Source organism: Phodopus roborovskii, unplaced genomic scaffold (assembly GCF_943737965.1).
Source record: "Phodopus roborovskii unplaced genomic scaffold, PHOROB, whole genome shotgun sequence".
In the NCBI taxonomy this organism is placed as follows: Eukaryota; Metazoa; Chordata; class Mammalia; order Rodentia; family Cricetidae; genus Phodopus; species Phodopus roborovskii.
The window spans coordinates 65,221,687-65,293,492 of NW_026126418.1; the positions used below are offsets into that span (position 1 = coordinate 65,221,687).

Consider the following 71,806-nt stretch of genomic DNA (forward strand, 5'->3'; position numbering starts at 1 on the left):
AGGTACTCTGAATAGTCCCTCTCACCCAGTCTATAATGAGTATGCTTTCTGACCCCCAAAGGGGACTCTACTTTGTCTTTGGATAGACTATCTGAATTGGTCCTGGAGAAGACTTGCTGCTGTTGGGTCATACCACACACACATCCTCTCCCAACATCTGCTCTAAGCCGAGTTTCCTGCTGTGACTAGCTGAGCTCTCAGAAAAGGGAAGTTAAGTTTTGTATCAGACCTATGTCAGATCCCTCTGTCATGAGAGTGACTGCCAGGGGTAGGTACATGGTGTCTCAGAAGGAGTTTTGTTTATAAATGCAAGGATCGCTGTGGAGGCTCATAGAACACCATGGATTTCAAAGTGATTCTCAGTTGTGGGTTGCCTCAGGGTGCTTGTGAATCTGATGGTTTAGAGATATGAACAACCTCCGTTGAAAGAGGCTTCAGATTCCTGCTGCCAACCTACAGACAGAGGGAATCCCTGTTATTGAAAACTGAGCTTCACGCCAGACTGCCTGTGAGCAGCCGAGGACAGGGTTTCTTCATGAGAAGTTCATGACCAATTGGGCTCATCCCACCCCTGCCCCTTGAAAGTTCCCGGCAACCCCTTTGAAGTAGACCTGAAGAGGTAACAGCCTTGACTCTCTACTTCTGTCCCTAAGCCATGGAGCCACTAAGAAAGATGATAAGTCCTCCCTTCCACCAAACTCTAGCCTGCTATCTTCCCAGGCATGCTGCCCTCATTCCATCTGGGTCCAGCACAGAGAGAGGATTCACATAGATGCCACATAGCTACCCTCCCAAATGGCGGGGGTCGGGATGGGGACAAACACCTGTAAAGAGAAAAAGAAAATAGAGCCTTGGTAGCAACCCCCCTGTCCATTTTTTCCTTGTACCCAGAACCATCTGGTGTTCCTGAAGATGGCCCTGTGATATTGGTTGTATTTAGTATGGTGCTGGGTGGAGGATAAGAATACCTAGTTGAATCCTCTGCTTCCCACTTTTCGCCACATCATCCCATATCTTTCCAAGCTGAGTTTTCTCTCACGTAAAAGTAGGCTAATCTGAACTTGTCTTCCTCAGTGCCCCCAACACTGTGCCTGGCACAAAAGAGAAGTTTGTCTTCTTGCTCACTTCCTTCAGCATCTCGAAGCTCCAAACTGCCATTTATGTGGAGCCTAGCCTGTACTTATATCTGGATCTTCAACTCACCCCTGATACAACTCATTTCGGTTAATACCAACAGCAACCACTTATGGGGATGGCATTGTGTCACAGGCTTATTTTATGCTGGCATCTACTTAGCTGATCAACTCAAAATTTGGCATAATAGATTTACCCAGCACTGGAAATCTATTAAGGCAAACACAGAATGCTAAGCCAGGACATCTAAAATGTCCCTTCTAATCTGTATCTTTAAAGTGAGTTTGTCAATCACTTGGTTCTGTGCTTAGAGGTAGTCCATCCACAAGGTGCCCCAAAACCTGAGACCAAGAGTAATGGTTTATTGAGTCATGTGGTAATGGTGGGTTGTCTTTAAAAAAAGAAAAGAGTATCAAGGAGAAAGCCCAACATAGTAGGGAAACAATTCACTCAGAGGCCAAAGTCTGGGGGATGGAAAGAGGGAAGCCTGACCCAAACAGAGCTTCTTTTACAGTATTTACAGTGAGGTGGTGGGGGGGGGGAGAAGGAGCTGAGGAGCCAGAGAGGGAATCTTGTAGCTGGCCTCGGGGTCTCTTGGGTGGCTGCATGGGCTGGAGCTGTGGAAAGCACACTTGAATTGGCAGGGCTGTTGAGACCAGGTCATGGTGATCCCAGATGTCATGTTTTGCTCTGTGTAGAGCCTCAATGCACTTTCCAGGGGACAGTTTCACTGCTGCCAAAGGGTGACCCGATGGTTGAGAGGCTAGAGGATACTTGTAGGCTCACAGCAATAGGAAAGGGAAGGTCAGCTGACATCCCCAGGAAGTTGCTGGTTGACTTGCCCAGCAGGTAGCAGAGGCTAAAGATGGTAACTCCTAGGATGGCTGATGGGTAGAGTGTTGGCCCTGGGCTATGATTAATGGGCCAGAAGGACTTGCTTACAGTCCATAATTGCTGGAGTTGTATTGATGAATTGATGATGTGTTGATGGCAGTCCTTGTACACCCTCAGAAAGGTCTCCCTGTAAGTTCTTTGTGAACTCTTTCTCTCCTTTGGTGGGTACCAGCCTGGGTATATATCTCCTCTAGTTCCATCTCCTTTGAAATGGGATGCATCTTGCTTCCTGGAACTCCTGTCCCCCACAAAAGGAATCTTGGAGGACAGTTTGGCCTTCTCCAAGGTCATCCTGACTTTCATGGTTCATTACATTGACCACACAGGGAGTGAGCCGAGATGCTGGAATTGTGGTTATTTTTCATGTAATAAATAAAGATTCCTTTGTGTGACTCTCTGGAGCCTGTCTCAGGCCAAGTCCTCCTGTTGCCTGGTTGTTCCCACTGTCCCCATGACAACTACAGATGGTCGAAGGCCGTGGCAGAGGTGGGTGGTGCACTTGGCCTTGTTGTAGAGCTGTAATAATATGGGGAACCTGAACACATTAAAACAACACCATTATTGCTGGTCAGAGGGAAAGCTGTACCATGGCGTTCCTCCACATCTGCTGACCTTTAAGACAGCACACGTTAATCATTTATCCCCCCGCCCATCTGACCATCAAAGATTAACTCCTCTCCAGCCTTTCCTCCTTCTCCAGCCTTACCTTTTGAGTTTCTAGCCAGAAAAATGATGGCTTCTTGCCCCCTACCCCTCATGACTGCTTTGACCTTCAACACTCTTGCTTAAAGGAGTAGGTAATAGAGAACAGTTATATGTGGCACTTCAAAAACTGAGCACAGTGGGGATTGCTGACCTTGCCTAAAGAATTGGCAGGTCAGAGCATCTTCTTCTAAAGACCCAAAAGAATTGTCTCCTGGCTGGTTCTATGGATTCTGGGCTGGAGGGACTCCCACCGAGCTCAACGGGAAGGCCCTCTTGATCCCACCTGCCTCCTCATCTTTGCCTTTTCTGGCTAAACTGAAGAGGTAGCTTGGAGTTGAACACATCTATCTGGTTTGGAGTTGAACACATCTGTAACAGAGGACAGTCCCCTGTGGGTCATTTCTGGGATTGTAAAATATGACAACAAAATATGGTTTTAGGGGATGGATGGTCCAGCCAGTTTTCCAGTATCTATAAAATTTGGACATCTCCAAGACCACTGTTTGTTTCTGACTCAGATTTGCTCTTATAACTGATAGGGCTACCACTCAAGAAGGCTCTAGAAGAATTCCATAAGGTCTTTGTGGATTTATTTCCCTCAGAATCTTCCCCAAACAGATGGGTGAAAAAGCAGTCTCAAAGCTCACTTGAAACTCACTTTCCAGATATCAACCCTGAATACTGTTCACTTCTAAAGGAACTGGACAGAACAAAGCTTTGCAGGTGATTCATGACTATTTTCAATCGATTTGGATGACCAATGAGCAAGATGGCATCTTGGCCTTAACTCCCAGGAAGGAGAGCAGCTGGCAGTGTGCAGGGAACTCCTGAATAGTCTCACCTGGCAAGACTATAAGTGCCCGCAGGCAGGCCAGCCACTCTTGAGCTTTGCTTAACTGTAACTTCCCTTCTCTATCCTTGCCCTTCAAGGCTTGATTCCTGAATTTTACACAAAACAAAATTTAACAGACATGGCTGTGGAAAGAGAAATATAGAAACTGTAGAATGTTTGGCCTTCTGTTCTCTTCCCTAAACCCACCTGATACTGTGACCTGCTGCTGATTTCTTTTATAACAAACAACTGTCATTTGTCTCTAGACATTCTATCTAACCTGGGATCTCCCAGCTCTTTGGTCTGGCTTCATTCCCCACCACAACCCTCCCCTGCCCACCAGAGAGCCTGGACAACCCCAGGAACTTACTCAGCAGGCTGGAGTTGGGGAAGCGCCAGGCCTCGCTGTAGGAGGAGTAGGGGGTGTGGCTGTAGGCATTGCCAGAATATTCACTTCCTGTTGGAGCACACAGGCAAGAGACCTGTGAGGTTCATGATACCAGCATGGGGACTAAGATGGGGAGTCATGTCTGTAGGGCTGGCCGGGCTGAGTCCAGATATGAACGATACTGGACAGGGAAGGAAAACCACCACAGGAACAGTGGAGCTCAGGATGTCCCACAGTGTGAGTCATTTTGGGCAGTTCCTTGATACACTACAGCCCTCCCAAGAGCCCAGGTAGGAAGATCCCCACTTTCCAGATAAAGAAAAGGAGACTCTCTATGACCTCAGAAACTCACACACATTGAAAATCTGATGCAGTGTGGAAACAGCCAAACTCTAGGAACCAGATTCAAATTTTACTTTTTCAGCTGCTAGGACTCTATAAAAGGGACTCTCCAGAGGGGGGCTGGTGGTCCAAGAGGGAATCAATTCTCAGACAAAGCCATGCCCTTGCATTAGGCAAAATCAGTATAAGGATTTATACAAGGTGTGTCAGAATACCTCTTTTTGTCAGTTGATCCTCAGCTTTCACAAAATAATTATGCTTGTCAAAGAATTTACTGAAGAATCCCCTTACACAACAGCAACAAAGTCTAACTGACAACCACACCTGTCACTGATGTGTAATTTAAAGCTTGCAAAGCATGTTTCTGTAACTCACTCCCTTCTCATCTCTCCCAACCATCCTATGCAGTGTTCTCCCATACTACCAATTTATAGAATGGGAAACCAGAATGGAGTCTGAGGAAGTAGTTTGTCTACTTGCACTGTTGACCAATGATGGACCTTGGGACAAAAGTTTGAAACTCTGGAGCTGGCTGGTCTGAAGTCAACTCTCCACCTTCTATTTCTGGGCTTGAATATGTCACTTTCTCTCTCCCTGACCCTAGTATCCTTGCCTATCAAATGGGGCCAATTCTTGTCTCTATCTCATGGGATTTTGATCAAGATTAAATAAGATGGTATGTATTAAGTACAAAAAAAAATCATGTTCTTGGTAAAAACAGTATCAATAAATGTTGGTTTCTTTCTATTTTCTCTTGAAACAGGTGCAAAAAAAGTTCATGGCCTGGAGAGATGGCTCAGCAGAAGAGAACTGGCTGCTCTTCCAGAAGACCCAGGTTTAATTCCCAGCACCCACATGTCAGCTCATAATTGCCTATAACTCTAGTTCCAGAGGATCTGATACTTTCACATAGACATACATGGAGGCAAAATACAAATACCACATGAAATAAATTATTTTTAAAAGTTCAGTGGACACTCAGACAGTCACACAGTCTATCTTAAAGGCTGAGCTGGGGCTAGCTGGGTTGCTGCCTTATTGAAGAGTAGTCATTTGTATGAGTGGAAGCCTGAAAAGAGCCTAAGGTAGGGGAGATGGCTGAGCTCTCTTTGTGTTTAGCAGTTCCATACTAGGCTTTGGTTAGGGTTAGGGACAGACCCAAACTGGAAGAAAATATGTGCGGGGGATGGGGAAAAGGAAGAAAGAAGAGAACTAAGAAGTTAGCTAACCCAACCATTTACTTATGAATGAAGAAATTTCCACACAGAAGGCCTCAAGGCATTTTCCCAAGACCACAAGTCTAAATGAGAGCCTGAACTGAAGCCTGGCTGCCATGTTCCTCTGCCAGTGCTTGCTCCTATAGCCTACAGTGGGAAGTAAGCCTGTTTACTGCCTGTGTAGTCCAGTTTCCCTGGTTTCAGCATTCCCTTGGACTCCTCCAATTCTGTTCTGTCTGTCCAGCAAGGGCCCCCATTCTATGCCCTTACTCTGGCCTCCCAATGCTGAATATTACAATCTCTAAAGGTCTAGGGAGAGTATATTTGTCCTCTCATTTTATCACTCAGTCATGCATTCTCTCACTGAGCATTTATTTATTTATATATGCTCTGAATGCCTCTTTGCCTCAGTCATTGGGAAGCTGGGATAGAGGCTGTGTCTGGGTTCATAGTACACCTTGGAGTGTGGTATTTCTGCTACCAGACCTGTCAACCCGCATATAGTCACAGATAGTCACTGTGCCTAGGAAAGGCCAGTTCCCTTTGTTCTTATATAGGATGCCAGTAGCCTCTTTCTCTGCCTCGGGGTCTCTGCCTTCATCTTCATATTCTATTCCAATCAGGTCAAAGCTGATTTATGCAAAATGCCTCTGAGTCAAAGCTGATAATTCCAATGACCACTTCAATAACAGTAACTCCCCCAGCCTCTTAGTCCCTCACTTCCTATGGAATCTGCATTACTCAGTCACCCGCATTGCTTTGCAACTTGCCTACTTTTTCTTTTTACACTCTTTCTGTCCCTTCTTTGTTAGAACTTCACATTATATGGAAGAACCAACCCCAGATTCATTTTAGAGCCTTCTGAGATATCAAGCTTGGTATTTAGCTAACCATCTCAACTCTGTTATGGCCTCTGGATCCTTGATTTCCTCCACACTGCTTCCTCTCCTGCTTTTCCCATGTGTTTACTTACCACCATCATCCATGAAGCTCCCCAGGCCCAGCCTCTGAGGCACCCTATCCCATGTTTGTTGCCTCTATTTTTTATCTACTTGCTGGCGGTTTTGTTCTATAAATCACCAAAACATACTGATGTCTGCCTTATCCTTCAGGCCTACCTTCCTAGCGCAATGCTCCCCTAACTTGTCTCTGTGTCTACAATTTCTATTTCCTCAAGTATCTGAGCAGCATTCTAAAACATGGCCCTGCTGCCACCCTTTCCTCTTTACTCTGTGGTGCTTTCTCCAGGTGCTCAGGACCCTTTAATATGCTCACCATCTTTTGGTGCACTGGCATGCTAAATTAGCTTTTCCTGCCTCAGGGCCTTTGTACTTGGTCTTCTTTTAGGCTAGGGATGGTCAGCCTCAGGTTATCACTTGGCTGACCACTTTGAAAAGCTTCTCAGAAAGGCCTTCCTGCCTATTCAGTCTAAAGTAGTTATCTGCTCTCCCTGTGGCTCTAGTTGATCATCACATTTTATTGCCTTCCCAAAGTTATCTTCATGTGATATTATGTTTATTCATTCATTGACTTGCTCGCTGCTTGTTCTTGTCCATTGTCACAGATAGAGGAACATGTTTTGTGAATTCTGTAGGCCCAGTAGGTCTTCACTAGATTTATTAACTGAAAAACTGATGTGGGGATAATAGAAGTATTAGTAATGAGAAAATGGATGCTGGGAGGATTGCTGGAAAGGGAGGTAGATAAAAGTATGGACACGTGGAAGAAGGAAAAGATGGATAAATGGATGGATGGATGAGTGGATGGATGGATGGGTGGGTGGATAGATGGATAGAAATGCCGATGGGTAGAAAGAAGCATGGAGTGATAGATGTGTGCATAAATACATAGATGGATAGATACGACTAAGTAGATAGATGGATAGATAGGAAGATAGTTGGATGAAAAGAGAAAATGGAAGGATGGGAGAAAGCATGGATAGATGATAGGATGAATCTAACTGCCTAATTTGCTGCCTCTGTTTTATAACTGGTATGAAAGTGAAAGTCATTAACTATTTGTAGGGTCAGGCTGTAGCTTGCAGTGTGGGGAAATGGAAAGAGGCACAGATGTTAAATCAATAGACATGTGTTTGAACAACTCAGTCACTTAGTATCATCCCTGAGCACACCATTTGGCTCTTGTAGACCTTGGTTTTCCTAGCTATGAAACTTGAATTCTACCAGCCCCCAAGATTTATTGTAAGGATAAAAGAGAAATAAAGCTATGCATATAAATGGCCAGGTATGCAGAAATGTATAATAAATTACCATTTATTCCTTTGCAAAACTGATTGAAGAATGTAGCAGACATGTCTTATTTGAAGCCTTAAATGTGCCTTAGATGTATGCAGTAGATGCTTAATGAATTAAGGGACTTTAATGGAAAGAATCCCCACTCAGTCAACTGAGAGATCACAGGCAGTAAGAGATGGATCTGGTATTATTTCTCTACAAAAGATATTCCTTCAGAAGTCATTTATTTGCACAAGAGTGCTCTTAGGAACCATATGATTCATTTTAATGGCATTGCATTTCCTGAAAACTAATGTGGACACAGCTTACTGGAAACCCATCCACTGTGCATGGTGAGACCCTTCCCTTTCACAATTCACTTGCAATCTACGAGACGGGTGTGGTGAATGCACATGTACATGTATGTGTGTGTGACACACACAAGCATTGTATATGTATGCCTGTGCCTGAGAGAATATTTCTTCACAACACCCACTCTAGGAGAGGTCTTCTTAGAAGTAGCCCTTCCCCAGTCTTCCAGCTACCTCCCATGTCATACTCTGGCCCCAGAAACCCCTTGCCCTGGACCTGCCCCCAAGAATCATTCATAATTAAGAGAACGAGAGGGGGGGCTTGCTTCATGTTACTTCCTTCTCCTCTAAGCAAGCAGCAGGGAAAGTGGATGGCTTGGAAAGAAGAGGTTCAGGGAGCAGACTGGAGCCTAGGATTTTGATTGAGAGGCCCCATTATCCACACTCTTAAAAAAATAACCGAATCTTTTCCTTTTTTATCTTGACCAATCTCATTTCACGCTCCACAAGAGGGAGGGAGGGAGGGAGAGAGGGAGTCCGGGGCCAGGAGGGAGAAAGGAGTCAGAATTCTGTATTTTCAACGCTGCATTAACCACATTGCCACGGTAACCAGGCAGCAACAAGTGCCAGCTCAGCAGGTTCCCAGGGAGCAAAGCCTCCTCTCCTTGCTCCCTCCCCTCTCTCTCTCTGCCTAAGAGAACTCAACCCACCTGCCTGTGCACAGGGTGCCCAGAGTGGGTGGGTGGCTGGCAAAGATTAACCCCTGCCAGGAGGAAGCAGGTTTGGTGGAATATGGGCCCAAGTCTTTAGGGTCAACCTTTACCAGAAAGGTTTCAGAGCCCTTCCCCAAAGCTTCAGGCCCTTATACCTCTATGGGCAGTGGAAATGGCTCCATTTTAACCACTCATCCATCCCTGGGGCTTTCCTACATGGCTCCTAAACACTGGGGCTTTCCTAAAGAAATTATCATTGCCCTATTTATTTGTCCAGACCCTGGAATCCTGGGACACTGGATCATAACCAGCAGACAGACACCAAATGGATGGTCAAGCGAATTTCCAGGACATTCCAATGAGTATAAAGGACTCTTAGCTCATACTCTGTGGTATCCTTAGAGTCAGAAGAACCTGAGCCCTAGTCAGTGTTGAGTGACTGTGGAATGCAAAGGAAGACGTATTTCACTCATTTCATCATCACCATTATGTTCATTTCCACCATTATCTTCACCATAATTATCATCATCATTGTCATCGTCATCATTCAAATTCAGATTTTATTGACAAGGTAAATTGAGATCTATATGATTTGATTTAAACCATGGGAGAGCAGTGGTTAACTCACAGTTGTCTCACAGTGTTAGTTATATGCTCTTCCACTTTAATGAGGTAAACGAGGAGGAAGAAGGGGAGCCTGGACATTGGTCTGCCTGTGTGGAGGTCTGGGGAGAAGACTGCTAAGTTGAGAGAAGTCAAGGAGACAAGACAGCACTGGGGATTTTCCCTAGGTGTTTATATGAAGGTACTCCTTTGGACCATCCTTCACTGTCCTTTGGGAAGCCTATGAGTGTGACACAGCCTATCTCTTATCTATTGTATTATCATCTATTGTATTCTTAATTCCTCAACACTTCCCTTCTGCAATGTGCAATGTCCCTCAACCCTTACCTGCCACCATGCCTGCGATAGCAGAAGAGGCATAGCTGCCCTGTCCACTGGAGGGGATGTGGGGTGGATATCCAGGCAGCGTGGGCCCCACCATCTCTCGCCCTGGTAAAAGACACCAAAGAGTCATTAGTTGGTGTGCAGGTGGCTCCTATGCTCACCATCCCACCCTGCTGAGGCTCAGTGAGACGCTCCTCAGCCAATACTGCTGGAGCCACAGCCGTTTTCCAAGCCTCCTTCCTGACTCCTCTGAGCCCACGTTCTTCTTTTCTCTAGAGGGTAGAAGCTCACCAAGCAAGAGGCTCTCGCAACTGCAGTCCTACTTTGTTTCCCATGCCCTAGGAGTTTTATTTTCACAAATATTATTTTATTCCTCCACAAAAATGTCAAGGTGTTGGGTGCTGGGATGGTGTCTTCTTAGGCCTTATCTCCCTGTCCAGCATAGTAGTTGACACCAATGAACTAAATAAATACATAAGAGGCCACTGGACTCAGTCCATCATGTTTCACATGGCTTTTAAAAGAATGACAAAACCAGGCCTTGTGACATAAAGGTAGATGGATGATCCATCACTGTCCTTCGGGAGATATGTGGCAGACATTGCTAATCAACCATAGAGGGAAGCTCCTACTGGTTGATCTGGACTTCCAGGTGGATAAAGTTAATCAGAATAAAAAGGGACATGAAACATGTTGACTATTCCTGACATAAAAAGAAACATCACCGAGAGACTGTTAACTGCCCCACATGATTGTAAGTGGCATTTTTATCAATTGTACTTCTTTAAAAAGCCATTTTCAGTATGTTTCATCCTTGGTCTATCTCTGATTATCTGTGATTTGTGTTATGCCTACCAGGACATTCCTGGGGAAGCCCATCTCCCTGCATCTGTCTTTCCTTCACACCAGGAAATGAAAGCTTCCCTTCTGGGAGACCTCACCTGGCCCTTGATGTTCTCCTCATCTATGCCTGCCCAGCAACCAGAACCCTTCCACTGCTTGCCTCCTCGTCATTCTTGTTCTGTGCGCCAGACCAGAATCTGTACATCCTGGTTTTCCCAGGCCTGTTCATGTGATGACCACTGACTCAGAATGTTTAGTAACAATGGCCAGCCCATTCTTAAAATGATCCAATGTGAATAATGAATTATTTGGGCAAATTAGTCCTTGGTGATGCTTGTAGAATTCCATCTCAGTGATGTTGACATTATTGGCTGGTAAATCCTTTGTTGTGCAGCTGTCCTACTAATTAAAGAGTATTGGACAGAATCCCTGGCCTCTACCCACCAGATTCCAATACACCAGTGAGACAACCCAAAGTATCCCCAGACATTGCTGTATGTCCCCAGTGCAGAAGAAACATGGGATAAAATCACTGCAGCTAGAGAGATCATTGTGTTAGATGATAGCCAATCAGCACAAATGGTTTCTGCCACCTTCCTGGGGGACTGCCTGGAAAACCCTGTCAGCCAAATCACTAGACCTACCTTTTCTATGTCACAGACTGTCCCCTCTTCCCATATGCCCTCCCAGATCCTTCATACCTAAACTTCTTGAAAGGGTACCTGGTTAATGGTGACAAATGGGAAGGTGCGTACCATGAAGACCCATGAATTATTACCCCAAAGTGACTAACTCTCTCTTACTCATGAGGACAATTATTTCATTTATCAAGGACTTACTGAGAAAGTTTTAAGGGCTAGGCACTTGGGAACTTGAGAGAGAGAGAGAGAGAGAGAGAGAGAGAGAGAGAGAGAGAGAGAGAGAGAGACCTGAAGAGCAAAGCTTGGCACTAAGTTGAGATGGATCTTAGGCTAGGATGGGCTTTAGGGCCAATCCAGCCAAGAATGCCTGCACTTACAAGTTCTGCCCTTTTTCCAGAGAGAAGGGGCTAGGAATCAGAGGGCTAGAGGTACTCATTCTGCTTTTATGGCCCTCTGTTTGCCCTGAGACCAGCCACTCTAACCCTAAGTCTGTTTCCTCCTAGGTAAAATGGGGGTGGTGGTGGATGTGGGTGGCCTTATACAAACTAGTCCTACAACTCTGGTGTTCTCAGTATAATCCAACCTGTTGCCTCATGCTCTAGGTAGACACTGATTAGTGTAATGGACACATTTTAAAAATGCTCATTATCAGTGAAGTTCTTGCAGAAAAACATCCTGTCAGAAATAAGCTGTTAGTATGCATTATTGAAAACAGCTTTAGGAGTTTGAGACACTGGAACACCTGTCTCAAATCGACTGTCTTTACTGAGTATCTAGATCTGATTGGCACTGAACTAAACAGGTGGTTTCCGTTCACATGACATAAGGGCACCAGAAGAGCCAAGGATGGGCTGGAAATGCTAGGAAAGAAAGGGAAATGTGACAATGAGGAATAAACACAGGATTCACCCCAAATAAACTTTTGAGTTTCAAGTGAAGAAGTCAACAATGTGACACAATTACTGCCATTACTGCCATTACCAGGGACAATGGTTGGGAAAGGGTGATGGCATGAAAGGGAAGCAGGGTGATGGGCATCTGAGTGAAAATATTGGAAAGAGATGGGGCTGACTTAGGCTTCACACATTTGCTTTCTTCTTTTTTACCTACTAGACAGAAGGAGAAAGCAAGAAAGGGGGGAAGGGAGAGAGAGAGAGAAGAGGGAAGGAGAGAAGGTGGGAGGGAGAGAAAGAGAAAGAGGGAGAGATTTTAAAACTGAGACTGAATACTAGATCCAGGCAAGAATATGAACAAATTAATTTCTCTAAGCCAAAATCGTCCTATCGGCCATACACGGCTGTGATTCAGAGAAGAGCTTGTGGCTTGGCTTCACCTTATTTCCTGGTTGGTGGGACTTCTTGGCACACTGTGTCTTCCATGAATTAAGCTTAGTTTTGGCTCTCTGACCATCTATTTGCTAATGCTAGCCTGCTGTTCCCTAGGCGGGTGCCGGCAGCCTCTGGTCCCATGCCTCCTGCCCTCCTGGTCATTTGCTGTCACCTGAACAGCTTTTCCATCTATGCTGTCTAGTGCAGAGTTCCTGGGCACATACCTCAGGCCACAGATTAACCCAGGATCTCTATCAGTAGGGCCTCATTCCTTGAACACTAGCTCTTGCAAAAGAATTCACCTGTCTCTGTCCCTCTCTTCAGGGATTTTAATCTTCATTTCTCCTTAGTTACCTAATTTTCTCTCAGTAAGGAAGATTTCTGAATCAATGGCCCAAACAGACCACTGAAGACTTCACCTAATAAAATCTGGCCCTCCTGGAAAGACAATGAATTTCTTTTTAGGACACTGCCCTACCCAACCCATGCCTTCATAGACCATCTTAACAATTCCACAAAACTCTCTGCTTTAATTTCTTTTATTTAGAGAAGATGTATTTGTTTATGTATTTTATGTATATGGGTGTTTCGTCTATATGTATGTACATCCTCACACCAGAAACAGGAATAGGATCCCATGGGTCTACAGTTAGAGAAGGTTATGAGCTACCATGTGGGTGTTTGGACTTGAACTCAGGACCTCTGGAAGAGCAACCAGTGCTCTTAACCGCTGAGCCATTCCTCCAGGCGCTCTGCTTTAATTCTTAAAGAACAAGATTTTGTAGTATGGAAGTGTAGCCCAGAAGCAGAGCACTTGTATGGCTTGAATGAAATGTCCAGTATTGGAGAAACAAAACAAAACAACAACAAAGTCTTTCAGAGAGTCAAGAATCTTGAATCACACCAGGTGTGGTGACACACACCTTTAATCACAACACTCAGAGGCAAACAAGATCTCTGTGAGTTCCTGGCCAGCCTGGTCTATAGTGAGTTCCAGGGCTGCCAGAGTTACATGGTGAGACCCTGTCTCGAAACAAGAAACAAAACAACAGAGAATCTTGAACAATTGAAGAAACAAAACAACAGAAGCCACCAGCTAGAGATGGACACACCCTCTGGTCAGACACACCCTCTTCCCCATTCTGTTTTGAATCAATGTATCCTTACTGTTTAATCCCACCTCTACATTCCAATAGACTTCCAATGGGGACTCTTCTAAAAATGTTAACATAGGCATCAACACAGGTTGGCTGACTACAAAGCAGGGTTCTCTAGGAAAATCCTGGCACCCCAGAACTCTTGGTAAATATTCTAATTAGAGGTAGAGAGCAGGAACAGAAAGCCATTAGCTAGAGGAAGGAATCCAGAGGGTAGAGGTGATTTTAGACTATTTCATTTGACCCCTTTGATGTCTGCCCTCTGTGTAACCTCTTTTCAATGCCTTATCTTGTTCTCAGAGCAAGGAGAATTTATGGCAACCCAGAAATCTCCTTGGCAGGACTAAATATAATTTGTACAAAAGAATGGAGGAGGATACTGGGCTCCTTGATGATAAAAACCTAACTGCAGCTTTCCCATCAGCTGAACTTAGAACAGCAAGGACAAGGATGTCCTTGATGTCCCTGTTGTGGCCAGTGGATTGGAATCCAACAGGCGCCCAGCTGGGTGGGTGAGGGTGGTATTCTAAAGGGGACAAACAAGAACTGTAAGTAAATCTCATTATTTCCCAAGTCCTAATGTTTCTTTTTACTTGGCTGACCAGAGAATGGTTGAGGCTCAGAGAACAGTCATCCTGTAGACAACACTCACAAAACCCTTGCTCAGGGAGAAAATGTCGAGTTTCAGCAGATGACAGGGCTTTCTTAGGTAGAGTCAGACAGAAGAAGGGACTAGGCAGGCCCAAGCAAGACTGAGAGGGGCTGATTTAAGAAGAATTCCTGACTCTACCTTCCACTCTGCTTTCCTGCAGAATATCCCGGGAATGATTTGTTCTCTGCCTCTTCCTCCTCTTTCTCTCAGATTTAGCTCTTTCCCTGGTTGGTAGGTTACAGTTCCCATTCCATTTCTAACATTCCTCCATCCTGCTATGTTCCCTCGACCCCATGAGGGCTCAGCCAAGTAACAGGTACTTAGATCCAGGCCTCAAGTGGGAAGTCTCTGCAGTCTGAATTCATCTTAAACACTAGCAGTGATCTGTGCGTCCCTAAGCTGAAGATCTGGGCTCGGTTCTCTAACCTCTAGGTCTTAACTTGCTTCTTGCTCTTGGATCCCTGGACTCTGTGCTCTTCTCAGGGCCATTGCCTCTATACTAGATTTTAACATTGTGGCCAGCCATTCAGGAGTGATCATCAGACCCATTCCTGGCTATGGGGGTCACCTGGCTGTGGGTTTGCTGCCGGGGTGACCACCTGGTATCTGTGGTCAGCTGCTTTAGCCCACCGATTGGATGACCTTCTAGTCCTGCAGCTGAATTGGAGAGTCCACTAAATTAACAGACAATAGAAGCAGGAAGTATCAGCCCTGATCGTATATATTGAAAAGGAAACTTGCAACTTTAAAAGGTGGTAGGATGGGGAAAATGTGGGGCTTCAAGGTGAGGGAGTTTGCCCTAGGCTGTTCTAACTATAAGCTATACCATTGCCAATGTAAAGGGGCAGTGGTGACACACAGCTTTAATCACAGCACTCAGGAGGCAGAGGTAGGCGAATCTCTGAGTTTGAGGTCAGCCTGGTTTACACAGTGAGTTTCAGAACAGATAGGGTTTCTCAAGGAAAAAAGAAAAGGAAGAAAGAAAAGAAAAAAGAAATCATAGCCTATGTCTATGATGATCTGTCTGTATTTCTGGCTACTGTCTATCCTTCTCTCTCAGCAAAGTCTCTGCAGCTCATACAATAATGAAAGAACTGCCCTGGATTATGTGCCCTTCACGCTCAGCCATATCCCTTACCTGCTTCCCAGACTCCCATTCCCATGACACAGACAAGTGTGCCCTGTTATGCAGCCTCTGTGCTCCCAGGACAGACACAGGCCATTTCTTTCCCTCTTCCATCTCCCAATCCGCATTCTCTGGCTGACATAATTTCACTCAACTCACAGGTTTGTGCCTTTTAATCACTTTGCTCAAAACAAATGAGCCATCTCTGCTGACTTCACCCTCTGGAAATTTCAAACTCCAAGTCAACACTTTTTTCCTGTCTTTAGACTCTTAACCACTGCCTCTCCACCCTCACATTGCCCGTCTCCCTCACTAGGGCACATGGATGCACGAGGAAGGGGGGGAGGGGAAATAGCAGTTGTCAGTCAGACTGAAAATGCTGTCACTTATAAGAAAGCATGCCTGGGCTGAGGTCTCCGGGTCTCTGGGCCTTTAGATCCTCTGACCCAGAGAGAACCAAAGTCACACTGCTTTGGCATCTCAAGCCTGTGGACCTCTGGAGGCAGCATTCCTGCTTCAGATGGAGCTACTCTGCTCTGGTTGGGGCACCTGGTTTTGGCAAAGGCTTTCATCTGAAGTTGCAAGAGAGGTCTAGAATACTGGAAAATTGCAGGTCCAGATGGCTTAGATTGTACAACTCTGGGCTGTCTCTGTACCAAGTCTCCCCATCTCCCTTATCTCTGCTTTAACCTCCCAAGGTGATGGAACCTCCCAAGGCCATGGAACAGGAGACAGAGATCCATGTCCTCTGTCACTAACTATCCAGATTGTGTGGAAACAGCTCTCTTCACACAGAAGATGCTCAGCCGGAAACTAGCTGGCTTCCTTTCTTGGTTCTGGGACCTCCCAGGACCCCTGTTTTAATAGTCAGTCAGATATCTGAAGACTTAAGGTGTCTCTGCTTGTGCCCAAACCCAACTTTGGTTATTTAAGACATTGCTCAGGTCCTGACTGGTTGGGATAATGTCCTGTTTGGAAGATGCAGTTGGGATTAGACACATGGGCAGCCAGCCCATCTGGAGACTGTAGTTGGGCTGTTTCCTTTTCAGTATACATTGGTTTGCTCTATATGTCCCTAACCTACTTCAGACTGTAAGCCAGAACAAGGACCTCAACACCTCCAGCTGGGAAGTTATGCAGTCACCAAGTTAAGGCAATGAGAGATACTCTGGTCCTTTAATGATGCTGCCACTTCCCTGCATGTGAAGATGGCCACAAATGGTTACTCAACATTCCTTTTTTTGGAACTTGATCCAGAAATTGACTCAATAGTCTTTTCCCCTCCATATTTTGTCTTTGTTTCTTTTTGAATCTATATATAAAAAAAAAAGGGTTCATATTTTACAGTACCTAGGTTCTGTGTATGGCCCTATTTTCTTGAAGTGATATATCCCACTTGTTAGAACCCCCAAAATGGTTATTTTTGATTCCTGACTTTGCCTACAAGAAGAGACTCGTGTGCTAAATAGAGACTAGGGTGGTGGTGGGCTAGATTTGAGCTAAAGATGGGAGTATCTATCATCAGACCAGAGGCCTTGGTGACCTCCCTCCCACCCCACGACACTGCAGAGCCCAGGACCTCCTTGTCGTACCTGAGAGGAGGGCCTGGCCCGTGAACTGCCCGTACACGGAGGCAGCATGGGGAAAGGCATTGAAGGGTGGGGCCGAGGCACCTGCTGGGCCCCCAGAGCCGACTTGCTGCAGATCCAAAAAGGCGGAGCTAGATAAAGAGGAAGGGGTGGAGCTAGAACTGGAGAGCTCTGGGGTTTCCTGCTTTATGGCGAAGGGTGAATGAGGATCTGCCGGAGGGAGGGAGACAACAAGGAGAGAGGGGTGTGAGATGATGGGGCGGGATCATGCACAAACCAAGCCATGAGATGGGGCAAGGGCATGGGGACAGGCAGACCTGGCTGCTGTAGGAGGAGTCTAGGATGGGGAGCTGGGGTGTTCCTCAGATGGAATGAGATGGGGGAGCTGGAGGCTCTACCTCCCTGCTGTGCCTTCTGCCAGTGTAGATGGAAGGGGAGACCGAAGTATATGTGTGCTCAGCCTCTCCCTGCAAGAGGGAGTAGGAGATCCAGGGGGTGCCAAAGACTGAAGGCACCACCCCTTTGCTCCACTTTGAGGCCCAGTCAGCATAGTCCACATCTCCGTTGCAGGCCAGCACCCCAAACGCCTTCCTCCTGCCAGCCAGACACTCCTGCCTTCCCCTGCCCCAAGCCCATACTGACCCTCACAGTAGGGTCCAGATGGCTCAGGGGCCTCTGGGCATCCTACCTGCCACCACCGGATAGGTCTGGTGAGTCGAGAGGTTGCGTCCCAGGGGTGTATTGGAAGGTGTCAGGGTGGCCTTCCCATCATCCAGGGCACTGTTGAGTAAGGGCAGTGGGTACAGCCCCTAAAGAACAAAGAGAAGTCAGCAGGGGAGAGCAAGGCCCCTCCCTGAGCAAGGCTGTCTTCCTACTGACCCTACTGTCTGTCTCTGGACTAGGTAGCACCAATGTCCCCAGGAAAAGCCCCTTGTTCATTGTGTCTTCCTTCTTGCTCATTTCTTGGTTCCACATAGCTTGTTTGATAGGGCCTTGTTCTTCCACTCAAAGGCCTAGAAACCTCCAAGGACCTGGCTTCAGAATTCAAGGCCCATCAGCGGCATAGAAGCCCAGGTATGTGATGGGGACTGGCCATCAGAGGATCATGCCCTGACTGGGTGCTGCTCTCTTTCTTATTTCATATGGCTTGGGCTGTAACATAGGGAGGCATTGCCTAGGGCTGGGGCAGGGAGTGAGTGGGGCTGCTCAGAGTATTTCACTCTAATTGATTCTGATTTAGGAAATGCAAGTGTAGAGCTGAGGAAACTTATCCCTTCTCCTGGGGGTGAAGCAAGGATTTGGGCTCCAGTGCTCATACTATAGCTGCTGCCCCTGACTGATGGCAGCCATCACTTCTTACACTTGCTCACATTCGATCTTTGCTGCTATCGTTCTTATTGAGCAACCCAGTGATGGGAACCAGTAAGACTGTCAGATTTACATTCATGTGCAAGTGGAAACATTTAGTTTCACCTTGAAAGATACATAGGATTCCCTTTTTTCCCCAACATTCCTTCAAGTACTTGGGGTCATCTTCAATAAGAGCTTATTTCAACTCTTACTAGTGTTCCCTGGTATGAGCACGACTATGGCATGAGGCACTCCTTGCATAAATAATTTGTCAGGCTAAAGACAAGAGTATAGGCTACCCTCCCCTTGGCTTCCTGCTGTTCTTCCCAGGGAAAGACAGTTCACATCCACTCCACACACACAGGTCCCACATTTCACAAAAGCACTGTATGAACTGTTGTAGAAGACTGGAATCAAGGAACATTCCCTGGTTATATAACAGTTCTGCTGAAGACAATTGTTTTCAGTGATTTCCATTGAGCTCAGTTCTCCAAGGAGTCACAGCATTTTCTGGTTGCATGCAGGGCACTTTTGGAAGCTGCAGTCAATTCTGGAGGCCACCAGGGCACCATCAGCATGGAGCAGCAATTACTGACTAAATAGCACTCCCGTTCCCTTCTTCCGAGGGGGCCTACTTAGAGGCAGGGTGGAGTTGCTCAGAGCTAGCTGATTCTAATGAAACTGAACAAAACACCTAATTTCTAGAGAGTGTTAAAAAAAAAAAAAGTTTGCAATGTCTTGTGAATGTGTTGATTTGACAGCAAAATACTTACTCAAAATCAAGTTTCTGTCCCCAATCCAGGCAAAGAGTAAAGGAAAGCTATATAGTAGGAGATTTGGATGGTGTTGCATTTAACATCTTAAACATGCCCATAATGACTGGATTTTTTTTTCTAGGCTTGAACTTGAATTGGGGGCAGGAGAGCATAATGATTCAGAAGTGAAATGACTTAGTTCTGATTTTGCAACAATCTGTAGGGAACTGTGGTCTGTTTGAACTCTGAGTCTTGATCCCCCCCCCATCTTAAGAATCTACTGCACAAGACCGATTAAATATTATCTGTGATCTTAAATAGAGTGTTTCTGGACACAGAATACTCAGCAAGCACAGATGTTCAGCAAGAAGTGGCGATAGACATATTTTTACTACTACAGGAAGAGGCCGTAACTGCCACATTCTTGGCCTGTCTTCATAACATTCTCTCTCATTCTGCTGGCTCACATGGTGGTAGGCTTCAAATATAGAGGAAGAGCTACACAGATTTTTTAGCAACACCTGGGGAGTGGGGAGTGACACTGCACTGAGAAATGGGGTCACTTTCACCCTTGTTGATTTTCCAGACAGGAAGTATGTATCTTTGTCCCATGCTAAGGCCATCTTGTCTCCCAAAGACACCAAGCTTTATGTGCCTGAATGAAGGAGCAGATTACTTTAGAGAAGCAGACACAATAAGCAGAAGAGCAAGGTTCAGGCTGGGTGTTCTCTGTCCCTCCAGCCTGATGAGTGAATGGATGAAGAGGTAAGAAATGGCTGAGGGACACTGGGTTGGGCTTCACTTTACTCCTCCAGGCTGCAGAGTTAGAGAAGCTTAATGATTTTCACATGCTCTTGTTTTATTAGTCTTTAGTAAGAACTCCCTGGCACACACCTTTAATCTCAGCACTCAGAAAGCAAAGGCATGAGGATCTCTGTGAGTTTGAGGCTAGCTTGGTCTACAAAGCCAGTTTTGGGAAAGCCAAGGCCACACAGAGAAATCCTGTCTAAACAAGAACAAAAACAAAGAACCAAACCAAGAGGCAGGAGAAGAACAACCATGGAATTGCCATGTCAAAAAAAGGTAAGGGTAGATCAATTCACATGAATGAAATTAGGGTTGGCAGCCCTAAACTCTGCAATCATCTGCTTCCCCAAGTCTTCTCATGCTCCAGGCCCTGAGTAATCCTCATACAAATTGAAAAGCTAGGCTTAGTGACCACCAAGTCTCCTGTAGTTCTAAAAGTCTCTCATCCTAAGATCTTCCATGCATATGCCCACCAGCGCGACACAAGGGCTCACTCTAACCAAGCAAGGTCCTTTGGAGAACGTATAGATGAAGCCAGGAAATGGCTCTAAGACCTAGTGGATACCAAGGGTCTCCTGGGTAAAGCCACATTATTCTCCAAGGGTAACTAGTATATGCACATTGCATTTTGCAGGCTCATCGCCATAGAATGAGCTTCCTACAGACTCAACACTTGCCTCCTAGAGCCATGCTCTGATTATCAGATGTGCACCCAGGCCTTCTGCCTGGATCTGCTGATAGCCAACTTTGTCTACACCATTCACAGCTGTCATAGCCAAGGCTGATAAAAATCACTGACGCATATTGCCTACCCAGCTGTGGGGGTTGGCACAGGGCCAGCAACCCAGCCATTCATTGGCAATGTTTCAACTGCTTGTTAGCATCATCATTGTCTCCCTCAGATCTTAAAGGTGTACTTATAGACTTGCCTCAAGCCAAGAGGAGTGATAGGCCATACCCCAAAGAGTTTGACTAGATGGGATGAAGAGAGACAGACTTTAGAACCATTGACAAGTGGTTTTTAGCATTATGGGTTATTTGTTGGCCTCAGTGTGGGAATACTCATATCTCTGTCTGCTTTTTACAGAAGACATCCCATTATAACCCATTTCTCCATGCCTAAGATATGGAGGGGAAAATTCCCCATAGCTTGTGTCTTACTATTCTTGGTTTCTCAATTGATTCATTGGTTCATTTGTTTGATATGCCTTCATTGAGTAGCCATTAAAATTTTGGGCTTGGGATGCTACTCAAAGGTAGAGGAATTGCCCAGTGTGTGTGAAGTCCTGGGTTTGACCTCCATCACTACCATAAAGTAATAATAATAATAATTAATAATAATAATGATGATGATGATGATGTTAGGCTCTAGAGAGGGGGCAGGGATACATCAAAAGGTTACCCTGTCTTTAAGAAGTCTTTTGCCTTTACCCCCTACCCATTAGGTTATTAGAATGCACAGTAAAGTCAATAGAAGTCATGTGTGAGGCAAGAAGGCTGACAGGGGCCAAAGGGGTGAATCATACATGAGGGGCAGGGACAAATTAATGGAGAGGGTGACTGAGCTAAGTCATTGCAGCCAGCTGGTATTTTTCCAGGTAGAGCAATGAGAAGAAAGGCATTCTACGAGGAGGGCACATGATGTACCAGGGCAGAGAGGTGGGAATGAGGTCGGTGCACTTGAGCACATGAGTCACACAGAATCCTAGGCTATGGAGGTGGGGCTAGGTATGGTATTGAGGTCATTGTGAGAGCCTTAACTCCAATTGTGGGTTTGATTCTATTGTTGGAGAAAGCCACATATGGCAAAAGGATGGCCCTGCATGCAAGAACTAGGTTTAGAGTTCAGAGTTGGGTTATGAGAAGAGGGCAGCAGCACCAGCAAGACATCTTGCAGCTGGAAACTGCGTCAAGTGTGTCCTGAGCCCATAGGAAAAATTTGGAGTTGCTTTGATGGCTAGAGTTCATACTTTGCTCTGGTCCTTGCCTAACCCGTCTATGCCCTGCACCCTGCTTTCTTACCTGCTCGCCTTTGGTGTGGCTGGGGGAGGCATAGGCCTCCGAGTAGTGCTGCCTCTCAAACGGGCAGTCAAGCGGCTCAAGGTGGTGCTGGCTGAAGGCATCTGTCCGAAGGTGCTTTCGGGGACCACTGCTGCTACTCTGTGAGTCGATGCTCAGCCGACAGCTGTCTTGATCACCTAGTGCCCCCAGGCAGGCAGGGAGAAAGCTTTCAGGGGACCCCTCTTCCAAGACACCTGACCAAGTGGCCAAAGCAGAGGAGCAGATGGGCTGAGGAGGTAGGGAAAGGGTCAGCTAGAAGAAGGACCCATGCTCCTGTGAATAGGGGGTTTCAGAACCCTACCCAGTCCTGGACCAAAGGGAGGCATATCTTCCTATCAAAACTTTTGAACTGAGTGGTCTCCTGTGCCTCATGCCACCCACAGGTCACCAGAGAACTCACTATCATCCATCTTTCTCTTGTTGTCACTGCCAGGTTGAGCAATCCCCAAAAGCCCGTTGATAGAGTAGGTAGAGCCCAAGGAATCCGACTGGGGTGACTCTGGGGGTGTTACAGCTGAGCTGGGGACTGCAAAGGAATAAAGAGGTCAGAAATGGGAAACCATATTCCCACAACCCCTATTGCCACCATGAGTTCAAAACAACCGCCATGCTGTGGACAAAGGCCCTGGAGAGCTAGAGTCCTTCACTCCAGGGGCATGCTGGTGGGAGGGATTCCTAGAATTACGTTTGTCTGAAGTGTGTTCATTTTCCCATGTTCCTGTGAGTCTCCCATGAGTGTGGAAGTAGACTTTGTCTCAGGGTAATAATTCAGTCCATAGACAAACATATGAACAATCATATGTTCGTGTGTGTCTGTATGCATCTGTGTCTACATGGGTGTGGGTCTACATTCAAAGTTGTGGGAACAGTCAAATCCCTGAGCACTCACTCAGTGTGTGTCCTGGACTCAGAGATTTGGTGGCCACGCAGCTGTCCATGGGAAGGTTGAATGGTTGCTGCACTTTGGTTCGGATGATTCTGTGAGCAAGCAGAAGGACTGTTAGAGAGAGGATGACACAGGAGCTATGGCTTTCCAGGATCCAGTCACCTTTATGACAACCCACTTAGATGTCTTACATGTGTCCCCAACTCAGTGAGTCAACCATCAAGCTATGACCTCACCTCATACACCTGTTTCTCCATGTCCCGTGTCAAGACCAGAGACATGGGTTTCTCAAGGCAGAAATACAGATGCAGCTCAACAGGCTTCTATATATTTGACCTTGATAGCATCCCCAGAATTGATACTGTTTTGTATCTCATTGTTAATGTCTGAGCCTGTGCCACCATCTGCCCTGTTCCTCTAGAGTCCTGAAGTGATCCCTCAAGTTAGATATTCTGTCTAACTGTTTCTCTCCTTTTCAGCTAGAGTGAGCTATTCAAGCACACATCGACTTCCTGCTTAAAACACAGTAGTGACCTCCCATTGCACAAGCATTAAAGGCAGGAATCTGTTACAGTGACCAAAGGCTTCTTGGGGACAGTTTCTTCTGGCATTTTATACTTAGTGTACTTCAGGTTCCTCTTGTCTCCTGACTGACTTTCTTACATCTCATGTCCAAGCTCTCAGTAGCTACAGGCTTTAGTATGTAGTTGCAGAGTTTGTCTGGTAACCCTTTCCACCTAGTTAATTCCTACTCACTGCTTCTTACTTAGGGAAAGGCCTTCACAATTTCCAGAAAAAAAAGTTACCATAGACTAGCCCACATGCCATCAGGCTCCTAGCCTCAGCAGACTAGTAGCTGCATTTTTTTGCAATGTCTTTGTGGGTACTCTGTGTCTGTGTTCCCCATTAGATTGTAAACTCCACAAGGATAGGGATTTTCTGTGTTCTGGGAACTAATGCAGAATAAGTGAATGAATGATGTATGAATGAATGAATGAATGAGTGAGTAAATGAACAATGGAGGCAGTGAACAAATGATTGGGAAAGTGGACAAGTAGACAAGTACTCCAATAAGGACCAGGAAGGGATCTACTCAAGAAGTTTCTTTCATGAATTGAAAGGAGACAATAGCTCTTAAGGAAGAAAACAAGATACAGGACAACATAGTGTGGGGATAAAGGGAGGCTCCATAACAGGAACAAGAGAAGGCTGGGAGGGATGACATGTTCCAGGCCTGAAAGCTCCTGCCTGATTCTTTAAAGTAAAGCCTCTTCCAAAACCCCTAATCTATCCAGGCCAGGCTCTTCATGTTTCTTTCAGGAATCTTCCAGAACCCTGGGGTCTAGGAGAGCACCGGAAGCTGCTGTCTCTCACCTGTTGATGGAGCTGACACTGGGTACAGTGTCATTGTCACAAACGCCTTCTGCCAAGAGCCGGTCCCGGATCTCCCAAGCAAACATGGTAGGGTTTTGCCGTTTGTAGTCCCCTATCTTCTCCACCACCTTGGGGGTAGCCACCTTGGGCTTGGAGCCCCCTATCACTCCAGGCCGGATGCTGCCAGTCTCGTAGTACCTACTCCAATAGAGAACCCCCCCAAATTACCGGATAAGCAGGTGGGGCCTTTGAACAGGGACCTGGCCAGAGACTCTGACTCCTCTGAGTCTCCCGAGAAGAGGTGTAAGAGTGAGATATGACCCTCCCCCAACTCCCACTCAGCCTAACACTGGATTTCTCTCCAGCAGTCCACTCCTCTTATTTGGGTAGATTTGTGCTGTTACCAAAGCAAAACTCCCTTCTCAAAGGGCTTCCTCCTGGGTTCTCTGTCTTCTGCCCCTGGCCAGCATCAGAAAGCACACAAAGATCTCTCTCCCTCATAAGAAAGGACCCTGGGAGTTATGGGCCTGCAGTGGTTCTTTTCTCTCATCTGCCCTCTCTTGGCATAACTGACTCTACTCCTTTGTTCTCCTGGCCTTGCTCAGAGAAGCCAGCTGGAATCACTGACCCCTCTGCTGTCTTGCTGGGTCACTTTTGCTTTGTCCAAGTCTGAGCCGTCCCTCTCACCCTTTGCCCTCTGGTTTTCTACCAGGTTCCATGGTTCAAGTTGAAGTTGCTTCTCCCAGCCTCACTTTGAATCCCTGGCTTAATTCAGCCCCTGAAGATGAGCCTCCTCCTCCAGACCTACCCACCCCACAACTAGCTGGCTGACAGATTGATAGCTTGGTCAAGATACTCTCTGGCCTCCTTTGGTCTTCTATATTCTCTTCTGCCAATGAATAAAATGGTCTTTTAAAAAACGCCATTGTCATCACCACTCAGAGTTTGTCTCCTCTCTGGGACTCCAGTCATCTGACTAATGCTCTCTCCTTAGCCCTAAGAAAAGGCCTCCTTCCTCTAATAGCTTCAGGCAGAGAGCCAGGGCTCTCCATGGCCCATCAGCCCAGTCCCTTTACTTCCGTGAGACAGTTTCCCTTGAATCTACATAGGGTCTGTATGCTGTGGGCTGATGAGTAAGGTGGACAGGACATAGAACTTCCAAATTCCCAAGATCTCTATTTAAAGGGTATTTCTGACAGAAGTGTCAAAGGCTTTTATGTTCCTTGTCCTTCTGAATCTGTGCCCTGTGATTCTCAGCCCTGGCTGAAAGAATTAGAACTGTGTGAGTGGGGTGGGGTCTACTGATATGCATACATCTGAGTCCATTCCCTCCTATTGTTTGTGTTCCAGCCTAGACCCTGACCTTCTTATTTATTGTGAGAGTTTAGAGTTTCCAGGCACAGCCAGAACTGCGAGCCACCACACTGGGCCTTACAGACCAAGGCTTCTCAATCCTCCCTGTTTCTGAGTTTTGTGATTCCCAGCCATCTTGCAAAAGCCACAGGCCTAACTGAAAGGCTGAGTCAGTAGGGCTGGGCTGTGAATTTCATCAAACACTCCCATTGCTTCTCTAACAGATACTCTGAAAGTTGTGGATTGAAAAACACAAGGTCGCATGCTACATGGGCCTGCAGCTATGAGGTTGACACAGAAAGTGAGGCTTGCAGGGAAGGTGGCCTGTGGTGAATTTCGTGCTTACCTGCCAAGGATCTTGCTGACACAGCCATGGCTGACTCGGAGCTGGCGAGAGATATCACAGGGCCTTACACCCTGGTGGGCCAGGTCCACGATGCGTTGACGGACAACTTCTGGCAGAGGCCTGCCATTCACAAAGGCCCCTCCTAGCTGATTCAGCCCTCCGTGGCCTAAAAAGACAGGTTTGTAAGGGACAATTATCAGAACCAGGGGGTAAATATTGAGTGACACCTAGCCCTGAGTATGAGTTCTATGTGTGACTGTGTGACTCCATGATCAGTTCCTTCAGCTCTCCTTCTATGTGTGGCCTATCACCCCACCCCATCTGTCCTGTGAGGGTTCCAAAAGAGCACATTACTATCAGGTGACCCTTTAGATCTGCTCCATCTCCTTCAGAAGCCCCGCCCTTTGTGTCAAGTATCATCAATGACCCCTTTCCCACATTTTCTTCCATTTGCAGACATGAAAGGAGTGGAAGAGTCAGGCTTTTCTTAAGTTGAGACACTCAGCTCACTGAGTGACAGTGAGAAAAATATCTCCCTTCCCCCTGAATTTCCTTTTCTTTTCTTAAAATGAAGGTGAAGGTTTTTCCCTTTGTCTTGCTTCTCTTAAACTACAGAACCTTTTTTTTCCTCCCTACCTCTTCCTTCCTTCCTTTCTTTCTTCCGTTCTTCCTTTCATCCTTTCTTTGATTTTTTGAGACAGGGTTTCTCTGTATATCCCTGGCTGTTCTTGAACTCATTCTGTGTACCAAGCTGTCCTAGAACTCACAGAGGTCCACCTGCATCTGCCTCCCGAGTGCTGGCATTGAAGATGTGTGCCAGCTGGCCCAGCTACAAAACCACATTTTACACAAACATGAAAGAAGCGAAGGAGAGGATCTCTGGTTGTGGTAGGTCAGAATAAACTAGGCCCTGCCTGTTGCTGTCTCACCTAAGCAACCCCAAGGTTTCTTCTCTCTGACAGATCAGAGAACTAAAAACAGAAAGCTGAGAACTCACTAGGACACTGTGTCAGGCAGGGATGGGGGCACTGGAGGACATGGCAAGCCAAGCCTTAGATGTTTGCCTGGTTTGGCCTCTATCACTGGACTGGTTTTATACTTCATTCTGACCATACATATCTAGTCAGACCAGTATCTACTGAATGCTTAGTGTGAGACAGGTGCTTTAGCAAGTTTTGAAGCCCCAAGGTGAATCAAGCTATCTGCATGCTTTTACCACCTCACGGGACTTATTGCAGCAGGAGCCTAGACCAGCTAATTAACATCCCTCATGATCTTTTCTGGACTCTCATGCTTAGAGAGGTAATTATTGAATCAGTAGACTTGACCCTGGTCAAAGAAGCACAGAAGGGTTCTTGGAAAAGTTCAAGCTGAGACTCAAGGCAAACTCAAGTTCAAGCTGAGATTCAAGTGCTAGAGGAGAGAAAGAGGACCCTGTTTGAAGCAGGGGGATAGCACATGTAAATGTTTTGAGATTAATGGATAGGTATCTGCTAGATTTGCAATACTTCCAACTCTACGATCCACATTGGGTTAATTTCAGAACTGAGATGTCCAATTTCCAAAAAGAAGGTCATAAAGAACATTTCAGGGGCTTGACTCAAACGACTCAGCTTATGTGAAGAACATCGATGATCCAAACAAAGCTTAGAAATCCAGTCATTGCTGTTTCTGTGTGAGCCCTTGATTGACAGCTGGAGCTGACCCTGTCTCCTTATGATGACAGTGCCATTGCCTAGGCTTGACTAGCATCCTTCGACACCAAGGACTGGATTTGACAATCTATTTTAGGGTGGAGATGTATAAAAGCTCTAGAAGTTTATGTGGAGCAGAAAGGATTGAGCCCAAATGCTCAGGACCCCATGAAGCTTATTGCATAGCAGCCAGTATTGTACAGGGAGTCATAAAGAGACAGCCAGTGAGAAGGGGAAGTTGATACCAGGCCAGTGTGCCCAGTTAACAATATATATGGGAAAGGGTGGGAAGTGCCTTTGCTGGGCACACTGTGCTCATTATCACCCACTGACTTAGCACATTCAGAACCTCCTCCCAAATTCTCTTCAGGGGCCCAAGATGTCTTCAACAGGACATATAATTTCCCTTAAAACAAACAAACAAGGTGAAAAGCCTCTGTCCTTGGCATTAAATCAGGAGGAAAAACACACTGGCTACTCACCAAGCATAAGGGACATGTCGGTCCATCTTCCAGGAACAGCTTCTGCCTGCCTGTTCTAGGCCACCTGTCCTAATGAATACTTTTCCATGAGTTGGAAAGTATCTTGAGAACTTTCAGTCCAGCCCAGGTGATGGACAATGTGGCTTTTACTGCTCTTGAACTTGTTCCTCACTGCCCATGCTGCCCTTTGTGGAGAAATTGCCCCTCGTTTCCTCATTATTGCTTTTTGACTCCTTGGGGTCTAGACACTGAATACCAGGGCATATCAGACAGCTATCCAAATGTACAAGACTTTAGGCAGGCCTACTTTGTCTCCATTTTCCAGAATTTTTACTGCATGAGGCATAGATCTTTTTGCTAGAATCTCTCTCTATCTGGAAGTCAGATATATATATATATATATATATATATATATATATATATATATATGAAATGGGGTATCATATAGGGGTGTCACAAATTAAGCATTTTGCCTGCAACAAAACAAAAAGTAAAATCTACTCTTGTGATTCGCCAATAGAATAAAATATGGTCCTAAATTATCCTCAGGACTGACACAGACTCCTTAGAAATCCAGATGCTCAGGACAGTACTGAATCTTATTGCACAGCAGCTAGTCACAGCTCTGTCCCCTGAACTGTGACTTTGCTGGCACATTATTTTATTGTGGAAGAGCTTGAGTCAGATTGCTGTCTTGACTCTATGTGTTTTCGTCATATTGTTTGAGTTGATTTAGTTGTAAGGGTAGGCATGAAATGGGGCTTGGCAGCATTCCTCATTGTAATGGGAAGATGGGATAACACTGGAGAAGCATTTCTTTAGCTGAAAGTCGATATAAATACAAAGGTTTTCATTATAATATTAATATTATTGAATACTATCAATCTGGCTTGGCTCTAACACTTGGATAGTAGTTCTCAAGTTCTCAAACTGAAATACACATGAGAGTCTCTTGTATAGTATATTGAATAGAAACCTGTTGAGTACAATATCTCATTTTAAAATCAGTTGGTCTAGGGTAGAACCAAACCAAGAATTTGTGTATGCCAGAGGTCCACAACTATTCATGGTGAAGAGAATATGTTACTTTGGAAGGTTCAGCCCTACATGGGATACATAGATCACACACACACACACACACACACACACACACACACACACACACACACACACACACCCCAAGGCTCAAAGGTCTATGCAGAGCAGGAAGTGGGGAGTGGAAGGTGGAAGGATTGTAACACCAGAGGTGGTGGAGGACTTCAAGTTAATAGTGTTTTCTGGACACCACAGAGCAGTACACATACGAACTCCAGGGATTGTGATGGTATGCACAAAACCTACACAAGTTCAAGCCAAGCAGAAGCCCAGCATGGAGGAGGGGAAGAACAGGAAGCCCTAACCCTGGCTGAGAACCTGTTGGTATTTGATTGCTGATAGGAAACAGAGAGTCAGTTCTTTAATGGTGTGACATCTGGTTCTACTCCCAGGAGTAGCCGACCAAATCAAAGTGGACTCAGTGGATTGGTGTACACAAACACACACACACACACACACACACACACACACACACACACACTGGGGGTTGGGTGGATGAGGAGTTGAGGGATGATCTGGGAAGTTGAGGGATGAATATGATCAAGGTACATTGTAGGAAATCCTCAAAGACTTAATACAAGCTTTTTTAAAATTGTGTTTCTAAGAAGCTTCCAGATTGTGTGTGAATGCTGAGTATACTGTGGGACCACTGGCTAGGTTGGGCATTGGGCAATGGATGATAAAACAAACAAGATCACATTCTCTCTTCCTCCAATCTTTTTCCAAGAAGTGTAATCATTATGTGTATTTAATTATTTTCATTTAAATCCAACACATATTAACAAAATGCCAATGGTGACTCAGCTACAGGGCCCTGTATAATTGAACAAGACATGAATGTTTAAACCAGTTCATGGGACACAACCAGATTAATTAGGAATCTCCGTGTTAAGGTAGAAGTCCCTTGGAGGAGCAATGGGCAGTCAAAGAGGAGTCCAAGGAGTGACTAGAAAAAAAAAAGGAACAAAACAAACAAAATGACCATAGGAAGTAAGAAAAGGCTAATTGCATAAAGTTCTGGTGCTTTCACCAAGTTGAATGCCTTTTACTGCCTCTATAGATCATGCATGAAAGTAAGATTGAGAAGGGCCAACTGGCTGCACATAAAGGTGGCCTCTATGGGTTGAGGTTTTGAACTGAGTTCTGTAATGGAAGGGCCTTTGTATTTTCTGTGTCCGGTGTGGGGGAGTGGACCTCTCTAGTGATTCACCACCAAATGCCCAGAGGTGGGTGCAGGCTTCCTTCCTGCCATCATTGAGGGGCTGATGCCCATTGTGGAACATCCTTCCCATGCTGCTTTGTACTTTATGGGCAGGTGGACCTTAAGGCCGGAAGCCAGTGGTTAAGTAGGAGCTCCCTGGTTGGTCAAGAGGTAGGGCTAGGGAAAGTGTAAACCAGGAGGAGGTTAGAAGCTTCATAAGCAAAGGCCTTTTGTATGTCTAGAGGACTGTGGGTGAAGAGAGATGGATGTGTAGGAGGAAGCCTGGCTGGATATAAGAAAGTTCTTGAGTATGAAGGTCTTCAGATAGGGAAATGCAAGCTTCCCTGATCAGAGAGGAGTTAGGATGGCTTAAAGAGATTGGCAGGGCTGTAAAGCATCCTTTGGGGGAAATGACCATTTGAGGAGGTCCAAGGACACTGTTCAGTGGTTTCTTCTCTACTTAGAAGGTTCTAAGAAGTAAGGATAGAAGAATGAATCAAAGGCCTCACTAAAAACTTGCATTGCATGAACAAATGTCAAACACTGAAGACGAGAACGCGCCTCTCCTGTGCCCCCAGCCTTTGCACCATTACCCATCACATCACTGACTTCTAACCAACAACTTTATCTATTTCATTTCTTTATGAATTCCTTAAGAGTAGAAGCCAAGTCTTGGTTTACAAAGCACCCGACTCAGAGTCCCTTTTGTGGGACCCTCAAATCACATTCCACAGTACCTTTTTTTTTCATCTTCTTGATTCCTTAAAGCTCACCCCCAAATAACAATAGCATTGAGCATTGAGTGCTGTGCTGTGAAAAACTGATTTTACTATCTGGTGATTTTTTATTTATTTATTTATTTATTTATTTATTTATTTTTGCTTTAACTCCAAAGAGAGTCAAGGTGGGCAGCCGTTTGACATTTGGCAAGGCTATATTAAGAGAAGGGGTACCCTTCAAACCATGCTACTTCCCTTCCATGAAGAATAAGCCTTGTTGATGCTAATGAGCCTCTGATGTTCTCAGTCTGGTGTTACCCTTCCCCAGGACACTGGCTTGCAAGTCTACAATGACTACAACCTCCCAGCTTCTCCTCTTGGCTTTATGCCTTTACGGAAAAATCCAAGGACTTTGTCTCAAGCTGTGCCTAAGGAAAGTGTTCTAGACCATAGGATACCACTGTCCCAAGTTGGTACACCATATCTCTTCAGATATGCACACATTATATCCTTGGGTTTAGAGAAAATTAGTTGTCCTGCTGGGAAGCAGCATCAAGCATCCACTCTGCCCCTGCCCATCCTGACCTTTGGTGTCTGTCTCTGTGTCTGCCCCTTGTCCCTCTCAGGGAAGCTAGAGAAGAGAAAGACAGTGGCTAAGTTAGGCTACTGTTTACCTTTCTCATTAATTCTCATAGACCTCTCATGTTTCAAATGCTCTTGAAACTGACTCTATAATTTATTGTTCTACTTCAAAAAAAAAAAAAAAAACTTTTTTTTAACCACAAACTGTCTCCTGGGTTCTTACTCTGGATCTACAAATAAAATGAAATCAATCTATTCTCTCTCTCTCTCTAGCCCCTACCTGAATTGTCTTTCCTTGGCTATGAAACTCTTTCTTCCTGTTTTTTTCAACCCAAATGCCTTAAGAAGTAATCCAATTGCCTTTCCTGTCTCTCCCATTTCCTCCCTTCCCTTCCCTTTCAGGAATCAGCTGAATCATTTTGGCATATGCTCAAACACTTAGCGATGTGTGGGCAGAGGGTGCCAGACTCTCCCTTTTGAACAGGCTTCCATGACTGGCTCCTGGTTACTTACATGAGCAGTCTAGGCTTTTCACTTCTCTCTGCTGGGGTATATCCCGTTTTCTGTTACCACAATATCTCTCAAATGTGCTTGCTGTTCCCACTCTACACAGCTTCACTGGGCAGCCTATTCTTACTGTTTTACCTACTACCTATCTTTTCATAGCATCATGAGTACAAAGGACTTGCCCCTCCCCCTTTACACTCAACTTCCCATAAGAACTCTCTTAAGTAATAAATAATTGCCACCGCTGCCACCCACCCCCAGGCCGTCTCGGCTGATGACAACAGCCCTGTGAATGCATAGAGGCTGTCCCTCTGCATCATCACGTGTTGTTTTCTACCACACTCTCCATCAGTGCCCTTGTGCTACTGTCAGTGCATATGTTGCCTTCAGGCCCTTGCACATGCTGTTTCCTCCACTTAGAACTCTGTCTCCCCTTTTATCCAATTAATCCTGTTACCCTGTAGTTGAACGTGGAGTCACTGGCCTTGAGGAACTTCGCTTTTGATTACAGATGAGGTTGAGCCTCTGTTTAGATGTTTTCCTAGCATTCTTTACATTTATTACATAGTGTTCATCAAAATGCAGCATCAAGTATAATTTTCTTTCTTTCTTTCTTTTTTTTTTTTTTTTTAGAAATTTGTTTGAAAATGATGAGGGAAACTTTCACAGTCAGGTAAAAATTTGAATGAAAAGGGTGTGTGGGATGATCCAAATATCTTTGCCTAATTACTTAAATGAAAAATTACCTTCCTCTGTTACAAGACTAAAAGCCACATGGGGTCAAAAGTATTTCTGTTTTGCTTATTGTTAAATTATGCAACATGTTAAATAAATATATCCATTAGGAATTAGCCAACTGCTTTTAGCATGTTCCATTCTCCCATACAGAATATTCATCAGATCATATCAGGTCTATCTCTAAATGTGTATGCCAATATCTTCTAGCACAATGGATGTAGAATTAAAGAATAATGAAGAGGGAACAAGAGATGGAATCATTCCAACAAGATCAAGAAAAAAATCCCCATAGGTGACATATAATCTGGATAGGTAGGAGTGGTTACCTGGAGGTCTCCCTCCAACCTTCACCATGAAACTCTTAGTTATGCAGCTGGAAATCAGCACTTTGAAACCCACATCTGGATGTACCACTCCCGTGTTTAAGAATGTTTAAAGAAAACACATGGCATCCTTTCCTTCATGGTATGTTCATGCTTCTAAAATTTGTCAGACAAGACCCACCATGAGCTTTTTTTCTCTCTTGACTCATTTCCCACCTGTCTAAGAGTTAAAATTAATGTCCTAGTACACATAAATATTTACCATTTTTTGTCACAGTACCTAAGTCCTGCCCTGAGTCTTCATTCATGTCATCACCCATGCCTGCAGTGCCATTACCTTATTTTCTTCTAATTGATTTCATTTATACCTCAGGAGTTACCCTCCTACAGGAAGTCCTCTGTGTCTTTTCTTGCCGACTCCCTCCAGTCCTTTCTGTTAAAGGAGCCAGGGCCAAGCTCTACTACTACATTTAACAAACTGTAAGTGCTCAGCTACTGACTGTGCTCTGCTGGCATATGTCTCCTGAAGGGTGGTTTATTATTTATTATTATTTTTATTACCCAATAATGCTTGGTACACAGTGATACCAAATCATGCTTACTTAATTCATTATTGGGAGGAAAGAAAGAAAATGGAAGAAGGAAAAAGAAAAAGTTAAGGAGAGCAAGGAAGAGGGAAGAAAAGTGGGGAAGAAGACAGCTACAGGAGGTTTAGAGAAGACTACATATTCTTTGCCTTCAACAGAATTCTGTTTCCCACAGACTGCTACATATAAGTATTCGAAGAAAGAGCTCCACACGTCACAGCCTGGGAAAAAGCAAGGTTTTCATGGCATTAGAAGGAGCTAGGGTATGAATGCAGTGGCCATTCTACTGGTTCTGATAGCAAGCCTCTGATGCTCGAACTAACCCTTCTGGGGTTCATACTTTTGTGAGGAACCAGCTTTATGACCGAATGTGGATGCATGTTCTGAAGGAGTTTGAGGAGAAATAAGTACTATTGCTACAGTTTTGCACAGTGTGGGTCTTAAATTCCTCATTAAGAAGCTTTTTATTTTTAACTCTGCTTGCAAAGGTTCCATGAAGAATGGTGGGGTGACTACACAGCCTGGGCCTTGTGAGACTTACAGTTCTGTTAAGGAGAAGATCCACAAATCACAGATCAAGTCAAGGAGACCGTAGATTAATAATAGAAGTTATTTTTCCTGGGAATTCAGATATCTGCTTGAGGAGAGAAATTTTTGACTTGTGACTGTGTGGGAAGTGCTACTTTGTCTCTGGTAGCTGGTAGTCCAGTCAGGAAAAGAAAAAAGAAAAGGAAAAAGAAAAGGAACATTCCTGCATTGCATTGCCTAGGAGCTCACCACTACTTTCAAGGACAATGACAAGGACATTCCAATCCTAGGACCTGGTTTCCCTAGATCTTTTCTGGTAGCATCATTCAGAGTATGATCAGAAGGCAGAACCGGTTCCTAGGAATTTCAGCAGAAGTGTTTTAACAAAATTCCCTGGGTGTCAACAAATATAAGAGCTCAAAGGAAGAAATGAAGTATCTCTGAGACACAGGGTGATCATCCCTAATCCAAATTCCCCAAATACCAAATGTTTTCAAAACTCATAAACTTCTTTAGTACCAACAAGCTAAATGTTTCTGACCTGACTTCTCTGAAGGGTGTGCATAAAAACACAGGTGCAAGGAAATCTCACGCAAAATGGCCTTCAGGTTACATGCATAAGGATTATAGGAAACATAAATGAATGCCACAGTGACATGATGGGATTTGGATCTCATCCTCAAGATTGAGAGTGTGTGTGCGTGCATGTGCGTGTGTGTGTCCCCAAATCTAGAAATGTCTGAAATTTGAAATGCTTCTGGTCTGAACATCTTGAGTAACAGATGCACCATCAGAGGGAGCAGCCACTGTCCTTAGGCTGCAGGGAGCAAAGGGAAAAACTGATGATGTCAGAGTATAAGTACTTGAAGGAAACTCCATGGTATCTGGGGCTTGGAGCTGTATTATGATTGATGGTTTTGTCCAGATGTTGCTGGAGACACGTGACTGGCTCTAGGAGATCTGGAATCTAGATCAACTGCTACTGCTGAGGTGATGCTGCCAACAACCACTTGGGACAAGAAGGAAGTCATCCAGCCCTCTACTACCTACCAGTTGGTCGCTTTAGCAGTCCATTATGGACACGACAACTGATGAGCAGCTTCCCAGCATGTGTTTTGGCAGTGATTCCTGAGTGGGGTTATATATTCACTGATTTTCATTCTCAGAAGCTGTGTGAGATAGAGACCAGAATACCTGTCCTTCACCTCTAAATTATGACCTTGGTGTGAACTTCATTTTCTTCTGCTTGGGTATGTTGTTTGGACCTGGGCTCAGTAAGCCATCTACAAAGGTTTGCCATTCCTGGGTCCATTTTGATATCCATGTTTTGGAAGGTATGGTTTCATAGATGGTTCTTTCTGCAATGGTTTCAATTTACTTTTTCACATCTCAGCAAGTAAGAAATTTCCCTACCATATTTGCCCCTCTTTCCTGGGTTGTTTTCTGTTCTCATTATTTCAGAGTCCTTTGTGATGAGAAAAGCTTGATTCTGGATGCCTTGGGGGTCAAGAATAACGCCAGCACTCCTTTTCCTCCTGAAGTGCATGACTGGGTGGTTACTCATTGACTCCTGGGCATTCTTTTGGATGCCTGCCTCTGATCTGCCCGCTCCACTCCTCCACCAGCTTTAAGGCAGCCGGGAGAAGCAACAGCAATCCTGGGTCTCCTACGGTCTGAAGCTCAGCCAAATGGAAGAGTTTTTCCCAGTAGGATTAGAAGGCTTCCCCTGGAAGACAGGGCCAGATGCCCTTGCTTGGATCAGCCCTGAGAGTGGGGATGCTGAGGTTTAGCAGTATTGTACTCCAGTACCCCACCATGGAGAGGGGGTTGTACGGGTACAGAAGGAGGGACACAAGGATGTATAAAGAACATTCCTTTGGATTAGCCTATTGATGAAAAAGAACCAAACTTGTATTTTACCAATATCCCTAAAAAAGGAGAAAAGAGGTTATGTTGTATATTCGGCCCCTGTCCTGGGTTAGTTAATGCTTAGGAATAACAGTTACACTGAGTTCCTGAGCCAAGCAGAACTATATAAGCACATCTTTTCATTTAATTCGCACAATAGCTCTTGAGGTAGAAGCACATGGCCTCCATTTTACATGACAGGGTGAGGAGCAAAGATGGTACATAATTTGCCCGAGGCTATACATTACAATCGGGCCAGAACTGACCTGCAAGCTGGAGCTTCTCCATGTGATGCCCGAGCAAATAATCTGCACTGCCTGGCTCCTGCCACCCTTGACAGCAAGGTGGCCATCCCGTGCATAGTCAGACCCTCCCAAAGACTGAACAGGCCTTCAATGCCACCTACCAAGTGTGTGCTTTCCAAACCCACTTTAAAGTCCTTTCCAGGTTTCCATATGTCAGAGGATTGGTGTCTACATCGTCACTATTTGGTTTTTTTTCCAGTAAGAGAGAGAGAAAAAAATCCAATTCCTTTCTGTTCCCTACTCTTCAGTACTGGTTTATTTTCCTCTGCTCTGTTTACATCTGTTTCTGCCTCTTGTCTTCGGCCTTTCCTGTGGGTTTCCCCTGACCTCAGTCTCTTCCTGTTCCTTCACCTTATTTGTACCCATCCCTCTGACCCACTATCACTAGCCCCTTCCTATCAAAGACAGCAGACCTCCTCTGTGCCACCTGCCCCTTGTGCTCCTTCACCCCCTCCCCCTCCCTCCCCTGGCTCTTTTGGTCACCCCCTTTCCCTGCATAATCTTCCCTGCCTGCTTGACTGCCCGGGTTCTTTATCCCATCTTCCCCTCAAAGGCATTCACAGCTCCACTGTTATTCTTGTATTAGCATTGAACCCATTAAAGCTAATTTGTTTGCCCTAATCTCCATTTATTTTTCCCTAGTTGATATTAGATTTCCCTTTCTATTGCTCCAGCATGATTTTCTCTTTGTCTTTCTAATGGTCTACCACCACCACCCCCCTTCCTCTATGATTAATCTGGTTGGCTTCACTGTGGTTTCAAGGCCTTTCTCTCTCTGCCTTCCCCAGCCCTTAGATTAACCCTGTCACCTCTCTCCCCAAAAGGGCCCCCAGTGTTTTCAAGGATGAGGCTGCTGTAAATGTCAATAAGCCTCTAAGCTTTCTAGAGAACTACTGCTGATCTTAAGAGCAGGTTTTTCTCTAAGGTTAGATGGTAATTTCCTTAGCACAGGGGACAGTGCTGGAGATACCTGGGTCCCATGAGGGGCCAGTGCTGGAGGTACCAGGGTCACAGGACTGCGTTGAGCCCGATAGTTATCATGCTCCAGTTTTTCCTAGGTAGGATGAACTTTGGGGCTCTCCCAAAGATTTCTGAAGACAGCTTCCAGCTTGCTTATGTCCTATATATTTTATTAGTAAGCTAAATGGTAGATGGGCAACTTTCTCCCTATGGCTGAGATTTCACAGCTTCTTGAACAATAGGTACAGTACTCAACTCTCCTAAAGACATGAAGGCCTCTGTAACCACGACTCTGGGCATGACTGATCTACACCCTGCACTCTGGCTTCCATATACCCAGAGAGACAGGCCTACCAGGAGCAAGGTTCAGAAATGTTCTCTCCTTGTGTCCCAGCCTGTGGATCTCACTATTCTGGCTTTCTCCCTGAATGCTGGGAGTCTCAGAGGCAGCTGCAGCAGCTCCTCTGATTGTGTAGGCTCCTTTCTGGGGAGTCCTCCTCCCCCATTACTACTCACTGGACTCCTCTAGGAAGCCAGGTACTTTCCACTTGGACAGTTCAAAGAGGTTTCGCCATAATGTCCCTGATCCTGAGTCTTTAAAAAGATCTTCTGGTGATTGCTCAGGGTTTATATCCATTCTGTAGAATATAAATAGCTATGAAACAAAATCATTAATTAGTTGATTAAACATGAACTTGAAACCAGGAACCTCCCAGTGTCCTGGTTGGTGTGCTAGAGGTCTTTTTTTCTGGCTCCCTCCCCCCAAGATTCCTGAGGCCTGTGGATTCCTGGTACCAAAAGCCTGAGCAGTGGTAGACATCTCTGACCTACACGGCAGGAGTCAGAGCTCTACAATACAGAGCAGGTGCAGACACCTGCTCAGTATACAGTTTGACTTCCCTCTTCCTCACAAGTCACCGCAGAGGCTAGTGGCTTTTATGTTGTTGTTTTCTTTTTTTGGTTTTGTTTGTTTGCTTGTTTGGTTGGTTTTGGTTTTTTGTTTGTTTCAAGAAAATGGGTTGATATTAAAACAGTTTTCAATTAGTTAGATTTCAATTCAATGAGTGCTCACTCTCTGATTGTATTTCTTGGAGACCTGTAACATGTATTCAGATGACTTCTGGGCTTGAGAAACATACACATTAATAACCTTTACTATGTTACCAAACCTTAAGGCTTTTTGACCCTTTCACTATGGACCCCTTGAACCTGTCACCTGCCTTCCACCAAACAGACCTGGAGGATACCCCCCAGTGTGTGTATGTACACTAGGTGAGGGGGATCAGTGTGTGAAGCGTGTGCATCTGTAAATGGGGTTAGTACATGGTAAACAACCCAAGTTATGTTATCATGTCCTGCTGGGACACTAAGTTCTGTCGCTCTGCTACAAGGTTACATACTTGAGTTTACTGAGCAGGCGTTTAAAACTCACTTTGAGATGGGTAAGGAGGAAAATGAGAGGTGGCCAGGAAAACCCCTAGTAGGGACAGAAAAAATGAGAGTGGAGAGAAAGATGACAACAGGATGTGGAGGGGGGTAGTGTGGAGGAGGGGGAAGAAGGAAGACACACAACTGTAGTTGGGGTAACTACAGTGACTAGGAGGCCAGATAAAGGAGGAGTCTAAAATATAATTCAATCACAAAGTAGAAAAAAATAGGCTTTCCTTTTTTAACCAAACCATCTCTCAATTTCTCTCCAGCTCTGGGTTATTTTGTCTTTGGGATGTGATTGACAAGCATAGGGAGGAGTAAAGGGTGGGCTTTGGCTAGAATTAGGGTCAGACACAATTAGAAAGACTGTATGTGTAAGTTGGGAGAGGTGCCGTGGAGTGGGTGAGAGGGGATGAAAGATTGGACAAGGCAGGACAGCAGGAAATCTGGCCACCCTGAGTTGTACAGGTAGGAACACATGAAGACCTGCCTTTCTAAGTACAACATACCAAGCAAAACCTACAACAAAATCTCCCATCTGTGTTTTCCATAACTGTCTTAGTTAGGGTTTTCTATCGCTGTGAAGAGACACCATGACCACAGCAACCATTATAAAGGGAAACATTTCATTGAGGGGCTCACTTACAGTTTCAGAGGTTCAGTAAGTTACCATGGTGGGAGCATGGCAGCACTCAGACAGACGTGGCGCTGGAGCTGAGAGCTCTACAGCTTGACTCAGAGGCAACAGGAAGTTGACTGACTGTCACACTGAGGGAAGCCTGAGCAAAAGAGACCCCAAAGCTCGCCCCCACAGTGACATACTTCCTTCAACAAGGCCACACCTCCTAACAGTTCCACTTCCTTTAGGGGGCATTTTCTTTCAAACCACTACAATAATCATGACAGCCACTAACCTAGAACCTGAAGCCATAGCAAAGGGGATTGTTTTATCTAAGACCACACTCAAGGCTGCTGAAGAAAGTGGAATGGGATAGAGATGAACAGATACAACCTACAGGTGTTGGTTCCAGAGGAGGAAACCCAGAGTGCTGACAATTAAAAAAAAAAAAAAAACAAAAAACAAAAACAAAATAAGTAAATAAAAACATGGAGTTCCCTGCAGAGTCAGAGTCTAGGTGTCTCCAGAGCATATGATCCCAGAGGCCTAACACTCCAGGGCTGCCCTTGGGCTCGGGGGCTAAGGTCAGAAGCTTCCCAAGAGGAAGAAAAAGCTAAGGTTGAGCCTCCTACATAGCACACCAGCAGGGTGGCCCTGAGGCTGATGTAAGAAGATGAGAACAGGCGCAGAGGATCACAAGGGCGCCTATGTAACCCCTGTAGTGAGGGAGCAGGCTGCTGTGACCGACTGTCTGCAGAAGGGACATGTACCATGCATACTCAGGCTACTCTGAGGGTGCCTGCCAGCAAAGAGATGACCTAACGTCAGGTGTGCTTCCTTGCAGAGCCAGGACAGAATTTGTTTTCTGACTTGCTCATTTTCTGCCCATGAAGGCCCCTTTGGGGATCTTGGTGCTTTTGTAGTAGAAGAGATGGCATAGATTGGGTGGAGTGTATTCTGAACCAAGGAGTACCCTGAAAGAGTGTGTGTTCTCTCATCAGCTTGTTTGCTTGTTATTTTTATCTTTTTAAGTTCAAATCCATTCTTGAGGCTCTCATATGGGGTTCTGTGCTGGACATCAGGAGCAAATCACCCTCCACTGTAGAGCAACAGAAAGGGTTTGGACAACAAGTGCTGACATCCCTTACTCTGTGTCAGTCTCAAACCTCGATTTCTGTGCTTGGTGTCACAAGGACTCAAATGAGCTACAGTCAAGATTAGGGAAGCGGTGATGAGCAAGACTCTGACATGTGGTACTTATATTGTGATAAGCTGAACTGTGTCCTATTCATTAAATTCATATGTTGAGGTCCTAACCCTCAATGTTTCAGAATGTAATTTTATTTGGAAACAGGACCTTTGTAGATAATGAGATTAAAATGAGATAGTTAGGATGGACACTCATCTGTTATGATCATGCCATACACAATAGTATAAATTCGGACACAGGGATAGGCGGATGGGGGGGGCATATGAAGACTGAAGGTATGCTGCCATGAGCCAAGGGACACCAGAGATTACCAGCACACTAGCAACTAGGAAGGAAGAAGGAAGCAACTTTGGTAACATCCTGACTTAAAACTGCTGTTCTCCAGAACCATGTGCTAAGAAATTTATGATGTTTATGCCATCTAGTTTGGGTATTCTGTCACCATGGCCCTAGCAAACTAAGACACAAACCAATAGGCTTTTGATTTGTTTTGTCTGTATATGTATAGGTGTGTGTGTGTGTGTGTGTGTGTGTGTCTTGCTATGTGACCCAGGCTTGGCACTTGTCTTAGCATCCCAAGTGCTGGGCTTATAGATGTGTTTTGCCTAAATTTATGTCTGTGCATCTTATGGTATGCCTGGTGACTGCAGAGACCAGAAGAGGGTGTCATATCCCCTGCAATCGGAGTTACAGAAGATTGTGAGTCACCATGCAGGTGCTGGGAATTGAACCTATGTCCTCTAGGAGCTAGTTTTCTTTACTGCTAACTCATCTTTCTAGCCTCCTCAATGGGGTTTTAACTCTGAAATGAACACAGAAGGTGGCAAGTCCCCTGTGAGACACTCTTCTGATGCTTTTGGCTATCTCCTAGCTTCCCTCTAAAGGGTCCTTTAGCACAGCAAGTTCAAGCAAGAAAGACTCAGAGGAAAATCCCTTTAAACATCACACCCGCATCTCTGTCATCACTGTTTCCCTCTCAAGCCAAACTCTGGTCTTCATTCTTGATATTTTATCTTGTAGAGCACCCCCCCCCACGAGCATCAGTGAATTGGCACAGCAAAGTCCCAACATACACCTCTTCTCTTGCCCTGTGTCAGACAGGGTCCCTACTAGGGTACATGTAGAAGATGCTAAACTCATGGGGTAGCCTCAAGTTGTACCAGCTATTCATAACTGGTACAGTTAGCATAACCAACCAATTCCTGAAACAGTAACCCACTTCCCTGAGACAAGATGGAAGTGCACCCACGAGCTAAGTACCGTTCTTAGGCTCCATCTCCAGTGATCCCATCACTTGGGATTATATTATTTATTTTTTTCACTGATGTGAAAAAAAAGAAGGGTTTATTTTTGGCTGATAGAAGATATAGTTCACCATGATGGGGACGGCAGGAAAATGAGGTATCTTGTCATACTGAATCCACAGTCAGGAAACAGAAGTGAGTACTTTTGCTCAACTTGCTTTCTTCTTTTTGTTTGGCCCTGAACCCCAACCTATGGGATAGTGCTGCCCACAGTTGGAGTGGCTCTCCCTTCTTCAATTAAATCTTCCTGGAAATGCATGGCCTTAGAGGTGTATTTTCATGGTGATTCTAAATGAGCTGAGTTTACAATGAAAATTAACCACTAAAGGGACTAAGCCTCTAAAACATGAGTCTTTGTGGTTAAAGCATATAGCAGTGACCTACTGAAATAATTGCTGTAGGTGTGAAGAATAGAGCTGGGTGTGAGGGCTGGAAGAAAAGAGGTGAAGAAAAGGGAGGAAGGAAAAGAGAGGGAAAGAAAAGGGGACTAGAAAAGGGGAAATGAGGAGGAGGAATGGGAGGAAGGAAGGGGAGGAGGAAGAAGAGGATTTGGCACGTTCTTGTTAAGCATTTGACTACACATCTACATGCCAGATATTGACTGTGGTTTGAGTCTTAGCCTACAATAACCTAGAAATCCTCTGTCCTCACAGGAATGCTTGCCTTTAATCTAACCAGACACCCTGCCAAGCAGCCTACATCCACCAGGCTGGCTCCCGGTTCAGAACTGCCCATGTCTGCCCATGTTTGTAACTTCCAGTGGCCTTCAAAATCCAACATGGGTGCCCTGCATTTGACCTCCCCAGGGCTAGAGAGGGTGTTCCAGTGGAGTGGCCCTAACCTTAGTAGCTATGGCAGGTTCTCCAGAGGGCTGCATTCCTTGTTTCCTCAGTTTCCTGGTTGTCATTTATTATAAAGAAATTGAAAAGTAATTATATCGTATCACATGGTAAAAAATCAGGTATGCTTTACATTGAAAAACCTTTAGTCAGTTAATAAAATGACAAATATGTTATTGGAGAATTCACACAGCCCTCACTACATATAAGATTCTGTACAATGTGCTGGGCATTTGAAAGTTTTGAAAGGGTTTTTACTTTCATCTAGCTCAGAGACAGGATACCGCAATCAAAAAGCTGGAGTTGGTAATGGGAGCTGGATTCTGGATAGGTCAACAGAGCAGATGGAGTGGGCAACCAGACAGGATAGTCACTAAAGACTGAGGGTATCACCGGGTGCTTATGGTGGCATACACTTTTAATCCCAGCACTCGGGAGGCAGAAGTTAGCCTGGTCTACAGAGTGAGTTCCAAGACAACCACGGCTGTCACACAGAGAAATCCTGTCTCAAACCCCTCTCCTCAAAATATATTGAGGGTATCTGAAAATCTCATTGGAAGGGTGGGATTTGAGCAAAGTTTTGTCAAGTTGTGGGAAGAGGAATGGTGACCAGGGCCTGGCACTGAATGGGCAAAGGTCTGGAAGTGGAAATGTACATGTGTGTGCTCGCGCGCGTGCACGTGTGTGTGTGTGTGTGTGTGTGTGTGTGTGTGGAAAACAATGATGAGTTTGCTAAGGCATGGCTTTGCATAGAGAAATACTGAGAAATACGGCGGGCAAGGTGGAAGGGAGTGCCTCAGGTCCTACACTAGGAGTTGACGGGGGCGGGGGGGGGGGGGGGACGACAACCTGTTAATAATTGGATTAAAAGGGAGCACAAGCAAGGATCCAAGATGATTTTGGAAAATCACCAGGCTAAGTTTTTCTGGAATGGTGCCAGGAGAGGAGAGAAATCAAAACATTTTGATAACGTGAGTAATCTAGCTATCAAAACGTACTGCCACAGCTGTTCCCTTAATAAAAACATCACAAAGTCTAACAGACTCCGACAAGAGAGAAAAAGGTACATGAGAAGTGCCAAACACAGAAATGTGAAGTCAACCAGGCAAGGATGGAAGTTTTATGAAGAGGTGGGTCGAGTGCTCTGTAAGCAGACTTTGGGGTGGCCGAATAGAATGAATATGCCAGCCTGGCTTTATTGAATCCCCCCATGTCTGCTCTGTGCCCACCCATCGTTCATCTTCCCATCGCTAGCTCCTTCACAAAGACACACATCCCAGAATTCCCCACCTCTACTGTGCGACTTCCCCTCTGGCCCTCTCTCTGCTACATACACAAGTCACAGTTTAGCCTGCCTCCTTCTCCCCCTTGTTCAGCACTTTGTGTCTGTGTGGACCGAAGCCTTCTCTTTCTTTGGCTGTAGATGAAAGTCCACTTTGCCTTTCTATCTCTGGAATGTCAGCATGATGGCAGAGGTGTCCAGTCTTGATAATACTGCCTGTGGCAGGGCAGCCCTCAGAGTCTCTGTCTTCAGTGCTCCATCTTTGGGGATCAAGAGACTGGATTTTGGACAGAATGAATCCTGTTGCTATTGCTGCTGTCCCCTTTAGTAGCTTTGTCCTGACCCAGCAACACTCAAAGACTTAGTAGGTAGTTATTTATTTAACTGAATGTTTTAATGTTAACCCTTCTTTAAAAATTCTTTAATTAAAACTTGGGGCTTGCATGGCCTGGGAATATATAGTCAGGTAAGGGTACACAGAGAGGATTTGGGCAAATGGAATTAAATGCCAATGGGTCATGCCTATGGGTTTGCAGAGTATGCTCTGGGCAGCCAAGGTAACAAGACAGGGAATAAGGAGTCAAAATCAGAAAGCAAGGAGATATGTAGATGCTTCTATATGAGCTGGAACCAACCTGAGACAAGGGGTACCAACAGAGCACCTACCAGGCAGAGAAATGGGTCAGTGAGAGGCTCCCATAGGAGAATGGAGGGCTGGGACTAGGAGCCTTCCCATAAAGTGGACCTAGATGTGTGTGAGCTCCAGAGGGAGACAAAAGAAACCACAATATCCATGGGTTTCTGGGAGGGTCTCTTCAGGGATGACAAGACCTTCAGAGGAAATCTCAAGGAGAGGTCTTGTGATTAATTTTAACTGTCAACCTGACACAATCGAGAATCACCTGGAAAGACAGTGTCAACAAAGGATTGTCTAGATTAGTTCAGCCTGTGGATTTGTTTGTGTGAAAGGATTCAGGTATCTTGGTTACATTAATTGAGGTGGGAACACCCACCTAACATGATTGTCACCATGCCCTGGATTCTGGGTTATATGAATGGAGGCTGAATACTAGCAGGCATGCATTAATTCATTGCTCTTTGCTCTGGACTGTGAGTGTAAGGTAACTGACAGCTTCAAGGGCCTTAACTTCTCTGCAATGGAACTGTGAGCCAAACAAACCCTTTCTCCTTTAAGTTACTTTTGTCAGGATATTTTATCACAGCAACAGGAAACAAAACTAGGTGTTTACCAGGGAGGCTGAGTCAATGAGACCACAGCAGCTTGCACAGATGTAACAGATGAGCGGGTACATGCCTGTGAAGCGGAGTGATGCCAGGCCCTACTCCAGTATCTACCTTACTCTGTTCCTTAAGTGACCAACATATATGAACTATATCATATACCTAGAAAGAAGGGGCATTGTTAGGGAAAATCAGAGCAAGTACCAGAGATGCTCTCTGATGGAGAGAGGCATGTGGATCTCATTATAACATGTAATCAGAGAGGCATAACCTCTTTGTGGACATCAAACAATACCCTTCACACCAATACCAGCTATTCTGACATGTATCAAGTCAGGACGGTCCCACTGTTCTGCAACAAACACCTTGAAGCAGTGAGTTCACAGGACTGCTGAATCAGATCCTAGATCCAGGGTCCCAAAGAACAGACATAGAAGTTCATAAGTAGAAAAAGCTGTTTTGTCTACAAATGCACTGTCCCCTGCTAGCACTTTAGGCTTTGTTGTATGGATGTGCACGACTGCTCACCTACAAGAAAGTGTTCTTTGAGAATTACAGACTTATGAAAGTGATAATTACTTGTTTTCCAAGTCAATCATATTGCTTGCAATAATCATAAACACTGCTCTGTGGATGTGTTCAGCAGTCTTGGTCTGACATGTTTCTGAGATTTGCTAACCTTCCCTGTTCCCTTTAAGGTTTTATCCAATAGACACCTGCATAAACTTGGGTGTAGTTGCTCCAGAATTCTAAACCAGAGCAGAATGTTAGAGATGAGAGCAGAGGATCCTGTCTGGACAATGTGTGCTCAATGCTTCCTCCTTAGGGTACAAAAAAAAAAATCTGGATTCTGCAAAGAGTAAGTCCTTCAGAAATTGCCACTAGTGAGTTTATCCAGATCAGAGAAGATCCACCAAGAACTCTAAAGAGCTAGTGATGTTAAAGGTGGCTGCTAGCAAATGATCACCTGTTCCTGAGCCTCAACTGACAAAAATAACGTTGAACCTGCGAGTGTCTACTGAACCTCCATGACCATCCATGTTCTTTAACTTTGTAAGGCACTGGGGTCAGGAAATTAGGACATGGCTGGATAAAACATATTCCTCTATTCAGATCTAAAGTCATAAGCTACAAAACCAAGGTTGTATGGGCTATTTCCTCATTTATAAATGAACCCACAGTATAGAGCAGAGATCCTGGGTAGTTTGGATTCTACTTTCCCACCCCATCTATTATCATCTCCTTGTCAACTGTGGATTCAACCAGGACTTATCAGTCACACGTGTAATTGCATAGCTGAGTCTCTACGAGTCTCTGGGAATAGAGGGACTTCTCTGTCCCATTTATCACCTGTGTTCCTTGGGCAGTTTCTAAGCTTTGTATAGTCTTATTCCCAGTGTACTTATGTGTGTAAGAAGGTAGCAGTATGTCTTATGTAAACTTATATCGGCCAGCATATGTGGTACATATGTGAGTGTGTGTATCCGAGGTGGAGAACTAAACTGAAAATGTCCATGTGTCTAGACTATAAGATTTAAGTAGCCATTCACTCATTCTCAGAACTGGCTATGCCCTTGTATGAGCCCACAAGAAAGTGGCTTGTGCATCTTTATCCTTTCTCTAGTTCCAGGTCTGGTTGTATGCGTGTGTCCATGTATTAAGTGTGAGTTTCAGGGGTATGTGTGTGTTAATACTTGTGTGCATTAATATGTGTGTGTTAATGTGTGTTATTATGTGTACAATAACACATGTATGTTAATATGTGTGTGCATTCATATGTATGTTAATATGTGTGCATCTAGATGTCTATGTGTCTCAGGGGCACTCACTGGACTTCAGTCTGTGAGGGAGGCCCTCTCTGTTCATTTTCCAAATCCTGCTCACTCAGAACAGGCCATAGATGACACTCTCTCATCTTAAAGCCTCTATTCCACCCTCATCACACTTTAGGGTGTACCACAAGGTTGTCTGAGAAAGCTCTGATTTTTTAGAAGAGGTTCCTGATCTGCCACAAGGACTGTAGGACCTGCATCCAGGTGTGCAAACCCTCAGCCTCCTGTCACTACAATGTGATGACAGAGCCTCACTTGTGACTCCCCTTGACTTTAACACTAGTTGGACTATTTGGTGTAATTGAATCCTATGCAGGTGTGTGTGTGTGTGTGTGTGTGTGTGTGTGTGTGTGTGTGTGTCCTGACAGACCCTCCAATAGCTCAAGCTTAGAATGTAGGAGCCACAAAGATGAATAGTCCATATGCAAAGTAGACTACAAACAGCCAGAAAAACACAGCATTAGGATTTCATGGGGGAATCAGAGGAAAAGAAGGAATCATAGAATGCTTTACAGGAGGTAGAGGGTCTGCTGAAGATAGATCAGATACGGGCAGTAGGTGGGTACCAATTGATTGACAGGATAAAGAGCTCCTGAGCTCATACAATATATGAAGTTGGAAAGAGCGTTAAAGCTGGGCATGTGTGACACTAAAGGCCAGTCTCTTAATTACACCCTTTTATCCTTTACTAAAGGGAAACTTAAATTCTCTGGGCTAGAGGTGGGTGCTGTCTGTGTGGGGCAGATAGACAAACACAGAAAAAACAGTCTGCAAACAGTCAGAGGTTTTTCAAATGCCAGTGATGGGTGGCAACAGATGCCCATCATAAGATGGGCCTGTGAGTATGGAGAAGTCATCCACAATTGCCACCTCCATTTTGAGGCTTCTCCAGCACAGAATCAGTGTTCAAATGAAAGAACAATTGTGTCTACACTGCATGATACAGAAAACAACTTCTAGAGGGACGGACTCAAAGCACAGACTGGGCAGGAGCAGAATGTGCTATGGAACATCAGGTATTCCCAAGCCAAAAAAAAAAAAAAAAAACTCCTTGAAGCTGGCAGAATCTAGCATTTTAGCTCTGCAGAAGTGAGCATCTGTCTAGGATCCTGGCACCTATAATTCTGTCTCATTTTGAGATGTCCAGCCATGTAGAGATGAAACTCCAGTATAGACTTCCCTGGAGCTTGCTGCTCCTACCCAGGCTCCCAGGCTAGCTTTCTGGAGCAGAGTGCTTCAGGGATCCACCAAGCCACAGATGGCCACAGGGATCCACCAGGCCACAGATGGCCACGGAAGGTTTATCCCAGCAGTGATGATGTGGTTGCTCTCTGGTGGCTGCTCAAGACAAATGACCTGAGCCTCCTGTGTTCCCCACTGACCTGTTTGTCAGTGTCTGTCCTTGACCTACCCCTGAGTTGTTTTGTCTGCTTATCCCCCTCCTGGTTCTATGGGTCTTTTCCCTTTAAAGGTATTCACAAGAATCTATTTCCCTGCCTTGAGCATGTATTTCCCATGTCTTCATGATGAAAGCACAGCCATTCACCATTTTTGTCCTGGCCACAAATGCCACCATCGCTGGCATGGTGCCCTGATCATGGTAGGTGGCACTCCATGTAGGCTAGTTAAGCTGAAATAAACTTCTGGCTCTCAGATTCCAGCTGCTTCCTAGATTGACTCTAGTGCTGTTTCTTGCCCACACCCCCTCTCCCCACCTCTACCTCAGAGTGAGAATCAGATGCCCTTCATAAGATGGCTCTGTGAGTAAAGAGAAGTCCCCCCACAATCGCCACCTCCATTTTGAGGCTTCTCAGGAACAGAGTCAATGTTCGAGTGAAAAGGGCGAAGCCAAGCTGAACTCAGCAACTAGTACTCACTAAGACTTAAATGTCAACCAGGGTTTGCCATCAGGCTCAAACTGGCTTATTATTATGCAAAGCAGCAAAATAGAAGACAGAGGTGGATAGAGAAGAGGGGGGAGGAGAAAAGGGAAGAAATCAGAAAATGGGTGATTTTTCATTTCTAAAAACTAAGTGGTATGGGTCTGTCTGTATTAAAAACAAGTTTCTAAGACAAATGTTTGCATGTCCGTCTTAGCTGCATACACAGCATAATTGCTAAGGCACGGGGGCCCTTGGGAAGACTCCATTAAGACCCTAGCACAGTGTTGCTCAACTTTGTAATGCTTCAGTCCTTTAATACAGCACGTCATGTTGTGCTGACCCCCAACCATAAAATTACTGGTGTTGCCACTTCATAACTGTAATTTTGCTACTGTTATGATTTGGAATGTACATATTTTTGGGGATAGAGGTTTGTCAAATGGGGTCATGACTCATTGATTGAGAACCCCTGGATTCCAACCTAAAGTCCACAGAAAGTTTGTTCTATTGAAAGCTCAGAGCTCCTGTGACTAAGCTTTCTTGTAAAATGAAGCAAGAAATGGTTTTCTAGCTACAACGGTTCACAGTGGCTGAGGGCATCTTAGTGGACATTTCCCAAGTAACCTTCCTATTTCGGATGTTTTGTCTATGTGGAATAGGGAAAGGTCTCTGCTAAATCTACAAAAGAACAAAATTTCAGCTCTGAGTTTCAAGTTCTCCGTTTGAAATCTTGGAAGACCTGCTAAAACTGTGTGATATCTGGAAATGTGTCTGGACACTCAGGACACTCAGTTCCTCAGTGGCCATGATAAGGAACTTTTCTTTTACTATGGCTAATGATAAAGCTCAGTTTTTTGGTTTTTGGTTTGTTTGTTTGTTTTGTTTTGCTTTGTTTTTGTTTTTTTTTTTTTAAGAGTGCTTGCCTGGGTTACAGGAATCTGGGATTTGATCCTCACCACTTCATAATCCAGTTGTGGTTCATGGCTATAACCTGAATATTCAGAAGGTAGAGGGAAGGGCATCAGAAATTCATGCTATCCCTCTGATACCTGAGCTACTTAAGTCTATTTATTTATTCATTTATTGAATAAATTTTTATTTATTCAATATTTATTCAATGAATAAATATTTATTCATTGAAATAGGGTTTCTCTGTGTAACCCAGGCTGTCCTAGAACTCACTCACTCTGTAGACCAGGCTGGCCTTGAATTCACAGAGATTCACCTGCCTCTGCCTCCTGAGTGCTGGGATTAAAGTCATGAGACACTTACCACCTAGTTCTTAAAGTGGAAAAAAGAGAAAGAAAAAGAAAGACATCTTTAGTAGCCACTATGTGCCATGGTGAGGATATTAATTTCTTTTGAATATATATTTATGTTGATATATTATATATATATATATATATATATATATATATATATTCATTTGGACATGAGTTTTACATATACTGCCTCCTTGAAACCCTGAAACATTTCCCAATTTCATACAGATAAAGTAATCAAGGCCAAAAAGACAACAGACTTGTCTAAGGTCACATAGAAAGAAAATAGCAAGGCCCCAGGTCAAGAACAAAATCTCCAGGGCTTAATCCCCTCCTGCTGCCTGCAGAATAGGGTCTTCGATGGTGGGAGGCTGGAACAAGACCCTGGCTTCACAGTCATTTCCGGTGTCCCTCATTCTCTTGACACCTCACAGCCGATGTGCTTATCCCAGGGATAATAGCTCTACTATCCTCCTCAGATATTGGATACACTAAAGAATAAAAATTACAACACAAACAGAGGGTTGGGTGTGTGCAAACACACAGTTCACAGGATGACAGCAGATTAAGCTATTTCCCTCTTAGATGCGTCATTCAGCCAGACCGGTCTGCTGCCCTTTTCTGACAGTGACATTATGTCCCAGCAGACTAATTAGCACTAACTGCCAGGTCACTCCAAGGCCACTTAGGAAAACAAGTGAAAAAGGCAAAACCAATGGCCATTGTGGCTGGAGACAGAAAGAGGAAGAGAGAGAGAGAGACTGAAGGAGGGAAAAAGGGGAGGGGAGAAGGGGAAGGAGGGAGAGAAGGGGTAGGGACTAAAGATGAGGGGTATGCTCTTTCTTCCAGTTTCTCTGCTTAAATCAAACCATCACAAAAAGTGTAACCAGCTCAGCAGCTAAATTAAGATGTTAAAACATGTCCCATTTTAAGCTGTTGTTAAAAAAGGAACATCTGTAGAGGCTCCAAAGGAGCAGAAACCTTGGCTTTTATGCCCTGAGTGAGTGAAAGTGTGTGTGTGTGTGAGAGAGAGAGAGAGAGAGAGAGAGAGAGAGAGAGAGAGAGAGAGAGAGAGAGAGAGAGAGACCCCCAAGGAAGCCACAAGGAAGCAAAACTAGACTTGGAGAAAGAGCTCCAGTCCCCAGGATCCCAGCTACATAGCCATAAGATTGATTGCCCAGTGTTGGCCCCTGAAGGCCTTCCTGGATACAGGGAAACTCTATCACAGATACTCACTGCTCCTGAAGTGAACCCAGGCACTCAGGTTTTGAGCTGCTACAGAAGGGAATGAAGTTCCCTATGGGAACTCTCTAAGGTGCCCAAGGGTGGCACTTCTTCATGTACAGAGAGAGATGCTGTGATGGTTTTGGAGGAATGTGTTAAAGGAAGACCCCTTTTGCTTTGGCTAATAGCTGACCCTTCTGTCTCCCCACAGCAACTTTCAAGAGACAGTTCCCTAACCTCACAGATGGAAAGGCAGAGCCATGCTGCAGACAAACACATTTTAGTTAATTGCTAGAAGATTGGGGGACATGGAGGAGGAGACCAGCTGACAGACTGAAGCCTCTAACAGTCCCTGCTGGTATAGGCAGGCTCTGCAGCCCCTTTCCTGGTGTTCTGACTGAGTTTCTATCAAGTTTCCAAGTGTGGACTGGTCCATCCATCTGCTGCTACCAAGTTTTGATGATCTGGATTTTGGATGGAAAAAGAATGGACTGAGATCTTTGTCCATGAGTTTCCTTCAATTCTATAGAAATGTACATGAAATACCTGTCAGGCAAAGTCACGAGAATTAAATATGACGGATGTGCCTGTTCTCAGTACAGTGCCACACCTGTAACAGTCCTCAGAGATCAAAATCTCAGCTTCCTGGCACTAAGCTCTGGGGTAAGCTTGCCTCTTGGGGACTGACTTTCCTTCTTGCCACAAAAGCAGCACTGCTTGAAGAGGAGGGGCTGCAAAGATGGCTACACAGAACCCACACATGCTTGGAATCTTATATGGCTTTGGGGACTATGGAATGGGACCTTTAGGAATAAATGCAGAAAAGGGACCCAAGAGTTCATGAGGGACACCGAAACTTCCCTACCGTCATCTTGGACAAAGATGCTTGCTTTTTACCCAGACCCCATTCCTAGGAAAAGATCTTCAGTCGAGGCAAAGCTAGCTAGTGACCTGAATGAAGGGTTTACCCAAAAACCTTGCCATGAAGAGTTTTGTTGTTGTTGTTGCTGTTTTGTTTTTTTTCCTGACCCCTGTAAAATAAACATTTGATCACGGGGTCCCCATGAGGCCATGGGAGTGGTTGGGAGGTGGGTGGTGGTTGGAAATCAGGTAGGCCTGCTAGCCTGACTCTGGCCATGGGCAGTCTTCTCTCCTCACCTTGTTAGTGCCGGAAAAAAAAAAAGTTTGAAACCCTTTCCACCTGGAATATCCAATTCCAGATTTACTGTGGCAGACTGGGGAACTGGGCTTTCAGTTTCAGGAGCCCAGAGCCCCCTAATGGCTATTCTTTGTACTTTTTACCTCAAAGAGACCCATTTAACATTGCCTCCTCACTTTGACTCCCTTCTCCCAAAGAACCTGGGCTAAGTAAGGCATTGCCACCTGAATCCAAAAAGAAACATTCATGTTTTTGGAGTGCACTCTCTTAAAGCAAGTTTTTTGGGGCCCTGAAGTTTCACCTCTGAAGGAAATGGGAGCTCAGAGGGGAAGGAGGGGAGATGCCTCAGCTTATACCAAGTATCAACTTACAGGCAAAATAATAATTCAGAATGGGAACTCATTCATGCTCCCTCCTTTTAAATCTCTCTCTCTCTCTCTTTCTCTCTCTCTGTTCCCCACCTCCCCATCCCCCACCTCTCTCATTCTCAGACTCTCAGAGTTCTCAGCTGAGAACTCTGGCACTTCTTGGATTGATAGAGTGGCTTTAAAATGCTTAGAACTGAAGGAAGACAGACCAACTGTGGCGAGAGAAAGTAAACACATCCATGCACCAGTCAACTCTGGCAAGCGCCTTGCTGACATTACAAACTATAGTTCCTGCCTGTGCTGAAGGGGGATGCTCTAGCAGTCTGGGTAAGGACCAAAACCACAAAGCCACTTCTCTGCCTGAGTTAGTTGTACCCCAGAGGAGGCAGGTCACTTTTTTTTTTTTTTTTTTTTTTTTTTTTTTGACCTGTTTAGATGTTCCTGAGCAAAGTAGAGAGAAATACACCAGTGTGTGCCTCCTTGGCTTCATGTTTAATAATGTATCAATAAAAGAGAGAGGGAAGTTTCATTTTTTCTGCTCTAGAAGGTTTCTCCTTACTGCAAATTCTTTATGTGCAGGTGAAACTTGCCTGTGAAGGAACTGGAATTTTTCACACACACAAAAAGAGAGAGAATTTGATAAGGGCATAATTTGATCTGAACATTTGAGCAACTTTTCCTGCAGGGGATCTATAATTTCTACACTACCCTTGTGTGTGTGTGCATGTGTGTGCGCGCGCGCGCGCGCGCACGCATGCACCCACACACACATTGTTTTTATGAAAGCCAATTAATAAATGCTAATTCATTCAGGCATATCTCCACTAAATTACTGTTTCATTTAATTGCGGGGGAATTTTCCATTACTAAACTCTCCCTTGCTGATTTTTTTTGCATTATTTATATATTTTTCCAGTTTCACTAATAGTGAGGTTGGTATGTGATATTATCTGCTGTTTGTACGTCTTAAATTTCATTTTCATTTGAAATGTTTCCTCATTCTTGCTGCTCCACATAATCTTGGAGAAACAGAATTAAAAGCAGACAAGATTTTATTTTTTGCATAAATGATTGAAAAAGACACAGGCTGAAATTAACCTGACATGAGTGTATTTTGCATGATTATATTTCTCTCTTCTTGAGGTGCACAACTGTGTGTGTGTGTGTGTGTGTGTGTGTGTGTGTGTGTGTGTGGTGTGCTGGGAAGGAGGGAGGGAGAGACGGAGAGAGAGCGGTTAATTCAGGAGTATCTTCATATATCAATAAGTCACAAGTCTGTCTATGAGAAACATGGATATTCAGACAGAGACCAGAGACGGGGCTTTCAGAACAAATAAAAACAGCACCCATATCTTTGTGTATGTTCCTAGAACACAATGTACATTTTTGGGGGGGGGGTTCTCTTCATAGATTTTCAAATCAAAACACTGGTAGCTAGATGCCCAGTGTTGTAACCAGTTGGCTGCCCAGGAGTTTGCCTCTTTTTAAATATTGAATAGAGAGCTTGAGGTGATGTTTACAGATGTCTCTGGGACTATAGTAGAGAATGTATGTTCAAAAGAATGAGTTCTGAAATTAGGATTTTAATTTATTATTTTTAAATCAAAGATCCTGGTCACCTGCACAGGGTCCACCTTCTTCCCTAAGTAAATGGTCTACTGCCATCACTTCCAGCCATCTCCTTCCCTCCCTCTCCTCCATCCCCTTCCTCTTTTCACTTTCTTTTCTTTTTCTTTATTCTTTTCTGTCTTTTTCTCTCTCGCAGTACAATGTGCTGGAGGTCAATGATTAAACTGTTTACTCCAAGGTTTAGTATGAGACAGCATGTCATCCACCATAAGTAAAGTTTCACCTTTACACCCAACTCCATCAATAATTACAGAGAGTAAAGATGACTGTTAGTAAATCATACTCACAATTAGCTCTTAACAAAAACTGATTTTATCTGTTCTAAGCATTCCTAGTTTCATTGATTTCACAAAAAAAAAAAAAAAAAAAAAAAAAAAAAAAAAAGCAGAGGAAACCTGATCCAAAATGAAGTAGGTACACAAAGGGCTACTAATAAGTACCTCCATGAAAAATGTATGCCCATAATAGTTACCCTCATTGCAATAGGAGACTTGAGGCTGTCATAAAATGTTTTGTTTCATTATATTAATAGATGATCTCTCTTGAACCAAAATGATTCTTAATAATTAAAATTCCATGGTTTCGATTTTTATTTGTTTCCTTCCTGTCCTTTGTCCTGCTCAGAAAAAAAAAAAAAATGACAAAGTCCTTTTAGGTATAGGTTGATAAAAATTAATTAACTTTCCTTTTACTCCAAAAAGGTCTCAAATAAATGCGTCCAATAGACATCAAAAAAGTGTCAATTAGAAATAATTACTTCTTATCAATCAGTGGGGCAATTAAAGTGACAACGCTTGAAAAGATACTTATCTTAAAACTAATTCACAAGGCAACTAAATTATCTCCTAATTAACTTGCAGAGGGTGGGAAGCTAGACCATCCTAAAACAAAGATGAATTGATGAATTGAAGAACCCCAGTACCTCTTTATGTTCCTAGACACGGGTTCACCTCTCAAGAAAACCTTTTTTTTTTTTTTTTTTTTTTTTTTTCTTTTCTGCTCAAGCCAGGCAAGAAACCTGGAAAGAAACGGATGCATTCCAGTTGAGTCTTTTCCACCTTTTCCCCAGGAGGCACCCGGCTTTGGGTGCCTTGATCTTCTCATCTGCCACTAGAATGATGTGTTTTCGGGACGGACTGAGGGGACAGTTTCTCCACAAGTTTTTTTGAATATTACTTTTAATGACAATTTGCTTGCTTTTTAACCAAACTCTCTTTTCCATGGAAACAGTACTATTTAAATTTTAGTATTTAAGTGCCGCTGTTCATTTCTCACTCATCTTTCAAAAAAAAAAATTTTTTTTTTTTTTTACGCTTCTGCTTTTAGAGAATTTTGTCCCCCGCTACAACAACAACAACAAAAAAAAAAAAAAAAAAAAATCCTGCAGATTTACGGAGCATTCAGCCCAACGCTGACTTACAGATGTCAAAATAATAAACTCACAGTACGAACTATCCTTGAGAATAAAGCTGTAGGGATGCTAAGACCTTTCTGCAAGTATAGATTCGCCTGGGATGAGTGGAAGTTGAAGGGTGACCCTCCTCAATCTGAGTGCCAGCGCGGCAGAAACTTTACTTGGGTAGCTAGGATGGCTGGACCAGGGGAGCCTAGTTTGGCCTGGCTCTGGCAAAAACCCGAGAGACCCTTGAGCTCTGAAGTCTGTTCCACAGAAATTTATACCCGCAGATTCCACAGCAGCAGACAGAAATTGAGGTGCCAGCAGATTTGTGGACTAGCCGCTTAACCCGAAGAATGGGCTTTTCAAAGGAAATAAGAAGGGTCAGTTTGGAATTCCTCTCTAAATAAGGAATATGATGTCAAATAAATGATCAGAAAAGCAGAGTAACTCTGGCTTAGCTTTGCCTACACGGAGATCAGGAGAGAAATGCAGGACAGACTTGAACTATTGGGGTTCCTTTGGGCATTTTTCTTCCTTTTAAAAATCGTGGTATATGGATGGACAAAGTCCCTCTTCCCCTCCTTACCCAGTTTATTTCTTCTTTTGTTTGGAGGAGAGAGAATAAGAGGCTCTTTCGGCCTTCTCCGTCAGAAAACTACCTGGTGTGGAGCTGGTGTGGAGGGAGACAGACGGGAAACACTCCCACCCAAGGGCGATCTACAACTGAGTTGATAGGAAAAATGCCTTTCTTTCAGCAACTGGGGCAGTCGTTGATCGAGAATGTGCCTTTGTCTTTTCGTCTTTTATTTTCACTTATTCTAAGGAGTGTTTTTAGAACGAAAATAAGCCAATCCGGAAAAATTCTGAAACCCTTATTTCTTAAAGCAGCGTTTGAGAAGAGTCTCGCTTATCCTCGTAAATTCTAGGTCTGTGAGTGCCCACTCTTGTCACCACCGGAAAGGTCAGGAGGAGGTCGAAGGGAGTAAACCCGAAACACCAAAAGCCTAGCCAGAGAGGTTAGCTGCAACCAGACCCCAGACCGGCTAGGCCAGGAAAACAACCAAGCTCCTGGCGCGGAGGCGATGTCCACTATCGTTCGCTAGTTTGACTAAAAAGACTCAGGGACTAAAATCTTGCCCTGACCTTAGAAAGAGGCACCTGGGCTCTCTAGATCTCTGGGAGCAGCCGGATCAGGGGTGCCTGGCAGCTGCACTGGTGGCGCCAGGGCAACGAAGGGAGTTCTCCAAGCCGCAGTCCCTGAAGCTGCCCCAGGTCGACCAGGGCAGCTAAGATCGCTGGGGTCTCACTTTGGGAGTCGGGCGGGGATGGGGAGTGAGCATCCGGCTCTCTCCTCTGCTGCTTCACAACGAACGGGGTTAGGAAACCTTTCTAAGCCCTAAGGGTTTGGCGGTATCCCTTCCAGCAAGGTCTGGACCATCCCAGCCGAGACTGCACGGTCTGACCCTGGCAGCTAAGGCAGCTAAATAAAGATCTCAGCCGCGCGGCGCGCGGGATCCGACCCTCCTTATTATAACAAATGTCCCGTTTGCTGAGCGCGACTTCATATTCGAGTAGAATTCATCTGAAATATTGATTTCCTCTCACTTGGCCGGCCCAAATCGATCGCGATGCGCCCTGGCCCCATAAATCGCTTTCCTCGCTCCCGACCAGGCTCCATCCATCACCGCCGGCCGGCCGAGTCGCGCCTCCGCCAGCTGTCCTCACAGGCGGTGCGACTGGGTGGTCGTCCACCACGCTCGCCAGCCTGGACCCTAGGGGTCCTTCCCCGAATATACCCTGGCCCTGGCCCGAGCGGGCGGATCAGGCACAGCTGCACGGATCTTGGGAGCTTTTGAAGGCCCTGGGCTGGGGCTCAGGTGGGGAGGAAAATTGGGGTCTTTTGGCGGCGGGCGCAGTCTGTCTGTGCCAATGGAAGCCCTGAACGTTGAGTCCCTGCCTGGCTCAAGCCAGGTAGGAAGGCATCCAGAAGACTTTAGTGCGCCACCGTTCCCAGACCCCCAGTCCCCAGACTCCTTTTTCCGTAGGATGAGACATGAGGCGGGGGTGGGAGGGGTGGGATCACGGCGCCCTAGGAGAGTCTTGGGAAGAACTGTATGCCCCCAAAGACCAAGGATTAGGGGTCGCCGCAAATCTAGAATCTGCTCGGCCTAAGGCCTGAGAGCGTGCAGGATGTCCACCCTGTCCCACTGGCTGTGTATGATGGTTGGGGGTGCAAAGGAAACCTTTGAGACCCCACAGATAACTCCTCACTGCTTCCTGTGGTTCTCAGAAACCAAGGCCGGGAAGGACAGCTTCAGCAGAGGGAGACCCAAAAACTGGAGACCAGCAAGGCAGTGGAGAGCCAGGCCCAAAGCGCCTCCAGCTGTGTCCCCCACACAGGTGGGTCCCACCAGCCTGTAGCATGAGTTCTCTCGCCCTACCCGCCCAAGCGCACACACCGACGCGCAGCGGCCTGAGGGCTGGGGGTCCTGACCCCTCCGCGGTCCTTACCGGATCTGATCGAGTTGTGAGGCATCGCCGGGGAGTCGCTCGCAGCCTGCAGAACACTCGCGGCTTTCTTACGCAGGTCCTGGCGGCGCCAGCTGCCACGCTGCTACCCTACATAAACCCAGGGCAAAGGGCATGAGACTTGAGGCCCCAACCTCATACCCCCTCCCCAAGCCAGGTCTTTTGATTCTCATTGAGTGCCAAGAGTAGGGGATTTTGGGAGGTGAAGTGAGGCCAACCTCATCCTGGCCTAGCGAATGTGCTTGCTGGGTTAGGAGTGTACCCAGGAAGCCCCAAACTCCAGCCAGGTACCCTATCCCTTTATTACCCCTGCCCTATCCCACGTAACTTGAGAGGGGAAGGGCTAGTCTTCTTGGGACCCTTTCCTCTCTCACAGGCCAGCTGTTTCCCAACCAGTTCTCTTCTAGCCCCTAGGCAACATACCTGGCCGGCTGGCCTCAGGCCCTCTCTGCCTGGGTCTGCCCCTGAGGGTGCCCAGGGCCCAGGCGTCTCTTCTTCCTTCTGAAGTTTGCTCCCATCCACCTGGCATCGCCAACCAGTTTTATCCCGCCGAGGCCCTGGGAGATGTGTCTGGCGAGGCTCTCAGGCTGCGGATTGGCTGGCTGGGTGCAGGGGGGTGAGGGAAGGGGAGGATTTTGCAAGGGGGACATGGCTGAGTGGACTCAGGAGTTAGAAACATTTGCTGGAGCTTCTGTTTCCAGCGGAGGGAAGAGAGGGCGGCTGAGTCCTAACTCAGCAGGCCAGGAAATACTGGGGGAGTGGAAGATGAAAGCCTCTGGGCCTGGGGATGTGGTTCTCTGGAAACTCTTAGGGTCATTGACCACCAGAGTGAACTCAAGGTTGCTCTGTGACACCCTCCAACCCTCCTCTGCCCCTGATCACGGGGAAGCAGCCTTTTTCTTTGTGGGTGAGAACTTCGGTGTGAGGACATGGGTCTTTGAGTAGAAGCCCACTCATGCAAGATGTCCTTACTTGCTGATGTGGCCCTCTCTAGAGCAGATGCCTGATCAATATCAAACCATTTTTTTCTGGGCCATAGAGACATATCCACTACTATGTTAAGGAAAATGGTTACTACTAAAGCACTTTCTTCTCTGCTCCACCATGCACAGCCATTGGCTGTCTCTTTCATTCTTTGGACTTGAGCACGTGGGAGAAGAGTTTAAAGGAAGCCATCAGAGCTTAGATTTCACCTTATCCTGTGCCTTCAAAAAGGAAAGGTTTGAGCTGATCTGTGGCAATGATACAGGAGCCAATGGCTTCTGTGATGTAAAGGAATCCTTTGGGAAGGGGTAAGATGCCCTTAGTTGTGGCAATGGCTGCCACTTCCATCCTCATAGTTACTCGCTTTGATACTGAATCACTACTCAAGGGGACATTGTGAGCCTGTGGGAGCAAATGTTCTGAAGAACCTACAGGCCAATGAATCATGCCCCCCTCTACCCACCAGCAATCTTAGACTAGATCTCTGGATTTAGGATTACAGCTGAGAGGACAGCCCTGTGGGTCAGGAGGGACTGTTCTGCCTTGAGGGGTAGAATAAAGTGCTGGAATGAGGAGGAAGCCAGGAGAGGGGGAGAGGACACTAGGGTGTCCACGGAGATGTGTTGTTGCATGAACCTATGTATGAAGACTACTTTCTCAATTAGAAAAAAAACAGTTATTTCACAACCCCCCTATCCTTTCTCACATCTCAGTTTAGGAGAAACTTAGCCATTCTGTGAAAAGAAAGAGAATGTGTGTCTGTAAATGATCGTTAAAGGGCTCTAAATGACAGCATCCTGAGTACCACCGTTTTAAATGCTCCTGTGTTGTTATTTAAGGCTGCTCCATAGTTTTGGAAGGTTCAAGTAATCTTACTTGACCATATATACTTGGCATGGCACCTAAGGACCCCATGTGCTATTTTGCAGCTCTGCTCCTACTCTTTCACTGGGGGAAGCTGTGGGGTGAACAGGCCGTAGCAGAGATCAGATCTGCCCCCTCTCCACAAGAGGCAGTACTCCAGGCTGTCTGAGAAGCCTTGCCCACACAGTTTTGAAAAGCCTAAGAAGTTCCACCCAATCCAAAGGTCTAATAACCATTAAAACTAATTCATCTATTCTGGCCAATACTCTTTTCACTGACCAGCAAGATAGTCGTCTTTTCTCCCATGTTTAGGCCAACAGCAAGTTATTGCAATAATCTAATATGAGAATGTTATGTTCACCTGCACTTAGCTACTTATCAAGGATAAACAGGCCCACATGCCTCAAGGGCACCCCTGCTTCAGGCTGCAGGTGACATAGATGGCCAGGAGGACACTAAGCAGGGTTGATCTTCTAGAACCAACCAGAAGTAAGAACACCATGCCTTGCCTTCTAATTACTGATTTCCTGCAATCTAGACAGAAGAAATGTCATTAAGCAGTATCCAGGTACCTGGACAAAGCTTCTCTGGTCTCAGTTTGCTCTTTTGGAAAATAAAAATGTTAAAAGACATGTATTTACTAAAACTTTTTCTTCAGGTTTTTAGGTTCCAACCCTCTCTTTGACTTTAGTTAAGAATTTCAGAATACAACCCCCCCCCCCATTCTTCAGTTTGGTGCATATAAAGCTTTTCTCCCAGGACTGTTAACCAGCAACCAAGTTTTTGGTTTGGGTTTTGGTGTTTTGGGACAGTGTTTGTCTGTGTAGCCCTGGTTGTTCTGGAGCTCTCTGTAGATCAAGCTCCCTCAAACTCAGAGGTCCACCTATCTCTGCCTTCTGGGATTAAAGGTGTGCACCACAACCACCCAGCTCTCTCTCTCTCTCTCTCTCTCTCTCTCTCTCTCTCTCTCTCTCTCCTTCAATTACAAGTTTTACACTCTGTTTTTCCAAGAAAATTTAATTTGTTGCCAATCATAAATAATGCTGGTTGACTTTGAAAACTCTGACCACATATTTCAGTATTTGTGGAAATAAATATTCTTAGGCTTAACCTCCCATCCATACCTGGTGATGGTGACAATCCTATGCAACAGTTGGTAACTTTTCGAGTTTATATAATATTCTGGGACTTTTATGCAACATTGGTCTGGTGAGCTTTCAAAAGGTAGTCTTTTGGCAGCATGGCACTGCTAGGAATAGAATGAACTTTCTGGGTGCCCCTGGATGCGAGGACTAAACCAGAGCTGCCCCTGGCAAACCAGGTCAAGTTGGTCATACCAGCTGATTAGAGCTGGGTGGTTTGGTCTGTTGTAAGTAGTCCAGGTTTCAGCTGACTATTGGATGAGTATGTGTGTTTGATAACACAGGTGGAATCCTGGTGCCTGCTAGTTTAGATGACCCACCCTTGTACTTTCTCCCGCAAACTTGTAATGGTACTCCAAGTACCACAGCAAAAGAGGCCCAGAACTTCATCTTCCTCTTTGACATGCAGGCACAGAAGTTTCCCTGTGCAGTCTGCAGTCTTCCTAGAGGACAGGCTTGGCATAAGACTCCCCCCACCATAATAGCCTATCTCCCCCTATTTAATGACCATTTCTGGACCAAAATACATCCTTTATGGATAAGAGAACACTTCACTCTGAGTTAGAAGGTGAGTGTCCCAGACCAGATTGTGTGGAATGGGTCCATTCCTTCCCTTCGAGCCTCATTTTCTTTTTCTGTGGGATGTGAGATGCAGTGGGGTAGAGAGAAAGGGTAGGCCTACCTCAAGGATGAATAGATTTACAAATGTGAAAGCCCTTTGAAAACCAGCTAGGTACAAAAGTTAATTATTGTTAGACAACAAAGGCAGAGGCAATACGCCCAAGAAGGGCAGAGTTAAAACTTCTCTAGCATTTTTCAGTAGACATCGGTTCCTTTAATCCCTTCCCCAAAACAGGATGAGTTTTTCAAAAGCCTCCTGAGTGAGAACCTCAAGATAAAGGGGCCAGTGAGCATGCGCTTGCTTGCACTTGCAGAGCTATGGGGAGGTGGGGGCTACTGTGAGAGGAACTGCAGATGTCCTTTGACCTAAAAGAAAGGAAGCAGAGGTCCTGGCAGACACAGAGGGCCAGTGCTGTGACCTCTTTCAGTCTGCAAACTTCGTGGATTTGCTTTGCAAAGAGTAGACATGCACTGAGCACCTGGTGTCTTCTCACGGCTTGCTCCCCCAGGAACAAGTCCAATCCTGCCATGGCCTCATGGGATTTCTACTCTGTCCTCACACTTTGGGGAAATGGCCAGCAGCCTGCCCTGGGGCCTCCTGGTGGCTGTGCTTGAGAATCAATCATTAATTATTCTGATCCACTTCCCTGAGGCTTTCAAAACAGAAATAGAAATACAGGTCCTGGCAGGTGAGAGGAAAGGGCCACTGGCTGGAAAGGCAGTTTGGAAAAAGCCACCAATGGCATGTGTCCAGTTGGGGAAGGCTGGGGATGTGACCTGGCACACATCCCTTGGGCCTTTGCCCGTTCTGTAGCCCCCCTGGCAGCGTTTACCTTGACTGCTAGAGATGGGGGGGGGGGGGAGGGCGCTAGTGCTCCTATTGCTGAATAAGAAAAGTCCTCACCGAGGTAGCAGAAAAAGGGAACATGACTAAAGGAGTTATACAGGGGCTAGAGAGGAAATTCATGTTTCCCTCTCCTAATAATAGTTTTTAAAGTTACTAATAATGAGCTGGATTCTTCTTGTAATCAGCTTTGCAAATGGGAAAACCAAGTCTGCAGAAGCTATCCTGACCAAGGGCACTCTGCTGGCAGGATGAAATAAGCAGTAGTGACCCAGGCCTTGCATTAGGTGCTAGCAATTCTGCTCATTCCAACCTGGTCCCTCCCTCTTCCCAGCACCTACCATTCTCCCTAGGAAGAAGGTTTCTGGAAGCCAGGGTGTGGCTAGAGTGAGGTCAGGCCCCATGGTGGGAACATACCCCTGCCATGAGATGGAGAGCAATCAGCTCAGCAAACAGGAATGCCCTCCCCTGGCCAGGACCCTGTGATCCGGCCTAGGACAGCAGGAGTCAGGTTGTAGGAATCCTTCCACCCATTCCAGGGCACCAAGTGGGCTACCTTCATGACAGCTGTTCTTGGGGACATGCCAAGGAAAAAACCCAAGTCCAGGCCGGCTGTATCCTCTGTGGGCCTACAATGCCAGAGGTTTCTGCTCTTAGTAGGGTTAACCCTCCCCAGTCCCTGTCAGTGCCCAGGGTACCAACATAGGGACCATCAACCTTAAGGGTTGGGGGTTGAGTGGAGGTATGGGAAATGGCTTGAATTATAAAGAAGATTAAGGAGATCTAACCTGACTTTTGTCCCCAACCTCTCAAACTGTCCTCTGAAACACTCTGGCACATTCTGAGCAAAACAAGCTATATGCTATATCTAATCTCATGTGGACCTGGGTTCATTTCAATAACCCTTACCCCCACTGTGTCTGGAGGAGCAGAGTTGGGACCTGAGACCTTGTTTTGCTTTCTTTTCTGATGGCTTTCTTCCCTGCTTACGGCCCTCATGTTAAGGTGGATGGATCATCATCTTGAGAGAATGCTAAGTAAGGAATCCTTGTGATAAAAGCAGCTGTCACTAGTCACTTGCTAAGTATTACCAAATGCCAGCAAGACTGGATACTCCATAGACCACCTCATTTATTTACTATAGTACCCAGGAAAGTCAGGGTCTGGAGGCACCTGGGACATAGACCTTGCTCTGGGTCACTCAGCTGCTACGAGGTGGAATCTTGGTCTGATCTCAGATGCAGCTAATACCTCACCCAGCATGGTTTCCTTTACCTCATGTCTATATTAGGGCATGAATAGTAACCATGACTCCAAGGAAGCTCTTGGACTAAAGTCAAAAGTAAAGCAGAGAATAATATGAGTCAGTTTCAGGGACCAGGGGCATTGAGAGGATACTTTGCCCGTGGTGAGGAGACTTGTCCTCTGAGCCCTCAGAGAGACTGGCATGTCAAGGAATGAATGTTGTGGCATGCCTGCTCCCTATCTGGACACTTGCAGTATTCACGAAGCACAGATATTGCAGACAGTTGTTTAAGCATCGGTCATGTACCTCTGTCTTTTCCTAAACGTTGTTTAAAACCCTTTCTGATTTTAGGCATCTCACGACAAAGAATTCCCTTTCCTTGGCTCAAACACCCTTCCTCTGAGCTTCATGCTATATGCTGCAGCCCTGGTTACTTCCATTTACTTTGCTTACATTCCCATCATGGGTTTGTCAGCTCTTTCTCCCTCCTCCCTCCCTTCCTCCCTCCCTCCCTCCCTCCCCCCTTCCTCCCTCCCTCCTTCCTTTCTTTATTTCCTTTCTCTTTTTCAAGAAAAATCACTTCCTTCAGGCTCAGCCTGAGAAAGGATGAAGGAGAACCCGGGGACAAGGCATCACAGGTGTGAGTGACCTGTGTTTTCCTCTGTGTTCTGGGGGGGGTCTGAACAGGTAATCAGCAGTCAACCCTCACCCCCACATTCATGGATAGAGCCTGCTCTATCATCTGTACTGCCAAGCTGTAGCCCTCAGCTGGAGCTGAGCTGATTGTCCACATCAAGAGAATTCCAGAGCTGTGTGCTCCGGAAAGTAACCTTCAACCTCAGGTACCACCCCATCCTGTGTGGGGATCACTCAGCATAGTTTTGTAGTGACCTGCAGGAATTCATTAAAATGTACCCAGTAGACTGTTTTCTGTGTCATTATTAAATATCATTGTTATTACTTTATAAAAGTTATTAAATGTTAAATATGTGTTAATAAATTATATTAAACTAAATATTAATTTATAAAATGTTGTTACTTTATAAAATATTAAATGTTACTACTTTATAAAAAGTGTGTGTGTGTGTGTGTGTGTGCGCGCGCACACGCGCACGTACAGACATTTGTACAGGTGCCTGTGGAGGTTAGAAGACAGTGTTGGGCCCCATCAGAGCTTGAGTTACAGGTGTTTGTGAGCTGTAATGTGTGGTGTATGTGTACTATGTGCAGTGTGGTATATGTGAAGTGTGGTGTGTGTGCCATAGGATGGGTCTATAAAAGTGTGCAAGATTAGAACAAGAACTTCTTTAGTGTGTGAGATGTGTTGTGCCTCTGTGGTACGTATATATACTGTGTGTTTGTGTATGTTGTGTAGATATATAAGTGGTATGCTGGGTGAGCGGTGTAGGGCAATTGTATGTGTGCTCATATGGTGGGGTGTGTGGGGTAGTGTGTGTTTTGTATGGTGGCATTTGTCGTTTAGGGTATACATGTAGCATGTTAAGGTATAGTGGGTTATCTGTGTTACATGCGTGGTGGTGATTTGTGTGTGAGATAGACTATAGGTGATGTGGAGAAAGAGAGAGGGGGCAGAGAGAGAGACAGAGAGATAGAAAGAGAGAGAGAATGGTATGGTATAGTGGGGAGTATGCCGGGGCAGTGTATGAATTGTGCACAATGGAGTATGTGTGGTGGGTGAATGATACAGGCAGTGTGTGGGTGGTAGGATATGGATAGGGGTGTGTGTTTGGTGTGAATAATGTATGTGGATGGATGTGCCATTCGTAATGGGGTGTGTGTGGTATAGTGGGATGTAATAGTATGAATAATGTGTGTGCATATGTGCAGTGTAAAAATGGGGTGCGTGTGGTGTGGTGGAGGGTAAGGGTGGTGTGTATGTGGTGGGGGATGCATAGGGCATGTGTGGTATGTGAGGGGTGTGTGTGTGTAATATAAATAATGTGTATGGTATGGTGGAGTGTATGTGGCATGTGGGAACATTTGGGAGATATTTGGAAAATGTAAAGGATGAGGTCATAGGTCTCAGGAGGCATGTTAAGAAGTTTAGACTTTGTACTAAGAGCAAAGTGATTTTAGTGCAGAAAAAGAAGGGAATATATTTGGGTTTTAGAAAGTTCTTCCTGGGCTAAGAAACTGGCTTATGCTGTGGCTGCCACCACCACTCTTCCTTTCGTGACTGTGACCATATGCTACAGAAAATATTATTTCTACTATCCAATTCATCAGTAAGTACTCAAGACACCATGTGGACTGCAGTCTGTCAGCAGAGGCAAATTTTTCTTGGCCATTTCAAAAGAAAGCAGAGTACATTGTCCCCTGTGTGTTGAAAATGTGGTGATCAGGGAGAGAGCATCTGAAGACTGAGCTGTAGATCTTGAAAACACCACAAAGGTTTTCTGGTAGCTTTAGAAGCTGTGCTATACAGATGAGACTCTGCGGCATGAGACGTCATTATGAAGTTAAGAAGTACTGGTGAATAGGGAATTTCTTCTGTCGACTCACAAGTCAGATTTCTCAAGACCTCAGGATCAAGCACAGATGGAAAAGGAAAAGCTACAGCCAATAGCTCAGAATGTTATCGAGATAATAGCAGTTCTAGACAACGAATTTTTAAGTGGGACCAAAAATCAGAATTCAGCAAACTGTTTTTAGGGCAAGTTCCTTGCAACATGACCTTTCCAGGTATTGAAAATAAGAGCTTGCTTTCAAGCAATGATCTTTTTTGATCCTACCCTGTGGGTCCTGGGGTTAGAACTCAGGCCATCAGACCTAACAGTAAGTGCCTTCACCTGCTGAGCCATCTTGCTTGCCCTGAGTAATCTTTTCAAGTTTGCAATGGGAGCCTGTAGATGTATTTGCATCTTTGTGCCTGCCAACTGCCATATTTCAGGAAAATTCCACGGTCACTATTTCAATAACCCAGTGTGATGCTAAAAAAAAAAGTAACTCAGTCCAAAACAACCTCTTGCTGCATGTAGTATGATGGATAGGGCAAGGAAGTCCAGGTTGCACACAGGTGGGGAACACATATTCCCACAATTCCTAGGGAGAGGGAGAGTACTGGGAAGGGGGAAACCAATGGAGATGGAGTGAGGGAAACATTGTCTAGGTGGTTTTTGACTAAGTTTTACATTTGGCTATATGGTAATACACTGTAACCTCCTGATGACCAGGCAGGGGTTTGGTGCTAGCCCTAGGTTACCTTCCCAGGTAGTTAGCTGGGAGCAAAGCTTTGAGAGCATTTTCCACCTCAAAACATTCAATAGCCAGGGAAGGTTTTTATATGGACACAATCAGAGCTGACAAGCCAGCAGTAAGATACTGGTCAAGAACTTGAATGGCCAAAGAAAGAAGGAAAGGGTAGAAAGGAGAAGTATGTCTGAAGTGTCTTGGGGTTCTGGAGTTCAGATTCCACCCCAGCTCTGAGAAACAGGAACAGGAAAGTGTGAGAATGTATATATGGGCTTCTGCTCTTGGTGTGCAGTACTATAAGTTACTGTTTGCTTTGCTCTCACAAAATCAACTTAAGGAGAAAGTAAGGGGTTATTCTGACTCACAGTTCAGGTCCATCATGGTGGGGGGGGCAGCGGCAGAGCTGATCATATTGCATCTGCCATGAAGATGCACAGAGTGAGAAACGCATGCGTGCAAGTGCTCAGCCCTCTTTCTCCTTTATTCAGTCCATGATCCCTTGCCGAGAGAATGTTCCCATTCCTAATCAAGACTGCCTTTTAAGCCCAGAACTCAGAAGGCAGATCTCTGTGAGTTTGAGGCCAACCTGGTTCAAACAGAGAGCTCCAGGCCATGCAGAGCTGCACATTGAGACCCTGTCTAAAAAAATAATGTCTTTCTATCAATTAATGTATCTGAATTAATGCCCCACAAGCAGGCCAGAGGCTCATTTCCTAAGGGTTTCTAAATCCTGGTCAAGTTGACAACACAATCATCATAAAAGGTTATGTTATTTCGTGGTTTGAGGGTACAGTCCATCATGATGGGGAAGGCGTGGCTAGTGGGAGTGTGAGGTGGTTGGTCCCATTGTACCTGCACTCAGCAGGCAGGGAGTTGAATGCTGGGACTTCACTTAATTTTTCATTTTTATTTAGTCTAGGACCCTAGCTCATGGGATACTGCTGTTGACATTCGAGACTAGTCTTCCTGTCTTGGTTAAGCCTCCCTGAAAACGCCTCAAAGGCACACCCACAGGTGTGTCTCCAAGGTGATTCCCGTCAAGTTGACAATCAAGGTTAACCATTACAAGCAGTTAAAAAAGCATTCCTGTGAGTCAGGAAGCTGGGTTTATAGGCTGGATACTGAGGCTCTGGGACCTGGAAAAGTCACTTCCTTGGGTCTCAGTTTCCCATCTCTACAAAGAAAAAGTAAGAAGAACCTTTCCTAAATCCATGCTTTGACTAAACCCCTTAGTACCTTGGCACCATGTTTCCTTATTGTCAACAAAATTGCTTATGAAATCTTTGATTCAATTGGGTTGGCTCTTGTGGACAAGTGGACATAAAAGCACTTTGAAATTCATACTTGTAACAATGCTTTTGTCTGACAACTTCATAGGGAATAAGTGTTATCATACATCTATGATCATGATTAATAATTTAAAATAATTAGTTAATTCATGAATGGTGTGTGTGTGTGTGTGTGTGTGTGTGTGTGTGTGTGTGTGTCTGTATGTATGTATGTGTCTGTGTGTCTGTTTCTCTCTGTGTGGACAAATATTAGTAAATGATTCGGGCCTTCCATCTGAGACCCAAAGCCGTTCGTCATTTCTGCCACTGCATTGTATATGCCAGGCTACCTGCCCAGCCAGATCGTGGCCAGTTTGCCTGTCTCTTCCCCCTCCCTATCTTGTTAAGTGCTATAGGTTTTGAGGATTGAACTCTGGTCATTAGGCTTGTGCAATGATCACTTTAATCCAATGAACCATCTTCCACATTTAATACATTTGTCAATTTATGTATATTATTGTATTACTATAGGTATTATACAAAAATTTCATATCATGTGTAATCATATGATGCATGTGTGTGTGTGTTTAGAGTATACTATGGCAGTCATGAGATTTTAATATATTCTATTCCAATTCAGTAGCTCCCTAGCTCACTGGGGAAAACAGAAACATTCTCACGATGGCTTTGAAAGTCCTACTATGTCATCAATGTTTGCCATAGTCCACTCTTCCACCTCCATTCTTCATTTTCTTCTATATGCTGTTTGTTTATTCTGCTCCAGCACTCTGGACCCGGTTTTCTCCAACATTCCAGGCTTGCCCTTTCTCTATGTGTTGTTGTCCACTCCCTACTTAGTCTGATGCTCATTCCTTTACCTCTGAGAATTTTTCTCTAGGTCCCACTCTTGGTAACATTTCTGCTCCTCTGTTCTTATCCCCAGCCACTGTTTTATCGCTTCCCACCATCTACATATAGTGAACATGCCTACATATTTATTTCTTTATTTTACCATCTGTTCCCACAAGAGCAGGAGGCCCTTGTCAGTTTTGTTTGTTTCTGAGTACTCAGCCTGTGTCTGGCACACAGGTAATATTCAATAAACACATGCTTGCGTGTGTGTTTCATGGAACAAATGTGAGCCGCCAGGGTAACACAATGACCTCATTATGATGTTGTGATGCTAGGCACTAGGTACACAGCAGTTAACAGGACAAACATGAGGCTGGAGTCTCAGCTGAGTAACACCTCACTGGATTTTGGCAGTTAATAGAAGAAACAAAGTAGTCCCTTGCTTTCTACCTAGGGATGCCACCTACTTTTCTGGTATTCTTTCTCCTTGGAGATGAGGATCTTCTAAGTAGAATGTAGGCATGATTGGACATGGGACCATGAGCAGAATCAGAGAATAGCTTTTCTCTGTATTCTGGTGACAGTAGGGACAGCCAAACTTCACTCCTTTTGCACTTAGTCTTGCCACTGAGGGCTCCCAACCCCTGGGCAAAGGTTAAAGCATCTGCTGCCCAGGGGACATGTGACCACTGGAGCGCTGCTGGGTTGGAACAACCTGCACAATCAGGTCATTGTGCTAAACACACAGGTTCCCTGTGCCAAGCCACACCCCATTCCAGTACTACCAGACTATTTGGAGCCATATTTACAGGGTCCTGGATAGTGGGTGCTGCCCAAATTATGCTGGGGAGGTTAATGTCTCTAGTCTCTTCTCTCATTTATTTTAGGTAGACAGGAGAAGGAAGACATAAGTCCATCTCGGTTTGAGGCGCTATACAAAGTGGTAGACAATGGCAGAACCAGTCTGGTTTGCATTGGTGGCACATTGTCATTGATCATTTTCCTTCAGCATTTGCTTTGAATGGCAAAGACTGCACAGCAGTTTTGGAAGTTCCAAGTTTTCCTCCTATGTCACCAGGTCCAAGCATTCCTGCCATCATTCTTTCTGAAAAAGAAACTCCATCATGGAACTTGTCCTCTAAAGCTGGTGAAAAAGGGATTTGAAGCTGCTGAACTCTGTGTCATCTTGAACAAACTTAGAGAGACCATAGCAATGTTTCTGGAAGAGCAGATGGAACCAGGAGGCAGACTATTCCACTTTTAAAGGCTGTACGTTCATCTACATTCCCTTAGCTTTAGAGTCAGGATCTGTAAAATGGAGATGGTGCCATAGACAACCTTAAGTGGAGTGAGATTCACACAATATTGTCTTTCAAAAAAAATGCATTTGCTGCCTCTGTCCTCCTAGATATGAGTTCTGCAGGGACTATGCATTCTGTTTTGTTCCTCAAGGCCATTCAGTGGCTTTAAGAAAAGTCCATTCTGCTTAGGTTATTGTTCCCACTGTAGATGACCTTCAGAAAGATGGTATGATGAGGTAGCATGAAGCTTGGCCACAGCAATCTTGATTCTACTAGGCAGGTTAATCAGGGTTATTCCTCCATTCGGAACCTGGCACATAATGAGTGTTGAAAGGAGGTATAGTTGAATAGAGGATTGGAAGGTCATGTACAGCCAGTTTGAATCCTGTATCCTTGCTATGGGTTCAAAGACCTCAGTTCAGCTTTATTGTAAATCCTCAACATACCCATCAGCAGAAAACAGGAAAGGACAGTAAAGGAGCATCCTGATGGCAAGACAGTAGCTTACATCCCAGGCACAGTCATCTGAGTCCCTTGCTCATTACCCTGGATGTTGGGGCCAAGCAGGTGATTTTAGTCTGCCATGGTTTTGCTCTCCAGAGTCTTGTCAAGGGAACACATAGTTTACAGTGATTACCCAACTC

General features: G+C 45.1%; 1 protein-coding gene across 4 annotated transcripts; it reads right to left on the reverse strand.

The window, feature by feature from the left end:
• Positions 1–2,382: 2,382 nt before the first annotated feature.
• On the reverse strand, positions 2,383–59,401 carry Pax8 (paired box 8). Of its 4 annotated transcripts, none has more exons than XM_051184751.1 (12): positions 59,251–59,401; positions 58,810–58,917; positions 25,987–26,152; positions 24,288–24,485; positions 22,917–23,005; positions 22,428–22,553; positions 21,989–22,164; positions 17,743–17,863; positions 17,058–17,264; positions 9,722–9,823; positions 3,936–4,022; positions 2,383–2,563 (listed from the first exon to the last, which is right to left on the reverse strand). In XM_051184751.1, the coding sequence occupies exons 2-12, from the start codon at positions 58,832–58,834 to the stop codon at positions 2,487–2,489; spliced, it is 1,374 nt and encodes a 457-aa protein (XP_051040708.1). In that variant the 5' UTR covers positions 58,835–58,917; positions 59,251–59,401; the 3' UTR covers positions 2,383–2,486. The 4 variants fall into 4 exon arrangements, with proteins under 4 accessions (XP_051040708.1, XP_051040706.1, XP_051040710.1 ...); XM_051184749.1 differs by having other exon boundaries at positions 24,288–24,488; XM_051184753.1 differs by lacking the exon at positions 17,058–17,264.
• Positions 59,402–71,806: the final 12,405 nt, after the last annotated feature.

Coding starts and splice junctions, on each gene's coding strand:
- Pax8 (XM_051184749.1), bottom strand. CDS start 58,834: ATGCCTCACAACTCGATCAGATCCG. Junction 9,824..17,057: donor GGGCCAGGCCCTCCTCTCAG/GTACGACAAGGA, acceptor GTCTTTTACCAG/GGCGAGAGATGGTGGGGCCC. Junction 2,564..3,935: donor CCCCAACTCCAGCCTGCTGA/GTAAGTTCCTGG, acceptor TAATGTGTTCAG/GTTCCCCATATTATTACAGC.